Source organism: Sander lucioperca, chromosome 6 (assembly GCF_008315115.2).
Source record: "Sander lucioperca isolate FBNREF2018 chromosome 6, SLUC_FBN_1.2, whole genome shotgun sequence".
NCBI classification, from domain to species: domain Eukaryota; kingdom Metazoa; phylum Chordata; class Actinopteri; order Perciformes; family Percidae; genus Sander; species Sander lucioperca.
This window is the reverse complement of record NC_050178.1, coordinates 37860384-37932472: the sequence shown is the minus strand read 5'-3', so window position 1 is coordinate 37932472 and position 72089 is coordinate 37860384. Positions and strand designations below refer to the sequence as shown.

The window sequence follows — 72089 nt, the reverse complement described above, 5'->3', positions numbered from 1 at the left end:
GTAGGCTCAAATTCACATCTCATATTTTGCCAACGACCCCGTCCAGTTGTTGCTGTCTCTGTGAAAGTCCAGCTGTGCAGAAATTTATCTTGCCATTCCATACTGATTACAAGCCAGCCCACGTTTGACCACCATTAGTTGATTGCGGTATGTCTTTTTGGTAGGGGTCAACTTTAATTATCACACTGTAGTGATATTTTACAGATAAGGTATGTTACTTGTGCTTACTCACTGACTAATATCAAAAACAGAGCCCTGCTCCTCCTACACAGGCAACAATGTAGCTTTATGCCTCTCCTAATTTCACAGAATCACATGCTGTTTTTAACTTTTAGCATTGTTTTTATGTCAAAGTTGGCATTCCTGTAATATTAAAACATTCTTGTACAGCTATTTTCCAGCCTGACCTGAAAGGATGTGATTAACAATGAGGTGCCACAAGAGACGGATGAATTTTTCCACCATTTTGGCTCACTTGACACTATTTTGACTCCTCAGTGCCTCAACACCAGATGCTTTGTTCTGCTTGTTTCTGGCATTTCTACACTTAATAGAGTGCAAGGGAGATTTATATATTTATATATTTCTTTGATTCTTTTAAAGCCTGACATGTTTTACTTTAATACACATTAAATTGGATAAGGATGATTTATTTCTTGCTCAAAAGAAGAGGGCAGCTATTATTACAGGTATCGTGTAAATATACTGTAAATCACACTATTTCAAAATGTCTGGATTGGATTTTACTCTAGTAGATCATTGACCCCTCTAACTCAACTACAAAAACAAGAAGTATTTTATAACAGTGCTGTGACTCAGGTTAAATTACCATCCAAACATTTGCCCAGAAGTGTGGCAGATTATTAAAGTCCCATGGGCAACTCAAATGAGGTGAGGACAAACTCCAAACGAATGTGAGATGATATGACCTCAGTCTTGGGACGCTAGTGCTTAAACTGGATTGAAATGGAACCTTAGGGTGACCCATGTGGGAGTAAATGTGAAAAACAGGGCAGCAAGAGCTGAGTAGATCAAATGTGAGCAATGCTGTTGGTTTGCTTGACTTCCCTTGTGTGTGTGCAGGCTCGTGTAATAAGAAGGATGAAACTCCAGTGATATCGTTAACAGAGACTGGACATTTTTCTTAAATTGCATGGGCAGCCGAGCTACACAGGCCATAGTGGAATATGAAAAATGACCCAAAGGCAGAGTTATGTTTCTGTGGTCTAACATTTTTCATTTTAGTGTATTGAAAATGTCTTTAGACTTTAAGTATGGATGTGTATCAATAACTTCTTATATTTCTCAAAAGAGAAATACTGTCTACAGTACCCAATTTCCTTCATAGACTAATGCCCTCGCTTTAGTATCTGACTGAGGAATGACTGTTTCCTGGGGATGTAATCTAAAGGAATCCTAGCCATCTGACATAGGATATTTCCTCTACCTCTGAAGCCATCCATTCCTTAACAGAAACATACACAGAAGAAGAGGCCCAGAATGGCCAAAAGCCCATCAACAGCAAGGAGTAGGCTATGTAACACATTCAGTATTTTCGGCTCAGATCTTCATTAAGAAAATACTATGAACAAGATACAAACAAGAAGACCTTGATAGAGCCAGAACATGAATACGTGTCCAAGTGAAGGCTACAGCATCTGTAGTTGTTTATATCTGTTTATCATTTGTCCTCTGGATATTCCTTCCTAGCAGAATAGTAAGTGCATTCACTGCTGACTAGCAGGTTTTCAGTGTTGGACTTTTTAACAAGCACATGGCCCTAACCTAGAGTCAAACCTGTTACTTTTTCAGATACCTTGCTAAACAAGCAAACAGACAGATGGGTGAAAACTTAGGCTGCTTCCAATATTGTTGGACATAACTACACACTGACCTAGCATTATGTTTTTGATCCTAACAGGGTTATGTTGGAATGAAATCATGTTGAATTACTTTATTTTATTTTATTTACAATACCAGGGCTAGCAATCGTGCAGTACAGGGACAATGTTGCTCCTTTATTTCCATATCGCTGCAATGTACTTATAGCTTTAGTCTTTAAGCATAATGTCAGCTATGTAGCCATCAAATGCATATACCCTTTTTCAAAACGTGTTTTCAAACAGCTAACATTAATAAGCTAGCATTAGCTCATTAAATCTGCTGGGACAGTTGTCATTTTAGCCCACAAAATCCACCGTCATCAACATGCTATAGATGACAATTCCTGTAGAGCGAGACATCTATCATCTTACTCCCTGTTGTTAAAACATGGAAATTAATTTGTTGTGTTGATTACCCATATTTCTTCTGAATACGCTAGATTTTCAAATCAATTAGTATCTCAACAAAAACAACATATGACAACAAAGAAGTTCCAAAAGGACACAACCACTAGATGCCACTAGAATTTCTAGAATTAGACATATTCCTTCAGTTTCTTCCCTACATTCACAGAGTCAGACCACATTCCATGGCAAGCAGGCTCCACAAATTCAAATTCAGATTTTCCCAACATGGCATGTTCAAATGATTTGATTGGGTGATTATGCAAACAGAGCAATTCTCACTTACCCACTTTAAGACAAAACATATAGCTAAGTCATAATGCAGCTCTATTTGCAGCATCTTTCAGGCTGTATTAAATTCAGCGCAAGTACTATGGTAATTCTTAATAGAAACAAATGCACAAATAGGACCTATACACATGCATTAATGGAGAGATGTCAGACGGGGCTGGCCATGGACAGGTGGGGGTTTGGTACCTTGCTCAAGGGCACCTCAGCAGTGCCCAATAGGTGGACTAATAATAACTAACTAACATGTATAACTAATACATGGTTCAACTTGCTTTAATTTTTTCAACTTGTTTCTGTTGCATTATACCTCTATATGGTGTAAAAAAAAGAATTTCTTTGTTAAGTGACAATCAAGAGTGGCTTTTGAAAAATTAGATTGAGACAGACGAGAAACTCTGACCAGTGAAACAGACCCTCTGTTTGGTGACTGCGATGGAATTAGTCCAGGTGACACTTTTGAAGTAATTTTTTTCTATTGTTGGACTTGCACAGCATGGGTAACCACAACATTAGTTAAATGTTCTGTTTTGTAAAATAAGCATACATGTTAATTATATCACAGCCCACCTACAACTGAAGACATAGTCATAGTCTTTATTGCACTATATATTTGCACTAGACATTTTTTTTTCCTTTTCCATTTAAACCACCTTTGTGTTATTGCAGGCCTTCCTTGTGGTAAAGATTTCCCAGCTGGGGTCCTAGTGCACACTGCTGTGCACTTTTTAGCTAATAGTGAGCTGCTTGGCTCCTCTTGGTCCCAGACGACACATTTACACAGTGGCCCTGCCAGCAGGACCCGGGCCAACCTATTCTACAAGCCTTGACAGCCATTAAATAGAGTCCTTGACCCAGAACACTAAACTATAGCTAATATGACAAAGGGGTAGATGGAGAAGAAGAGAAACATCTTACTGTACAGTGATTTGTGGAAGATCCCGGCTCTGTAACTAAAACTGTGGTACAGTGCATACAGTTTTCAGATCAAGTGTCAATCAATAGGCCACAAAGGGTCATATGGGAAACAGGCGAACTGGTTCTTTTACACCCAAAAATATTTTTGCATTACCACCTGCCTTATACATTGTTTAATATCTCATGTGATGACTTAATTTGATGTACAAAGAGACAATGTCACTTTCACATGCATGGGGAATGTCATGTGGTGAAAAAGCACATGTGCTTTGGATTAACATGTTGCTCCTCATATGTGAGTTAGCCTATACTACCCTTACTCTTATTAAACATGTCACTTTGGTACTACGTGAAACAGCTGGAAAGAAAGAATTTGAGGATCCTGCCCTGTCGTATTCAATGAGGAATTTTACATAAATGTATGTTTTCAGCAGAGACATAATCTTACTCCTCCCCACACATCCCCTCATTCCCACTTTTCTTCTACACTTAGTTTGTCACTCCAGCTGTGCTGTGTCCATAAACGAAGTCAGGTGGTAAAAGGGGTCACAACAGCTTTCTCTTGCAGCTGAGACTGATTAGGTCATCATGCTGTCTTTTTGTTAAGCAAGGGGTGCCTATTGACCTGATGAGGAAACATGCTGGGGTCAGGGTAAGACTGCAAAGGGATGACATCAGGACCCTGAGAAACAAGATCACTACTAATATCATTATAACAGCGAGTCAGACTGGGAGAGGTGGATTGCAAACATCCCACCACAGCTAGCTATGCCCCCAATAGTGCCCTCCACCCTCCAACCCCACCCAAAGCATCCCCTGCCCTTCACCAAGTGCACTTAATATAATAATTTTATGAAAAAATACATGCTCTTCTACAATGTTTTAGTGGAGGGAGAATGACTCACTTAGCCTAGTCATCTGTAAACAAAGGAGTTTGTGGAATCACTAAGAGCTTTTCGGAACTCAGAGAGCTATTGAGTTTCGGTCCCCTTAGTGTGTGGCATACATCATGTCACACTAGTATCAAAGAATTTCTAATAAGGGAAGAAGTTCCACTCTCTCGATACTTCCGGCTTCTGAACTGATTGCAGTTCAACTCTGGTTCCATATAGGGGGCGCTCACAGGCGAGTGCAGAATGAATGGTGGTCTATGGAGCTATACCCCTCAAAATCCACTTTTCTCAGGATATAATGTTTTGTCTAGTAATTTGAATGTTTCATTCGAAAGGGGAGGCTAAGAAAATACACACTGCTGGGTGTTAGAGTTTTTTAAAGTGGCTTTTTTGTTCTAAAAAGCCTTTTAAAATGTCACATCGTATGTCCGGAGTTACTGCATTACGGCAAGCTCTGAGTCGCTTCCTTTTTTCTCTCGAGGCATCGACAACACAGCAGACAGGTTAGACTCTCCCTGTCAATACACGTGCTAGAAAGAGGTTTGCTAATGTTTTAAAGACCACGCCGAAATATTCACTCTGACATTCTGGTTCTGCTTCGGATGCCGTCAAGTGGGATCTCTGGTCGTAATCCGTCCTTCACTGACCAATCAGCATTCATTAACAGAATGCTAGCATGTTATGGGCAACAATGACTCAACCTGTAACAAATCGAAAGGACATAAGTACTCCCCGGTAAAGTCTACTCCAAGGTGCTGGAAAGGAGGGTTCGGTCGATAGTCGAACCTCAGGTTGAAGAGGAACAATGCGGATTCCGTCCTGGTCGTGGAACAACGGACCAGGTCTTTACTCTTGCAAGGATCCTGGAGGGAGCCTGGGAGTATGCCCAACCGGTCTACATGTGTTTTGTGGATCTGGAGAAGGCGTATGACCGGGTCCCCCGGGAGATACTGTGGGAGGTGCTGCGGGAGTATGGGGTGAGGGGGTCCCTTCTCAGGGCCATCCAATCTCTGTACGACCAAAGCGAGAGCTGTGTCCGGGTTCTCGGCAGTAAGTCGGACTCGTTTCAGGTGAGGGTTGGCCTCCGCCAGGGCTGCGCTTTGTCACCAATCCTGTTTGTAGTATTTATGGACAGGATATCGAGGCATAGTCGGGGTGGAGAGGGGTTGCAGTTCGGTGAGCTGGGGATCTCATCGCTGCTTTTTGCGGATGATGTGGTCCTGATGGCATCATCGGCCTGTGACCTTCAGCACTCACTGGATCGGTTCGCAGCCGAGTGTGAAGCGGCTGGGATGAGGATCAGCACCTCTAAATCGGAGGCCATGGTTCTCAGCAGGAAACCGATGGAGTGCTTTCTCCAGGTAGGGAATGAGTCCTTACCCCAAGTGAAGGAGTTCAAGTACCTTGGGGTCTTGTTTGCGAGTGAGGGGACAATGGAGCAGGAGATTGGTCGGAGAATCGGCGCAGCGGGTGCGGTATTACATTCAATTTATCGCACCGTTGTGACGAAAAGAGAGCTGAGCCAGAAGGCAAAGCTCTCGATCTACCGGTCAGTTTTCGTTCCTACCCTCACCTATGGTCATGAAAGCTGGGTCATGACCGAAAGAACGAGATCCAGGGTACAAGCGGCCGAAATGGGTTTCCTCAGGAGGGTGGCTGGCGTCTCCCTTAGAGATAGGGTGAGAAGCTCAGTCATCCGTGAGGAGCTCGGAGTAGAGCCGCTGCTCCTTCGCGTCGAAAGGAGCCAGTTGAGGTGGTTCGGGCATCTGGTAAGGATGCCCCCTGGGCGCCTCCCTAGGGAGGTGTTCCAGGCACGTCCAGCTGGGAGGAGGCCTCGGGGAAGACCCAGGACTAGGTGGAGGGATTATATCTCCAACCTGGCCTGGGAACGCCTCGGGATCCCCCAGTCGGAGTTGGTTAATGTGGCTCGGGAAAGGGAAGTTTGGGGTCCCCTGCTGGAGCTGCTACCCCCGCGACCCGTTACCGGATAAGCGGACGAAGATGGATGGATAAGTACTCGTTCATTCAACTTTCGACCTATAATCCATGTTGAACTTGCAAAAACTACAATCAAATCTGAGATTTGTCAACGGCAATCAGGCGAAAGAGTAAATTCATTTTGCACTCGCCTGCGATCACCCCCAGTGGAACTCTTGTGGAACTACAACCAAATTCGGTACAATGGGGCTAAATAGGGAGTGAAATGGCTCTCCGTAGACTGGCTCTGCTAGTATCCAGGCTACGCTACACTACAGCACTGATTACTTCTTCCTCCGCCTCCATTCAACCTGGGGTCTGATTTAATTTGGTCTCTGGCATGAAGTCTATTGTTGCCATTCCACAGAGAGCCAAAGAATCTGGGAAGCATTCTAAATTTTGGAGGGACCTGCTGACAGCTGCTGTACAACTTGGGTAGAGTCCAGACCCCTATCTTGTGGTCTGTGAAAGCTCTTCCAATGCCCTTATTGCACTTCAGATGTTGAGTGTTGTTTTCACTCAGCTCTCACCCAACGTAAACTTGCAGGACGTTCATTTACATAATTGCCTCCCCTCTCTGGAAAAGCTCTCATCACCTGCTGTCTGCTGTCGCCAATTAGAAGAGCGCGGGCATGTGACATAGCTTTGACGTTTGAACGTGTGTGCCCATCTGTGTGTGTTTCTGTATGATTGTACGTGCATGTCTGTAGGTACGAGGGAGCCATGTGTCTCTGTGTCTCTGGATGTTTACCCAATTACTGCTGGTCCCAAGTGGTCCCATGCTGAAAGACGTAATAGTTCTGCAGCCACAGAAACCATACTTTGTCCCCCAGTGAAGCATTTGCTGCAGGACTCACTTGTTACAATGACATGTATTATGTGTGTGTGTGTGCGCGCGCGCACACACACACACACACACACACACACACACACACACACACACACACATACACACTCATCCAACAGATAAGGGAATACCCTCATAGCATTGACTGAGAATTATGCTACAACTTGATCAGGGCATGATTGGCTATTAAAATGCAGCCAGCTCAACTGTTCAACTTGCTGCTGTGCTGTAAGAACAAATGCTCTCAGGTAATTATTAATTAATTATTATTAGGGAATGGTATTTCCATTCTGAAATCACGACTAAAAGTTGACAGTTCCCATGAAATCACAAAATATTGTATACGATTTACCAAGCCATTATGTCCCACAAGAAAGCCTGAAAACTTTAAAAAAGAAAGTGTAGACATGTGGGTTGCTTTTTCACATACCTGTGAAACTGACATATATATTACTGTAATGGCTTGGCAAAACACATGGCTTACAGTAATAGAGAGACAATATGTAATGTGTCAATTATTCTGTCTTTTTTAGCTTTTTTACTTTGTGTTTAGTTTTAATTACCAATAAAAAATAAATAAAACACAGGCATTTTGGGTAATGTGTGATTAAAATGCATCTTCTTGTTTCAATTCAATATTACTTTTGTTTTCCACCTAAATGAATTAAAGTTTTCTCTAGCGTCTATCGTGTACTTTTCATTGTGTGTTGAGCAACACCACAACACAACTGGCTTCAAGTGGCTAAATGATATAAATTGCTTGCATCCTTTCCAATTCACTACACATGGATGTTGCCTTGTAATGAAGACAAGTTCACAGGGCCACAATAGTCTGCTGGGGTGGGGGCTGGGAGCACAAAATTCTGGGCCCTGTAGAAAGGCATTCTCTATGGGCCCCTCCCCGCATCCACAGCTATTCATTCTAGCATCTTTTTGGGCCCTCCTCACATGAGGGCCCTGGGTACTCAGTCCCCTTTCCACCCCTAGTCCGACACCCCTGGCTGGGAGACACGGAGTAAAACGAGATTTTGAAAACTCCATAGTTCAAAGTGTATCTCTTTAAAATCCCAGGCCAGGGTTTGCTACTTCATTCAAGCTTTCTGCTCCCTAACGGCCTATTATCTGATCTGGAGGGGAAGTAAAGTTTACACTGCTGATAGCTGCTCTGAATGATAATGCCTGCGCACAACTCAGGAAGGGTGACTCTGATGACCTCAATGACTATCCACTGAGAACACACACACACACACACACACACACACACACACACACACACACACACACACACACACAGAGCTCTAGTGACTGCTCCATTGAGAAACATGGAAAAAAGGTCAGTTCAGTAAAGATGGTGGCCACATGCCGCAGTTAAGGGCGGAGGAGTCCCTTTTCAAAGCATTCTCATTGCCACTGGCTAAATGGAGTCAAATAGCCATTCATTGAGAAACTTGAAATAGTTATTCTTAGTTTGAAATGAAGGGTGTCTAACAACTATACTGTACGGTGACTACGACACATTTAGAAGTTAAAGGGTAACTACCTTTTTTTTTTCAACCTGGGTGTTACGAAACGGCACTGGAGGTTGGACCCAAAAGCAGACGTGACGCAGGAAATACGTTTAAGTGATTTAATAAAGATAAATATATACAGTGAATAGTGCAAGGGGCAAGGGGGTGTCGTGTCCAGGGGATCCAGTGGTGAGTGATGGGTGCAGTGCGCTCTCCAGAGCGTGCCCAGTGAATTAGTGTCTCTTGTTTGTGGCGTCGACCATGTGGTAATGGCGTCCTCCAGAGTACAACAAACAATTCCAACATGAGGCAAACTTCCTTGAATCCAGAGAGAAGCAGGCAGGCAGGCAAGCAAGCAAGCAGGCAGGCAGGGGTAACAGGACATGTGAGCACAAGCAAGCAAGGCAGACTGAAACAGGAGAAAACACAGATCACATTAGCTAACCAAGTTAGAACACCAGGAAACAGAATTACACAGGGAGTCAGGATCTACAACTGTACCATGCCAGTAGACTGAACAATCTGGCGACGAGTGGATCACAGAGCCGGCCTTAAGTACTGCTGGGGATGATAAGGGAATGAACTTCACCTGGCGCAGCCTGCAAAATAAGCCACGCCCACAACTCACAAACACAGACCAGGAGGGAGAAACATGAGGGATCACAAACAGGGAAACAAATGCACACAAACAGGGAGATGGAGGGGCTGCCATGATGGCATCATGACACTGGGCCCCATTTCCCCAAGCATTTCTGTCTAATAGACTGATGTGTTTCACTCTCCACACCGCTGTCTTTGGACAAAAAGTCACATCCTGAGATCAATAATGTTGTCAGACACTTTCAGTAACAATGTGAGCCTGTCAGTACCAAAAAAAAAAGCAAGGCTCCACAATTGCCCCATTAGGTTACATTGTAGCTCGCTTCACGCCAGCTCGTTATTGCGATCTCGCTCAATACTGCACCAAATTCAAACATTTTTGGTCATCACATCACATCAGTCTATTAGACATATGCATGGGGAAATGGGGCCCAGGTTGAAAAAAACGGTAGTCACCCTTTAACAGTCTACTTAAAGTTGTAGTCGCTGCACATCAAAACACTGCTTAAGGGCAATTTCTCCCAACTGTTTTTACATACCTGTGACCCCTCTGCTGTAAAAAAAACAAAACCAAAAAGAGTTCTGGGAAGGGGGACTAATTGTGAATGAAAGGTTGTGTTACACTAAAGGGGTTTGTGACGTACAGCTGCCCATGTTGATTTTTTAGTTGTACCCTGAGGAAGAATTTCCCAATAACAAGAAGAACTTAGGAAGAAAACCAGCTCCTGTGCAAAGGTGTGCAGATTTGGGAGTTCTTATAAGTGATCACGTAGGTTATTCTAAAGTGTGTGCGTGTGCGCGTGTGTGTGTGTGTGTGTGTGTGTAGTTCATTATTGTATAACTGCTGAAAATGCTAAAAGTCAAATTAAATAAGTGCTAACTGGTGCAAATTGCAGGGTGGCCCATAGATGTATGGTTGCTGATGTTGGTTTTGGTAACAGCAAAAGTCATGATTATAAGACTTGGTGTGAAATTTATTGAAATGATGTTCTCTCTAAAAAATTATTATGACTCTTTGCAACACCACAGGCCTGCACATGTAATGACCATAATGACAGAGGCAACAGAGCTCTTTGGCCTGACTTTGCTCAGTAAAGATCCTCAGGGCAAACCTCCTCCTCACTTTATATTTTTGGATACTGCAGGCATTATGAGGCTTTTGTTTTAGGTATGCACCTGCAAATTCAAATTAGCCTCCTAAATGGTGGTGCATTTTTTTTTTTTTTGATTGTACACAACAAATGAGCTGTAAAGTAATGTGCCAGCTGTTAGCATTTATCACCACATACAGTCTTGTGGGGAAGCATCCACAGACGCCTGAAGTGATGTGGCTTTGAGTGGAGTGATGACATGGAGGCCAACTGAGTACAACTCAGGACAGAGATGTTGCTGATGTTAATGCACTGCAAACATTTTCAAATGTTTTAGTTCTAGTCTTTAAAATGTTTGGGAGGTGAGATCAGTTTCACTTTTCAGTTATCTCTTTTAGAGATGACTGACACTTATTTCAAGATAATTATTTGTTTTACTGGAATAATATAACCTTAATAATAAATAAATAATAATACATCTAAATAAGTCTTATGTATGAGATCAGGCCACTTATTTCTACATAATGTTTTATGGTTTATGTATCATATGACATACAGTAGCTTCAAATCAATCTGAAAATTGCTTACTCTTAGTCATGAATGTTCTTAGTGTAATATGAAATATATTTTGGTCATGTGTTACAGCTATTCATATTAATGTTTTTTTTTTTTCATTTATCAGACTGTGAGTGAGGGAACAGGTCCAATCTTATCTTCAAGATATTACTCATAATGTGTTTACGATGGCGAGATCTTAATGTGGTAACATTAGGCTACATTCATATTTCCAGACCCACATTAGGCTATACCAGCATACTGCTCACACATTGGGGCAACAGATTTGTGTTTGAGCTGAGCAATTATTTAAGTGTTTGTACATTGGCGGTGAATAGCTAAATTACGTTAAATTCAACAGCTTTATACTGAACTAGGGGACTGTAGACTTAAACTGTAACATTATTTGCAGTCTATATTGTAGGCTACTGATGTAGAAGCATATACTGTTGCAATATAGCTGTCGGCCGCTAGTGGCAGCATCGACCGAAATACTGCTGAACAGCATTTCAGTCAGTTAGTGAGAAAATCCTGCGCCAACTTTAATTTAGCTTTATCTTTGATTTACATTGGTTGGTACATCAGTGGGACTCACCCACCTCTTCTTTGTCAGAGTCAATAATGTATTTATTACTGTACACCCCTACACTTAGGACGACTAACATTATATTATTGTAAGTCCTTCCGGTGAGTTATTTTCTTCTTAATGTAACAATTGAGCAACTGAAATGTTTATGTTTTCTGTGATATAGTAACATTAGCGTTATGACTAATTTATCAGGTCTAGTTAGCTAAGTTGTCTATAACTTTAATTTTGCTAGGCTAGCGTTAACGACTTTCTAATCGTGTCTCCAAATTGTTCATTAAGCTCAAGTTAACCTACAGGACCTTTCTGTTGGCTTATATTGCATGCTTTGCTCACCCAACATCTTAGTGCTGTGGCAGCAATGGACAAGACAGAGTCATCTTCTGTAAGTGGTCAAGAAATGTGAAATGTCACGTTAGAAGGTGGGTAACTGTTAGCCCAAAAACAGTCAGATACAATCTTTCGTGATCAGAACAGAGGCAGAGGACTTGACTGTAAACATTTTTAATCAATATCTTTGAACTTTAACAATTTTCGTTACACTAGGAGCTATTTTAAGGATGAACACTAACCAGTGTATCTTAGGTAAACTTCAAATAAAGGACATAACGTTACAGCCACAGTAAGTGGTTCTAGCTAGCTAGTTTAAGGGTTAGCTTAGCGGTTAAACCACATAGCCTAGATATTTAAAAGTTACACCAAAGCTGAAATCTTTGGAAACCAAATAGCTGAATTCACACAAAAATATGTATATGTATATGTATGTATTTTACGGTACTTTTTCAAGAACAGGTATTGCTAAAGTAATGCTAATATAATCAGTAGTTTTGTGTAACATGTCATAGTAGGAAAAGCACAGGTGCAATTAATAACATTAATTGATGGCTGCATTCCATTTAGAATTTTCATTTGGTATTGAGCCTGTCTTACTGTACCTCATTGGAATATCGGCTAATTAGCTCCTTTAAAAACAAAATCAGTATCCTTTTAATATATATTTTTATTATAACATTTATTTTAATAAAGTTAACCACAATGTGTACTAAGAGGGACATTTTGCAGTTGGAAAATGAATTTCTCAGTGGTCTCTGGTGGACAAAGCTGACACTGTTGCTAAACTACCTCAAACATATTTCTGTCCTGTTACTTATTGGACGACATATAATGATATCAATATGTCTGTGATGAGCTAATTTACAATTTTGGTCTGGCTCTACCTATTTGAGATCTATTAGAAAAAGTTACAAGTTGTTAGTTATTCTGTCTGTAGCTCTGTGTGGTGTTTTTTTTTTTTTTACATGAATGGGGCAGGAGGCAGACTGGATAGCCCCCTCTTTGATCATCCACATAACACAGGCACCTACAAAGGCTTCCATACAGTCTGTAGCATTGTTCTATTGAGGAGACTATAGCTCATAAAACCATTACCATTATCCCTACACAATACCTTTTCCAGCACCTACTTAAGACCTCAAATCACTACTGTATATTGGCTACGCTGCTTGCGAGTTTACATTTTGTCACTCTGTGATCCCATGAACTTCTAAGTATACAGCCATGCCCAGACTATCTTGCTTGTGGCCTCAGGGCAGGCATTTATTATATGGGCCCCACCTCACTGTCATAGTCACTGATGTGCTCTGCACACTGCAACTGCCCACCCCTCTAAAACCTGCCCAAAGCTATAGAAATTATTGGAGTATTACAGTAAGTGTATGACAAATTTATAATTGAATCACTCCATAAATATATATAACCTACTTCATGAAGTCAGTTATTTGAGGGACTTTATAGTCATTGGGAGTATGGATCCTGGTGTTAACTTAGAATTGTATACAACTGCCCAAAAAGACTTGTGAACAACCCAGACACTGGTCATATCACATCATCCAAAGTGGACACGGGAGTGGCTTCACCAGCACCAGTGTACCTTGCCTGGCTGATCCCGCCCCTAGCTGGGGAGAAAGCTGGTGCACAGGCTTGCAGCGGAGCCCATCGCAGTTGACTCTTTGAGCAGCCCACCCATCTGCAGTATGCATGTTCGCCAGGGAATCCGCGAAGCGCTCACGTCCCAGCAGTGTACTTCACCGACCAGAGACCATCTACTCAAGAGTCGAGGATAATAAAATTGGATGTGGCAGGCGGACCGGAGGCGGAAAGCCCGGAGTGACCGGAGGAATACAACATTACTACAGGAATACAGGCTGCCGCTCTCTTCTGAACGTGGACAATCATGCATGTGCTCTTCTGGGGCTTGGGGTTCCTACTATTCCCTGATTTCTTGTATGTAGTCGCATCTACGGGGAAATTGCTTTTGAATTCAAGCATAGGTAAAGTATGCCGCTCTGACAACCCCCTGCATTTTCCCTTATGGAGTTATTTTCTAACACTGAGGGCAGAGAATGAATGAGTTTTGAATTCAGCCAAGCACATGACTTGCAGCGCTTACTAGATACCTAAAGTTCACTGACTGATTATCATTTACTTGCAATGCTGTTAAACAACAGCTTTTTCAAGAAATTACTTTGATATGTAAATCGTAATCAATCGATTAACACATCTGGACTCTTCGATTTGTACTAATGCTATTGCACTGCTACTTAATCCTTAATTGCATATTCTTCTGCCCTCATTCCCCAGTAAAAGAGGAGATCAGCGCTTATGAGATTGTAACACCGGTGCGAGTGAATGAAGCCGGTGACAAGTTTCCAACCAGTGTGCACTTCAAGAGGAAAAGACGAAGTTTGGACGAGAGCACCGACAATACTACGGATCACTGGGCCTCGCCAAATATCCACTACAGGATATCTGCTTTCGGACAGCATTATCACCTCAACCTCACGCTGGATTCGGGATTTCTCGCACCTCTCTATACTGTGACAGTACTTGGAGTGCCCCAAGGAGATAACATAACGGATTTTGCAACAGATGGGGATGTGGAGGAGGAGGACACGGAGTTAAGGCACTGCTTCTATAAAGGACTTGTAAATGCACAAGCAGAACACGCCGCGGTCATCAGTTTGTGCTCCGGACTGGTGAGTTTTACGCACGGTTAGACTCGTCGTGCATGTGATGACTTTACAACTGGTTGTTTTACTTTTCCACCATTGGTATTTAGGGGCCATTATTGCTGTATACAGGACTTGTAAAGCAAAAAAAAACATTTTGTAAACACCTTGTCAGTGCAAACTTTGTGCGCAACCTGCTGTTTGTATTAATCGTGCAAATATCAAACGAAAGCATTCGTTATTGCACTTCTAAACATGTTTGTATTAAGGAAAGAATGAAAAACTGCGTAATCCAGTAAATACTAAAAAGTTGTCAAATATATATATATATATATATATATATATATATATTTGTCACGATGAAGACAAATTAGATTTTTTTTTTGTAATTACTTTAAGACTGCATGACTTGTTAAAGCGTTTATTTGTAGTAGTATCCTGTTGTGGGGTGCTTCCAGAGACTATTTACTCTCAAAATAGTGAACAACTGTGCTGACTTGAGAGAGTCCCAAGTCCATGGCCTATAGTCAAGTTTAATGAACAATACTCTAAATCTTACTTACATGCCTCTCTCGTCTCCCGGTTGTCGGTGACGTCTTTACGCACGCTAGTACAGCGGGAGTACGGGTGGTACCGACGTCATCACAAATTGATCCCACTCCCAGGAATACGTTTAGGAGTGGAGCAAAAGTGGACTGGTTTTATACATAAAAGCCACAGTGAGACAGTGACAGATATGAGTAAGAGGTCGTTTTTTCCCCAAATGACAAATCAAATTAAAATGCTCTGAATGCTCTGTTCTGCAGAGAGCTTTAGGGGTAGAGCTGACATTTATGGAGCATATCTTACTATTTATTTAAGACCTCTGAGGGCACATTTGTTCTAAAGCAGGCAATACTGCTGATGGCCAAAATTTCTGTACAGCCTAAAATAATGTGATACTGGTTTTCTTGCAGGGAAACTTGTAGGGAGATTCTCTTTTGCCTTGCCAACTCCCCAGGTCAATCAAAGTACAGGTCCTAATGAGAATAGTGTCTTGCTCAGGGGAATAAGGAAGAAATAAAATGTCTTCTTGTGCCCCCTTGCTGAAAAACAATCCACCATGCTGCACATTTTTGCACATGCAGGAGAATGATAATTTTTTTTCATATTATCAGGGATTACAAAAATGACTCGTGCCAAACGTAATTGTGCAAAACTTGTATCAGTCCCCAGGGCTCCCATGATGATTCCCCACAGCCAATGAGCAACACGCGAAATGTGCTTGAGTTGGCATGTACCTTATCTGAAACATCATAGACCTCCAAGTTAGCCAGTCAACACTAAACGTGCCATGTGAAATACAAATAACAAGGCTCTCACCAAGCTTGCAAAGAACATACAGTCTCACTATTTTCCTGATAGGCATCACAGGTCTCATTATTATGCTTTTCTTATGGTTTTGGGACCATTCTTACATGCATGCAAATTCACTTATTTCACCTTTTTATAACAGCCCTTGGGTCTCTGCATTGCTTATTTTCTCTAATAACTAGTAAATGAGCCCCATTGCACTGTTCCTTGCTATGAATATTTTGTAATTAAAATATACATTGCATTAGAGTGGTATGGCGGCTCACTGATTTGCAAAAATATCTTTGAACTATATATTCCCCTTGGTCCTGTCTGTGTAGATTTAGCAAGATCTTCTCCCCATATGTTGTTGCTGTAAAGCATTTCCAGAAAATAGATGGATGGAGACTAACTGGTATGCATTTTTTCTGCCATCCAGCTTGGCACTTTTAGGTCTCCAGAAGGGGAGTATTTTGTGGAGCCCCTACACAGCTATCAAGGAGAACACTATGAAGAGGAACACACAAAACCTCATATTGTATACAGGAAGAGTTCACCAAAGAAACAGACATCTGGGGAGAACTCATCTTGTGACACTTCAGGTATGGTCTATTACATGATGGGTATGCATGCATGAAATTTACACAGAAGGTTGTCACAAATCAAACATGCATATCGACGACACAAAAATACATTGATGCAACCTTAATGCCTCTACACATATGCTTGCAAACACGCACATGCACAGCTACTGTACGTGCAACCAGTGTTGATTTAGACTTTACCACTGAGGTGGCCAATCAGCTGACTTAAACATCTGTTCCAGTCAACCTGCACCTAGTGTCCCATTTCTAGCTAACCAGCACACTGCTGCTTCTGATCATGGACCTACCAAGAGCGTTATGTGTAAAAACAATTGTGTATGCAATTGGTTCATGTGTTTTCATGGGATACTTGTTGATTGTGAGTAGACAAATTTGCCATTTGCGTGTCTGTATGTGCATGCATTATGTGACCTTTGCATTGTATTCCACAGAATAAGCAGGCGTAATCATTGCGATACCCCCAAAGTCAGTTGTAACAGGAGCCGATTATGTAATAGTAACTGAGCTTATTGAGCTATTACAATAATTGTAGCATGGTACTAAAACAAGGACAACTTTTGATTTTGTCTGGTTATTGAGGTAGATTTTGAAAGGCAAATATTTAAAAGAATAAAATTGCTCTGCGGAGCTGGATACTTTACTGTAAAATCCTAGAAAAAAAAAATGAGGAAAGGAAAAGTTCTGGAAAACTGATGAAATAGTGTAATTTTTAACTATTCAGTTTTTCTTTGCTATCTGTTGTGATATGGTAATGAAATGGCACAATGTAATTTCAATTTCTTTTCATGAGTAGGCTACAAATGATGGAATTAAAGTAAACATATAGTGTGAAACTATCTTGGCTGACACATTATGTTATAGCCTGCACAGTGCAGTGCCTAGAGTGCAGCACAGTAGTAAAGGAAGCTTTCCAACTCTCACACAGGAAAAATCATTTGGAAGTTTACCCTTGTATCTTTCCATCTCAGTTTACTGCCTGAACTTCCTGTTGACTCTTGTACTTCCTCCTCTTCTTTGATAAGAAAGTTGGGTCGACTCACTGCCATGAACAAGCAGTGTAAATTTGTATAGTAGAAGAGTCATGCCACTTGAAAATGTCAAATGATCAAAACTAAGAAAATAAATCTGGAAATATTTTCTCTTTGTTTACTGGACATCCTTTGCAGATGTTTGGTTTCACTATGCATGTAAATGTTTGTGTTTGTGTGTGTGTGTGTGTGTGTGTGTGTGTGTGTGTGTGTGTGTGTGCTCTTGTACTTTGTATTTTGTGTGTGTTTCTCTTTTGGTCCGTTCTGTAATACAATATGTGTGTATATTGTATGTGTGTGATAGCATAGCCTGAAGGAAAATACATTTGACTAAGAGCCATTTTATCCTTGTACAATGTTCCAAGGTTACCTTGCAAGTTTTGGAGTAGAGCAAATTGTTCTTTTTCGATTATAAATCATGTATACTGAAAGCAGATCCACTAACATGATGTAGTCCACCTTATTGTTATTTAGGTGGAGATGTATTGCTGGTGGTCCAGTAAGGTTTATCTGCATGAGATGAGAAAACAAGACTGACATTCAGCAATTTTGTTGCTATGTCATGATTAAAATCAGAATTAATTCCCCTCAGTGTAAGAGGTTTTTCTGCCCAGTTGTGGAACTGCCTTTTTTTGGTGTGTGCACTGCAGTTTGTGCTCCATCATTTTATGGCTGGGTGCCAGGTTTACCTAGTCTGAACTCTTTGCCCTCCTCTCTTCTCTCTTCTGAAAAAGAAGGGAGAGAGAGAAAAAGGCATTCCAGGCAGCGTCCATTTGTCAACCCACTCTTTGAGCAACAATAAACAAAAGAGAGAAAGAGGCAGCAACATATTTTAACAATACCCACTTCCAGACAGCAAACTTACCTAATTTATCTCCACCTTTAAATACATAAACCACCACTTTAGCGTAATTGTAAACACATTGTCACGACAAACATTGATTCATACCTTGTCTGTTTTTCGGACTGAATGTATTTCCCATCATCCCTCCATCTTTGTATATTTACTCATGCTTAATTCCTTTTGACGTCTCTCTCCAGGACACAAACACAGACATAAGAGACACAAGCTTAAGAGAAGGCCAGTGGCTGGGCTGACCACTATATCCAATGCAGCCCCTGTGGTCAGCGCTGGTATATTTAATGACTTGGTGTCACTGAGTGCTGGCCTTGCCAGCGATGCTTTGCTCAGATCAGAGAGCGGCAGTGCTACTGCTAGACCATCAAATGATAGCAGTGGTGACTCAGGACCTCACAGGAGATCAAAGCGCTTCCTCTCCTACCCGCGCTTCGTTGAAGTCATGCTGGTGGCCGACAGCAAAATGGTGGAACATCACGGCAGCAACCTACAGCACTACATACTCACATTAATGTCCATAGTAAGTTCTATCTTCATGGCTGCTTGTAGAGAATGTTGGAGGCAGTTGGCTGGGAGATGGAAGTGTGTTTATATGTATGCATGTATATGGCCAGAAAGTAGCTACATGTGTGCATATTTGTTCACTAAATGTATATGTACCTGTGCTGCAAGTCAGTCAGGTGGCCTTTGGAGGAGGGCCATGGAAAGGAAAAGGGCAGCCTAGGGCAGGGGTAAACACCACTTTCAAACGGCCAGGGGGACGAGAGGGCAGCTTGAGGTAGAGCCTGACTGCTTTGATGAATGTTAAAAATAAGCTCAGGTATGTCACATAGACTGCATACTCTCGGCCACTTCAAATACTAGCTTCCACAGGTGTCTGGGGCTGACAGTCCTCAGGGGGAGTCTGAGATGACCTATATTCTGTTCTTGGCAAAGCTTACAGTACTTTCTCAACAGGGGCTCAGGCCACTTGATCTTCCAATCAACCAAATTCCTGGTAGTTGCTTGAAACTGCAGGAAGGCAGTCCATGTTACATTACAGTTACCAGTAAATATACTGTGTCACATTTCAATTGGTTTAAGTTAATGAAGATATTGTAACACATTGATTTCTAATATTAAAACTAGTCTTATCTTGATTGAGCTCATGTTTTGTTTCCTTTGTTCAGGTATCTTCTATCTACAAGGACCCTAGCATTGGCAACCTGATTAACATTGTGATTGTAAAGTTAGTCATTATAAACAACGAGCTGGTAAGATTGCTAAATGTGTTTTAATCTCCATACTTACACACTTACAACATGTATGTGGTGTGCATGCTAATCAATAAATTATACCTTTGATTATTTCTTTATGTTTGTTCTTAGGATGGTCCAGTCATTTCATTTAATGCACAGACCACTTTAAAGAACTTCTGCATTTGGCAGCAGAGCCAGAACATTCTGGATGATAACCACCATTCCCATCACGACACTGCCATCCTAATCACCAGGTGCAAGACATTTATCAAGTTATCAAATTCTTTGCTGCATGTTCAGTCAGGAACACTCTTGTCATAGATGTAACCATTTATTGCAACAAATGGAAATACAGTTATGCTTGGCGCCGATGGCGCCGCTCTTGATAATGCTCCCTGGACCAGCCAAGCAGCATGCTAAGCTGAACCAGGGAGCGCTATGCAGAAACCCCCCCTGGGTATAAAAGAGTGATCCAAAAGAAAGACATTGAAAACCATTTTAAACTTTGAGTCATGTTAGGACACTGAAGTAGAAAGGTGGAGGCCGGGGTGGTGGAGGCAAAGCGTTGCCAGCAGCAGTGAGTGAGTGAAGCAGCGTCAGTGTAGCAGGGATCAGTGAACTAACGCTAAACTTAATTATATACTTTGAACAGGTTTTAGGTAAATATCCCATGAACTAAATCACATTGTAATGAGTATACATTATTGGAGAATCAGCTGCATCAAAGACATAGATCAAATGGGGTCCAGATGCCTGATGAATGGAACTTCTGTTTACCTAAATAAGGAGGATCCCCTGAAGTTTGGGAAAGTGTTCTTTTTTTCTACAGTGCCATTGACTATGACCCATTATCTGTGTCTTCACCACAGGCAGGACATCTGCAGAGCAAGGGATAAGTGTGACACCTTAGGTAAATAGATTTGTTTTTATAGACTTGCAACCATAAACTAATATATACTGTACTTCATGTGTTGATGGTGGTATGATCATGATGGAAAATTAGGAAAACTGGAATTTTTATGTATTTAAGGACTTGCAGAGTTGGGGACGGTGTGTGATCCATACAGGAGTTGCAGCATCAGCGAGGACAATGGTCTCAGCACCGCATTCACCATCGCCCATGAACTTGGCCATGTGTAAGCACAGCATGTTTCCACTGATTGTTTACCTCAAGTACTGTTATCACTTCAGTTAGTGAACGTTTTTGCTTCAGTGAGACATTGGTGGAGCTTTAAAAGTCTTTCTAGGACTCAACGCATGCCTTACCAGCAGATGGGGATCAAGGGATCTTGCATACGTGGACAATACAACAGCTGTACATTCCTTTTGGTTTTCGGTGTGTTTCTGATCATATCTCCTAATTTGGCATGCCTTTCATTTCGAAAGAAAAGAGAAAATAGTCTGTAAATTGGATTCTCAGAATTTAAGTAAAACCTGCCCTTCAGCACACTGCATTTTCCAATGTCCCGAGTCGGCCAGAGCTGGGGGGGGAGGTTAGCCTTCTACAGTGGAGACTGTTACAGACCTTAACAGCCCTCATCATCTCTAACAAATGCTCCTTCTAACCACTAAACAAAAGGTGTGATTGTTCAATTCCACGTTTATCCGCATCAAGCGGTGACAGCATGCTTGACGACTGCTTAGCCCCAGAGCTCAGTGTTATATGGTACCTGTCAGGTGGGGAGCTGAGTAGCTCAGGGGGAAGGCTGCGGGCAGTGTGGTGCTGTACCTGTCCACCACCAACCAGGATCTATGTATTCACCATGCAGGAGCTTAATTGCTTCTCTTATACTCACTGGGCTCTGATTTTCACATCATATTTTTTCTGCTATGTCTTTTGCCCAGTGTTCATATAACTTAATATTGTACTAGTTTCATTCCAAACTCTCCACAAGCAGGAAATAAATAAATAAATGTTTCCAGCTGCAACCTTGAATGGGTTCTCCAAAGCTAATATCACAGTGACAGCGGAGAGATACAATCAATGTTTAGATTTAAAATGGGCACGAACAAATGACACAAAAAAAGATTTGTGAAACACTTAAAACTTTAATGTCGCAGTCAGAAGCAATATAGAGGCATGCGTCACCATCATACTGGCTTTTGTTACATTTATCTCAGCCAAACAGTCGTCTTACAGAGATGTGCATCTGCGTGATATAACAATCAACAGAATTATTACTCGAAAAAAGGAAAACATATCTCTTGGTAATGTAATATATTTTATGATTTGTGAAAATTGCTTTTCTGTTATCTCTCTGCTAGGTTCAACATGCCTCATGACGACAGTAACAAATGTAAGGAGGATGGAGTTAAGATTCAGCAACATGTGATGGCTCCCACACTTAACTACAACACAAACCCTTGGATGTGGTCCAAGTGTAGCAGGAAGTACATCACAGAGTTCCTTGAGTATGTCATACCCTTTTCTTCAAGATTATTCCAAACATGCATGGGGATAAGATCATGTAGATACTGTTCTGTTTCTGTTGAAAAGTTTTTGAACAACTCAAACAGCATGAAATCAAATAGTATATGCAAAGTAAAAATCACTGTACATTTGAACGATTTTTAAAGTTATTTTCAGTTTAAAGCTCTGGCCAAATATCCTTTAAAGATTAAGATTAAAACTGTATTTATAACTATCACATAGATTTCACAAATATGTTTCCTTAAACATACAAACACACACAGAGTGCATTTTGTCCCCACTTTTGGCAGAAACAGCCACATTTTTAGGCCTAAATGCAAATTTCTCAGGGCTGTTGCAGCCTCAAGACTCTTCATTTCCTAAGGCTTCTCAACCCGCTGAGAAAAACCAGGGAACTACTACTGTAGTAGAGAGTAAATGGTGTAGCATCTGGCAACTATCCAAAACCGCTTTCCTACCCCCAACTATCTAAAGTTCTCCCTGCATCCCTAACTCTTGAGATCCCTACCGCTAACTACATATAGCTGATTGAATATAAACAGAAACCTGTCAAGATACTGAGTAAGCTGTGTGTACAGTAGGGGTTGTATATATGTACAGAAAAATGACATCTCCAGCTGTACTGAGTGTGTTTTCTGTTTGTTTGTGTCTCTTGTTTTTTTTTCCCTTTTTTCTTTAAGTCATTTTATTTGTATTTCTTAATAGCACAGGATATGGTGAGTGCTTGCTCGACGAGCCCGTTTCTAGGCCATACAGTCTCTCGCAGCAGCTGCCTGGACGGATATACAATGTCAATAAACAGTGTGAATTGATATTTGGGCAGGGAACGCAGGTGTGCCCTTATATGGTAAGTGGAGTCGGTGTGCAAATCTAAACTGTCATGTTGCACATGTGGGTCTCGGAGGGAAGCCTCCTGTGTTATGATCGTGTGCTGCAGAGGTTCTCAGCTGCATTTGAAGCCTTTAAAGTCACTCGCTGTATTTAACAACATACTAATAGTTCTTTCTGAGATACAAGCAAACAATATTCTAATGCAATGCATATATAAGAAGTGATGATGTCAGCACATATACATTCTGTTAATAACTCCTTAAAACATGAATATGAAAAAAGGTGCAATCGGGCGAGAATCATCACATCAAAACATCCAGATACTGTATATTTGTCTCAAAAATAGGTTTGACACCCTAAAGCACTGTGGAAAAGTTTTTTTTGGCTCATGCTATCTGGCTAGATAGAAAGGTCTTGTAAGCCACTGGCTGAGAAAAACCTGACAAATGAGATGGCTGATACAGCAAACTCAATGTATGGAGTCACATTCTGGCATAATGTTTTATAATGTGCTATAAATTGGATGTCTGCCATATGGAGTCCATGCATTAACAGAGTTGTCTACAGTGAGGTTATTAACAAGATATTTATGCGCCCTGTCTTTCTGATCGTCTAACTCTTTCTGTGTGTGTGTGTGTGTGTGTGTGTGTGTGTTTGTGTTTGTTTGTTTCTCAGACCCAGTGTCGGAGGCTGTGGTGCACCAGTCCAGAGGGCGCTCAGCGGGGCTGCAGGACCCAGCACATGCCGTGGGCAGATGGCACTGACTGCTCTCTTGGAAAGGTAAGTGTCATGTGGAACATTATTATTTTGATAATAAAAAAAAGTCTCAGGAGCAAGAAATGAAACTGTTTTATCTATGCAAAAGTTTGAGGTGAACGTGTAAAGGTAAAAATTGCGTGAAGTGTTTTTAACACTCAATGGGATTGCCAAATTTTCATTCATTATGGTATACAGTAATACTCACGTGGTTTTGTGTTGATGATCTGACAATCCTCACCGTATTTCCTTGTTTTGATCTTACAACTTTTCTAGTGACTCATGAACCAAAAATTGCTCATAGGGGTTTTAATTCAAAATGACAAAAGAATACAAGATTCCAAACACTTGGAAAAAAAAAATCAACTTGCCATTGACACATAAGTAAACTCCAGTAATTGAACATGGCTGGCATGTAAGTAGGTGGTGTAAAGCTGTAAATGATGGAGGCGACTTTCTTAGTGTAGCTTTTAATTAGAACTTTCTCACTCACCCCTCGCTTCCTGCCACTATAAGACTGAGAGAACATGAAAGCGACAAGTCCAAAGACACACACACACACACACACACACACACACACACACACACACACACGCACACACGCACACACACACGCACACACACACACGCACGCACACGCACACACACACACACACACACGCACACACACACACACACACACACACATTGAAACCTTTTCATGTTTACACCAACCTCTCATCCCATGCCATGCAGTACACCAGACTAAACACTTAAGATGGAGTCTGTTTGTTGAACAGTGTAAGATTATCCGTCTGTTATGAATCAAGATGTATTTATTGACAATGCGTGTGACATTTTCATGTGAAATGTCTTTTTCAGTTGCTATTTTTTCCATTTGCTTCACTGTATAATTTCTCCCAGATTAGCATCAAAGCACGGCAGAGCAGATAGATGTGTTGCCAGTTCCATGGATAGGATTTCATGTGCTGACTCTTTGACTTTTTCTCTATCTTGCTCTCTTCATTCATCTGACTTCTTTTTTTTCTGCTTCTCTCTCTTATTGTAGCACTGCAAACACGGCATGTGTATACCTAAAGAGCATGACGCTACACCTGTGGAGGGGGCATGGGGAGTTTGGAGCCCTTTTGGTACCTGTTCGCGGACATGTGGCGGGGGCATCAAGATCGCTGTGCGCGAATGCAACCGACCTGTGTGAGCAGTCCCTCTCTTTGTAGTCATGCATGCCCAGTGGACCTTGTCTCCATCTTAGCTGCTGAAGTCAATGTTCCATAGATCAAGCCTTCTTAAGGGAATTCTTTCCATAGTTAGTGTTCATCAAGACAGGCCCTCTGATGGCATCTTAAAGAGTTGTTTCCTGGTAAATAAAGAACCACTTGAGGCTCCTTAAATGTTGCCTTTCATCCTAGTTTATTAGACAGATAGAAAAGAATTTGGCATGATGAGAAAGAGTTTGAACCTGAAAACAATGCAAATGGAATACTCTAGGTGTGTGATGGTGAGCAATAGGGTGGAAAGGAAAATGGGCAGAAAGATGAATGTTTGAATCTGTAAGGGAAAAGGTGGAAGATGCTTTCTAAAACATCTACTTAAAATATGTATTAAATCATTACAATGATTGGTCCATTCACTTCCTCAATATTGCTTTCAGGCCAAGGAATGGAGGAATGTATTGTGTGGGCCGCCGAATGAAGTTTCGTTCCTGTAATTCTGAGCCCTGCTCCAAGCAGAAGAAGGATTTCAGGGAGGAGCAATGTGCAGCTTTCGATGGCAGGCACTTCAACATCAACGGTCTACCTCCTAATGTTCGCTGGGTGCCCAAGTACAGCGGAAGTGAGAATCCTTTTTTCAATCACTGGCACCTTGCTTTCTCCTTTTGTCAACCCTGGTTTACTTGTGCATAATAGACATAATGTAAGTTTGACATTCACATCTATTGGTATCAAGTGTTCATCTCTGTCTTGCTTCATTTGTTAGTCCTGATGAAGGACAGGTGTAAGCTGTTCTGCAGGGTGGCAGGCAGCACGGCCTACTATCAGCTCAGGGACAGGGTCATTGATGGCACGCCGTGTGGACCCGATACCAACGACATCTGTGTCCAGGGCCTGTGCAGGGTGAGGTTCCTAACTCTAATTAACTTTAATCTGGTTATCGTAACTAGCGGTGACCATTCTTGCATAGTTATTGTGTGGGGTGGATATAATCATCGTCACAGCAAATATAAAAAAAAAGAAACATTTCAGACTGGGTTTATTGCCACAAACCTGTGACAGATTTAGTTTTAAAGCTTGATTACTAACACACCATAAACATCAATATGCTTTTTGAAAGAAGCAGTGGGTTACTCTGTGTACACTCTATACAACACACAGTGTTTTGTTTAGATTGTGGTTCAGTAAGTTGCCCTCCTGGTCTTGGCAAGTGGATTTTGATCCATGCTGTGGCTGTAGAGTTAAGCTCTTCATTCTTTTTCATTCATTTGTCTTGCTAAAACCAATTACAAGCAGAGCTCATGCCATTACTAGAAATGTCATTACTAGAAAGTGTCTCCTAAATTCATTTCAGATGGGTGTCAGCGATATGGCTATAATTAAATAAGTTCATATGTAACTATTTGTAGGGTCACTGGGTTTGTTTTTTTCTTTCATTATCAATATTTAATCAAGAAATAATGGAAGGCCATTTATCTGACATGTTGATATTGCAGTGTTGAACTTTTTCTAAGCAACTGTGTTAGCTGAAGAAAGTCTTTATTTTGTTGAAAAATCTGTCTGACTTCCCTGTACATTGTCATATAATGTTGTCTGCACATCCTTCAACTCTTTATCCCCTTTGTCCTCCATCTGATCTTCTCTCTTGCTTTTCAAACTCTTTCCCTCTTTTTGTCCCTTTCCTACTATTACTATTTACTCCTGGCATTTTCTTATTTCGTATTTTAAATCCCTCCCTTCTACCTCTTTACTGAGCAGCAAGCGGGCTGTGACCATGTCTTGAACTCTAAAGCCAGGAGGGACAAGTGTGGTGTGTGCGGAGGTGACAACTCTTCCTGCAAAACTGTGGCAGGCACCTTCAACATCGTCCACTATGGTGAGCTATAGCCTTTTTTTTTTAAATTACACTATCATTTCACTTTCAGCAAGTATAAGACATGTTGCTTTAACACATTTTTACATGTGCTTAGTTGTCAGAATAAATAGCCCTGAAAGTGTGACTCACTTGTTAGCATAGGCACAGACCTAGAGTGAACTAATGATCTGAACACACTACTTATGCTGTTTGCAGGCTATAATGAAGTAGTGCGAATACCCAGTGGTGCTACAAATGTAGATGTGCGGCAACACAGCTACTCAGGGAAACCGGAGGATGACAACTACCTCTGTAAGACATCCAACATTTTGTTTAAAAGAAACTACTGTTAATATTTTCATTGTATTTCCACATTTCCATAAATACTGTATCCAGTCATTTCTAAAGCAATGTGCTGTTGAAAGCCTGCATGTGTTGTCTCTGCCTGCCTATCTATGTGAATGATAGTGTTTAGCTTTAAGAGTAAAATCATGTAATGCAAACCAAAGGAGTTGGCATATAGCGTGCATGCTAACGTGTTAATGAGCCAGAACTAAGCCTGTGGGTACCATTCCAGCAAGGTCAGTTGGTTTATAAGCACTTGTATCTTGTGTGTGTGTGTGTGTGTGTGTGTGTGTGTGTGTGTGTGTGTGTGTGTGCAGGTGTGTATTTTATTTGGTTCTGTAAATGTGTGTTTTTCTGTATCATAGGCCTGTCTGTCTGGATAGGGCTGCTTTGTCAGCTGTTAGTGTACATGTCTTGTTGGCACGAGCGTGCTAATACTTGAGCTCAGATAGCCCTCTGGCTACCATTCCATTAAGGTTAAATGTATTTGTGTATGAGTACAGTTATTAGGTGCCCAAAGTGGAGACGGTTTTGACAGAATGAGGGCCGCTCTCCACGGTCATATTAGTGTAATGTGTGAAATGGCGAGGAAAGTAAAGGCAGGAAATTAGCTCCATAATCGCATTAGGCTGAATGAGTGCAGTGCAGCAGACTAGTTGTACAGAACAGGATGCCCCTGGATGGGACTTCTGCAGAAACAGAGAATTATTTTACCCCGATAAGACTTTACTGCTGCCTACTGCGTGTGCCTTACTGTAAATTAAAATGTTAGCCACAATGTTAGCAAGCTACCCTGACACATGCAAAAAGAAGCTGTTGTTTTGTTTACTTTAGCTTGTTAGGGTCATAGGAACGGTAATTTTCACAAAACATTTCACATTGAATACTGCTCATTCTGGCTCTCTGTCTCAGTGGGATCAAGCACAGTAAGTGTTTTTTCTCTCTCTGCAGCCATATCAAATAGCCGTGGAGAGTTCCTGCTCAATGGAGAGTTTGTGGTCAGTATGTTCAAAAGGGAAATCAAAGTAGGAAATGCCGTCATTGAGTACAGTGGCTCTGACCATGTCATTGAGAGGATCAACTGTACTGACCGCATCGAGGAGGAGATCATTGTCCAGGTAAGTTTTCCTTATCACGATGGCTTAGTTTGCCATGGAGGAGATGCAGCGGTAGACTGATTTAGAAGCAGTGGCACGAGTGAAACTTAAATACTTCTACAGGCTTGACCTTCAAAAGGTTTTACTTTTACTTTGGAACATGTGGACTATCCATGATGTTAAAACTCAATATCCTACTGTATAATAATGCATATCACATTGCCTGCATTTTCCCCAGGTGCTGTCTGTGGGGAACCTTTACAACCCAGATGTCAGGTACTCCTTTAACATCCCCATAGAAGACAAACCTCAGCAATTCCTCTGGGATGCCTATGGGCCCTGGCAGGAGTGCAGCCGCCTGTGCCAAGGTGAGGGGGAGGCACAAGGGGTTAGCACAGTGAGGTGATGGGAGGGGTCAATGATAAATGGTGTGGTGAGAATAAAGATGAGATGGAACGGAGAGAGGAGACGTGGGAACTGCTGAGCCGGAGGCATAGGAAAGAGAAGATTGTCTGGCTAAACTTGACAGCTTCATGCTAGACATATAGGTTTGGAACAAGTAATTAAAGTTCGACCTCATAGTATGCTGTGTCAGATTTCCTTCTTTGGCCTGACCCAGGATATGTCGGAGTATGTAGGCGTGCAGAGGCGGATCGCAGGTAAACTCGAAAACCTGTTATGTGTTATGACTCAAACACTTTGTCTGAGAACTTCTTTCTCCACTTTTTGACACTGCTCTGCTTGAACAACCAACAGTAAATTCCAAAGAGAAACCAATGAGTTCACACAGCAGGATAAACAGCTAACATGTAATGCCCTGAGCACCTTTTGATTTTCTGATTTATTCGGCTTTTCTGGCACTCTGGGGTACACAAAGCTCTCATAGCACTGAGGTGTAAAACTTTGTAACAAGAGGTACTGATAGAGAATCTGTTTCCTGCAGCCACGAGGTTTAAATCTCTCTCCCCTGTAGAGTTGGTGCACTGTGATTCAGTGCAGGGATGTCAACACAAGAGCCAAGGTGAAGCACACTCGCATTGCTGCTGGTAGTCGTTGCGTTCCTATGATGATCTATATTGTACTTGAGCAAGCTGTTGCGTGGCAACTACTTGCAGGATCTTACAGAACTTGAAGTCAGACAGGCAGTGGAAGGTAATGGAGTTTCATTTGAGGATGAAGTTATAAAACCCTAGACTGCAACTCTAGTCATTCATTTTTGCACATTTATTTGTGTCTTTCTCATCAAAGAACAATATCCAAAGTCTAAATATACACAACAACACATTTTCTTTAATGTCCGTAACGGTGGAGGTAACAACAAATTGCTGTTTTGCGTGCAGTATTTCAATATTTGTTTGGTAAATGGTGCTTAAGAATTCTTTGAATTTACCTGCTGTCCAAACTTGCATCATTATGTCTTCATAGGAGAGCGCAAACGGAAGATTCTCTGTAGCAGAGAGTCAGACAGGGTCGTGGTGTCAGACCAGAGGTGTCACGGTACAGCTAGACCTGCTGTCATCACTGAACCCTGTAACACTGAATGTGAACTCAGGTTTGTCTTAGTTCAACCAGCCTTTAGTAGCTATATGAACCAATCAATAATTCTTTCTTGACTTGGTCATTTAAAAATACTGACCAGGATTTTCTCTCTCACCCTTGATGCAGGTGGCATGTGGCCCGTAAGAGTGAGTGCACAGCTCAGTGCGGCCTGGGATATCGTACCCTGGAAATATACTGTGCCAAAATCAGCCGTACAGATGGTAAAACCCAGAAGGTTGATGACCGCTATTGTAGCGGTCAGCGCAAACCTGATGACAAGGAAGGTTGCCATGGAGACTGTAACCCGGGTGGCTGGGAGTACTCCCCTTGGTCAGAGGTAAGATTGTTGTAGGAAGTGTGGGGTTTGTGTGTGAGCATAATCCAGATGTTTGTCAAAGTTTATCACAGGTTGTGTATATGTGTTTACACTAGCTGATGTTCAAACGTCTGTACTGCAGTGCACCAAGAGCTGTGGTGGGGGCACCCGCCGTCGAGGGGCAGTGTGTCGAAAGGCAGCCGATGCTGACGGGGATGAGAGCAAATGCAGTCAAAGGGACAAGATGACCGTCCAACCCTGTAATGAATTCCTCTGTCCACAATGGAAGACTGGTGACTGGTCTGAGGTCAGTTCAGCTCTTATTGTATTCTCTTTTCCATTAGAGGAAGACCGGTCCGATATTTACTGGTCACATATATTAGATTGAGGCAATGATAGTATATACACTTAATGTTTACGTTAAAATATTCCTTTCTTTAATTTCCAACCATATACATAGTCATTACTCCTCTTAAGATGTTTTTTTTTCTGTCATTTGTGAGTTTCTGTTAAGGCATACAGTAACATAAGGCTTGTGCCTTTACATTAATCTGTGAGGAAGACTTTGTGGTGTTTATGAAGCTGGGTATAGTCAATGTAAAGAGAAATGGTGTAAATACTATAGTTTTAAGCCAACAGTGATCTGGATCAAATGTAAAATCCCAGTGTTGAGTGTGTATTTCTCAGCTTTGGGATAGTTACTCCCCTCCTTCCACTAGAGTGTTGGGAAATCGCTGATTGCAGGGTAAGATTGTACTTAACTGCTGTACAGTTTACACATTGTAGACTGAGGAGCTTGCAAAGCGTTGGGCTGCATTCCAGGAATATTTCAGATCTCCCATGTGGTGCTGATAAATACAAACACCTACACTGCACTGTATAAACATGCACTGTACTTACACGTAAATAGATACTCTGGCCTGTCTTTTAGTCCCTTCCAACCGCTATTTGTTTTGTAATCTGCATATCCTGCTTTCCACAACACTAAGTGATCTCCCTCTGTCATGAACTGGAATTCCAGCAGGCTCAATGGCTTGTACAGTGGCCAGTGCTCATGTAATATACTGTATTCATATCTGTCTCTAAAACCTGAAATATTTTCCCTTCAGTGTCTTGTGACGTGCGGGAAAGGCTATAAGCACCGTCAGATGTGGTGTCAGTTTGGTGAGGACCGTTTAGACGACCGCTTTTGTGGCTCATCTAAACCTGAGTCGGTGCAGATGTGCCAACAGCAGGAGTGTGCCTCTTGGCAGGTCGGACCCTGGGGACAGGTGAGTGTTAACAATAGTGTATAGTATACACTATACCTTGTAAAGTAATTGATCATTTGTGATAAAAACAAATTATGTTAAATAATTAATTTATATTCCAGAACAGGTGAAACAGTGAATCACTCTGTTTTGTCTATGATTAGAAATTACACTGTTAGCCTTACACCAGGTGTTCTTTTCTAAGATTGGCCCATTGACCTCATGAAAAAAAATAATTATACAGCTATGCTTGATATGAGTCTTATATCAGAAAATGAATTGGTCTTTCCAAGAGGCTATTCCAGATATCTTGATCAACAGCCACTGCTTTCTTGTGTAATATAGACGTCTACCAGGTTGATGGAAAGCAGCACAGAGGCTGACGTTGACAAAAAACAGTTTCTCTGTAATTCTCTTCTCTGATGAATTCTGCCCAGATGCAAACCAAGGGGAGGACACATATAAGCTAAGCTCATTATTAAGCACTGTCCCCTTTTCTCTCGCCTGACACAGAGCACATCCTGCCATAATAAATATACAAAAGCTATGGATGATGTGGGTAGGCGTGTTCTTCTACAAAAGCATTATATAGGGTTATGAATACAGTATATAGTGTCTGTGTGTTTAGTGTCTCATTTGTGTCTGTGCACAGAGAACTGAACACCCAAAAATTTGAGATATTTTTGTGCCCCCCATCAGAGGATGTGCGCATGTTAAGGTATATTTGAAGTCGTTTAATGAAGCGTTGTCAAATGTTAGTTGAAGTTGCCGCCACACAAGTTTGACCCTGTTTCATTGGAGGCAGCGAGGCAGAAGAGAGCTTGGGGTAGGACCCTCTGACTTGGCTACAGTAGAAAAAAGACAAGTGCAATGTACATGAGCAAAGGTTCCTCATGTATTTGATCTTTAAGACTCTTATCTGCTTGAAACTTGGATCTTAGGATGTTTGTCAGGGGAGTGGAGGGGTAAAATAAGCTTTTTTTTTATATGCTATGACTGGTTTACAGTTTTTTGATTTGTTTGTGTGAGGCTTTTTTGGCTCAAATGAACTGTTTTTTTGTTTTGTTTTTTGCTTGCCTTCTTTACCTCTTTCTCCATTTTCTCTTTGTCTCACTGTTGCTAATGTTCCCCCACCACTACTTTTTTTCTCTCTTTGAACCCAGTGCACTACCTCGTGTGGGCCAGGCTACCAGATGCGAGCCGTGAAGTGTGTAGTTGGCTCTTATGGTGCTGTCATGGATGACACTGAATGTAATGCTGCGACCAGACCCACTGACACCCAGGTAAGGAGGGCATCATCTTCCTTCTTTCCTTGCATTTTTTTCTCCTCTCTAACATCTTTCTCTTTCTTCTCTCAACTGCCCACAGTCTTTTTATCTCGTCTCAAACTGATTTATACTGTGAGGAGAGAAGGACACATCCATGCTTATGCACATGATACTCAAAGCACACACAGACAAACACACATTTCATTTCCACCTGGTCTCAATAAAGCTATGTTGTCTGATCTAGTCTGGTCTAGAGAGAAAGACAGAGGGGGAGGTTATACCGGCCTCACTAACCCCGCATAGAAAGCCCAAATGTTTTACGATAACCAGTAGGGGTGGTACGGTTCACAAAGTCCACGGTTCGGTTCGTATCACGGTTTTAGGGTCACGGTTTTCGGTTCTGTACGGTTCTTGTTATTTTTTCTTTTAATCTTTAACACTCCAGAAATATACTTCAGCATATGATATATAGCTAAATTAGCATATTGAATGCATGTTGCACAATACATGCACACAGTGCATTGTTTTATTTTATCTCTCCCACTTACCGTTTCTGTATGTGACGTGACCTGCAGCACTCCACACTCCACCTGAGGAGCGGTCGGCTCGGCGCCTCTCAAAATCTGACGAAAATCTTTTAAACTGACCTTTGTCGATCAAAAAAACAGACAGATTCAGCAACTGCATGGCCTATTTCTCGCTTAAAATGTTTTCAGAAACACTTTTCGGTGAACTATTTTCGTAAAATACGAGATCGTATTCAGAACGAGACGCCATTAGAGTCTGTTTTGAAATTTGGGCGCAGCAAGAACCACATGACGCGTTCGTCCTATCAGCTGCCATGTGTTGCGTTCGTCACGCTCATCCCCCTCGTCGTTTCCAGTAAGTGTTTTAACATAGGTGTCGAAAGTGGGCACTACGGCAGTAAGTGGTTAGTGCACATTAACAGTGTACTGACGAACCGTGCGACACACACACGCTCCAAACCGAGACATGCGAACCGAGCGGTTCGGATGTTTTTTCATGAACCGTACCACCCCTAATAACCAGTGTTATTCTTTAGAATAGAGCTCAACGGTGACGGCCCACTTTTTTAACGGCTCTGCTTCCGGATTTGCGGGTACGGTAAACGTTTCTATGGTAACAGCGAGTTGGACCAATCAGAGACATTGCTGTTAAGCTTAGGATTGTGGGTACTGTAGTTTTTCTCCATAAGATTGCAGATAAAACATGTTTTTCTTAAAACAAGGTTGATTTCATACAGACTTCTAGCTTCTACAGGAGCAGAAACTTCTGTTTCACAAACACGTAGCTCGTGGTCAGTCTACCTCGGATGGTTTAGACATGTGTAGTAGTATGGCTGATAATCTAAATCCTTATGGAGAAAATCAATGGAACTTTTACTTCCGGAACCACACTGTTGAGCTCTATACTCTCATTTTTATTATGTACAATACACTAAAGTCTGGCAGAGCACATGTCTTTCTTATTATATTATACTAGTATTTGCCCTTACTTTGATGCCTTCACTTCAAAACATCCCTCGACAGCTATTCTTGGACAATTAACTACAGACCTAAATAAATCATAATTTACAGAAATATCACAATCTACATTTAATGGATGTTCTTCAAATGACCAATTGCTAATATTTAAAGCAGGTTAGTTAAAAAGTAATGCCACAGTTTTAAATATTTTGCTCCTATATCCTCAACCCACTGGTGATGCATACTAAAAAAGTGCAGTGTTTCACTCCCACGGGTTTAAATGTGCAATTGTTTTTGTTGTCTAAATCTGCGTGTGCATCTGTTTGCTAAGTGTTCCACACACACAAAGAAACACAGAATCACCAAAGAAACCTATAATGAGCTGAATCAGAGTTTTGTTTGGTCAGCGTGGGGCGTAAACCCATTTCAGAGGGCTGAGCATGCAGACTCAGTATGAGGCCCCCCTCTAGTTGCAGCGGCTCTTAATTCCGGTGCCTGGGCCGACAGAGCCAGTGACCCTAAAGCAGTCGCCCCACCTTGTTGTGATTCCAACCAGCCAGCCATGAAGTGGGTCACCAGCCGCTCGTCCTACCAGCCACCAAGCAGGGCTTAGATAAAAGGACAGATAGATAGATGGAGGTCTGAGTACAAAGAGTAGAGAGGTGGAGACAAGAGATGCTTTGCTCGATACTTCCACAACGTAGATTGGATAAAGGCTGAACAGTTATGGACATTGCTTGGACCTGTAATATAATTTATAAAAGACATAAAGCTGTAATATATAAGCATACACACAAACTCACATGGTCATCACAAAATCATATTTTATCCGTTCATACATGTAAAATGTGGGTCTGACAGGAAGTAGAGCTACTTTCGGGGTTCCATGAGGACTATTTGCTTCCGTCAGGAGGCGGAGTGTGGAATGTGGAGCCTGCTCAGAGCCTATGCAACCTGATTAAGGCCCTCATTCCTAGAGACTGGGGGTCAGAGGGCACCAGAGGGCGTGGGGGGGGGGAGAGGAAAGGGCGGAAGGTGAGGGACAAGGGGGTGGATTAGGGGTGGAGTTTACAACCACGCCAGCATGGGCATTGGAGCCCTGAATACCACTCCACTATGACCTGTTATGACAGGGATCAGGGCTTTATGCTGAGTGGCTTACTGCCACAATCCATAGTTTTAACTGACGGGGCGGACCCTGTTAATGTTGTTTTGGTAACGTTGGGGGAAAGGGTTGATGAGAATTACAACTACTCTCAAACATAGAGCTGAAGGAATATAGTTTAAGTTGTTAATGAATGTCCCATGCCAGATGAGCTATCTCTGATATTCATGGTATTTTGTGGTCAGGGACAGATGTTGTTACAGTATATTCATTTTGTTAATCACTGCATGAATGGGTGTATGTGTCCTCCCTTCAACAGGACTGTGAACTGGCCCAGTGTCCCAGCAGCCACCCTGTTCCCCCAGGGACTAAAGTCCCCTACAACCAGGGCCACAAAACCCAGTGGCGGTTTGGTTCCTGGACCCAGGTTGGTAGTTCTGTCACATCTTCAGTTCGTTTGTCTTTGTTGTTTTCCAGCTTCTTAACCTTTCTCCTCTGCACAACAGTGTAGTGCCAGCTGTGGCAAAGGGACACGTATGCGCTATGTGAGTTGCCGGGACAATCAGGGCGGTGTGGCAGAGGAGTCGGCGTGTGCCCATCTACCAAAACCCCTTGCCAGAGAAGTGTGCTCAGTTGTGGCCTGCGGACAGTGGAAAGTGCTGGAATGGACAGTGGTAAGAAAACCACCCTTCGTCATTTATTAATTTCTATCTGATCCAGTTATACATTATCTCAAAATTACAATTTAAAGTTGCAGCACCAGATTCAAATAATTGGGGATTTTGAGTTTTCCTGTTGAATCAAAAAGTATTTTCCCTCAGATCTGCATCTTATTATACTGACAGACACCACTGTTGATTAACCTATATACTTGTGTGCCTTGCCATCCAGATGTTTTTTTTCCTGCAAAGTTCATTTATTACGGTATTCTCTACATAATTTTTCACCCACACTGACAATTAGTGTGTGCGCACGCTATGTAGATGTTTGTGTGCAAAGATGTGGAGACAGGGTGGCAGCTGGAAGGCAAGTGTGTATCCAGGCTTGGAGGAGGGCTGGAATAAGGCTAGAGAAGTGTGTGTGTGTGTGTGTGTGTGTGTGTGTGTGTGTGCGTGTGCGTGTGTGTGTGTGTGCGTGCGTGTGTGTTAGAGAGAGAGAGAGAGAGAGAGAATGGGAGTGAGGCAAAAGTGTCTGGAGCTGGGAGATGCAAGGGGCTACAGTGAGGGGCTCCAGTCTTGTTTACAGATGTTTCTCATCACAGTCCTGGTGATGCAGTACAGACAGACTTGAGGTCTGGTCACAACACACACACACACACACACACACACGCACGCACGCACGCACGCACACACACACACACACACACACACACACACACACACACACACACACACACACACACACACACACACACATAGTGCGTGGCACTATCTTTGTGGGGACCCGTCATTGACATAATGCATTCCCTAGCCCCTTACCCTAACCTTAACCATCACAACTAAAAACCTTAACCCTTACCCTCACCCTAACCATAACATAATTCTAACCCTAATCCTAAAACCAAGTCTTAACCCTCAAACAGCCCTTTAAAGTTGTGGGGTCCAGCATTTTGGCCCCACAAAGCTGTCCGGACCCCACAAGTATACTGGACTCCCGGTTTTTGGACCCCATAAATATGGTTAAACATCTCCCAGCTCCAGACACTTTTGCCTCATTCCCATTCTCTCTCTCTCTCTCTCTAACACACACACACACACACACACACACACACACACACACACACGTACTACCAAGGCAAAGTCACTCATTAGAAATAGTTCATCCTTAGGCTGAAAAAAGATTTCAGAGGCCATTGACTTACTGTATGTAAAACCTTCTTACAGTATCTAAAATTATGTGAAATCCATAACATTTTGACAGAGCAGTATAAACCTCTGGACAGCGTAATCCCAGGCGAGGTTTTAGAGTATACAGCTGTTGCATAAGTCTAGTAGATCACCATGTGCAAGACAGAAAGTGGACTCTGCAAGGGTGGAGCTGAGTGAGACACCGTCAGTGCTTGGCAGAAGATCTTATTTTCCTAAAAAGAAAGATGTGTTTAGTCGGGTCCTTACTGCATTGTCAGTTAGTGCCAGAGCCGCGGCCATTTTCTACATGCCACGTTTAACTGGAATGAACCAAGGTTATAATCGTTAACGAAAATGAACGAAATAACGAAAACTAGGTGGGAAAAAACATTGTCGTTAACTGAAATAAAAATAAAAACGAGGCATTACAAAAAAAACGATAACTAAACTAAAACTGTAATGTCTGTTTGCAATACTAACTAAAATAAAATAAAATAATCAAGTACATGTCCTTAGTTTTTGTCTTTGCCAATGTCTTTCACAGAGCAAATAACGTTATATCTTTCAGAGTTGACATTGCCGACCAGACCTGTTTTATTCAGTCTTCATGCGCGACAGCTGGGAGCGCGCCATAAATCGGACGTGCCGGCAGGATATGACATCATTTTGAAGTCACGATGGCGCACGCCACCTTGGACGCGTCTAGTAGACTGGGAACCCAGAAATTCCGACATTCCACGTCAAATTGAACACAACATGTCCGTACCCCTCGCCTGGCATCATAGCGGTACCGAAAGTAGGGCTGGGCGATAAATCGATTTTATCGATTAACTCGAATGTGTAGTTAACATCGATTTGTTTAAATGAAAATCAATTTTCTCCTTAACATCCGCCGACGCTCCCCTCTGGGCTCCCATAGCTCAGAACGGGCTCAGCCCTCCCCCCGCGCGTTTGCCATAGAGATACACAAACAACATGGCAGCGATAGGGACTAACATTAATTCTTTTCTTAACTATTAGTTTCATTACTTACTTATCCGTAATCTCCGCCGAAAATGACCAGCAGCTCGCGATGCTCTGTCCCCGGCTGAGAGTCACCTATTATCGGATAACTGAACCACCAGCTACCGCTGACCTAAAGGACCACCATGCGGGGCACCAGAGGCGGTGTTGAGGAACTCTTTTGCGGCTCAACACATCTACTAAATGCCGCTGATACGACCGAGCTGTGATGGAGGTCTGTAGCGGCTTAAACAACTAGCAATCGCCGCTCTGTAGCACGGAGCTCCTCTTCGACGTTTGTTTCTACCGCTAGTTACTACGAAGGAGCTTGCTACAGGTATACTACATTCAAGAGACCATGGGATGTTAATGTACGTTACTCAGCAACAGGTGAAAATAGGGGCAAGGTTGCGCAATAACGTTAAAATGATTTGAACTTTTAGCGAGGAACGAGAAGTGAATTACCTATATGTGTGAAAACAGCTTTATCTCACGCATCCATTTGTTTGTTGTTGAATATATAGCACCCCCCATCCAAAAAAAGGGAAAACAAAAAAAAACCAGGCCCAGTAGAGGTTACCAAAGGCACATACCCTACCCCCGCCGCGGCGGCACCCACACAGTATCACCGTCTGCCCTCGGATGAAGCCACAGTGAGCGTGTCGACTCTGGGACGGAGGTCTCCGGTCGGGCAGTGGTCCAGACTTGGTTGGCGATGAAAGGCTGCGTCCGCATCCCCTTGCGATCCTATATCCGTCCTCGTGAGAGGGATAAAAAGGCGCACAGGAAACATAAACCTTGAAAAAATGATATACGACAAAGCCAAATCACAGACATGTCGATTCACACGGTACAAATATTATCACAGGACCTCGGTGTTTGGCAAAATATGGTAGGTCATTTGCAGGGCAATTTTTACTGGACAAATTACAGACATGTTGGACTCAAGTGTCAGCTGAAACAGGTCACCAAATTGGGAGTTAGTTGCCACCCTCCAGTGAGAGGATTTAGGTCTTGCCTTGTCCTTGCCGCACACCATGTTATAATGACTATTTCTTCATGTGTGTGTTTTCAGTGCTCAGTAACCTGTGGCCAGGGAAAGACGACACGGCAGGTACTGTGCGTCAACTTCAGTGACCAAGAAGTGAATGCTATTGAGTGTGACCCAGACGATCGTCCTACCACAGATCAGGACTGTGCTATGTCTCAATGCCCGTCCCGCTCCAGTGAGTCCCGACCTTTCCCGTCCTCACCAAATGCCAGTGCCAGGAATAACCTGCCTCGCAGCCAATCCCAGCAATGGCGGACTGGACCCTGGGGCGCGGTAAGGCATCTTATACACAGCAGCATCACATCACAGTGGTCAACAAACCATTTCTCTGGGGCCTGACATCTAAAGATTTGTGCTTAATCTTGTTCAACCAAACCCTCAGCTCAAACAATAGCAGTCCAGATGGGAATTTAGCAAGTGGGAAAAATGAAACATGTAGAAATGTAGTCCTCATTTATTGAACCAATGGTGTGTCTACGCAGTATTAAAGGAAAAGTTAATATGGCCCTATAGCCAGTACCTATTTTGATTTGGTAACGGATTACACAAATATGAGATAACAATAACATTAATTAGAGAGTTTTAAAGGTCCGTGTAGGCAGATTTTGTTTGGACAGAGCAAGGCTAGCTGTTTTGCCCTGTTTATAGTCTTTGTGCTAAGCCATGCTAACCAGCTTCTGGTTGTAGCGTTATATTGACCATACAGACATGAGAGATCTTCATCTAGATCACAGCAAGAGGGTTAAACGTAGATTCTTTAAGGTGTCCTAACTAAATTTGTCCTCATGTTACCAAGTATTCTTTACATTCCTTGTGTTGCAGTGACTAATGTAAATTGTAAAGTCAAGCAATTTCAAATAACAGTTTGTGAACTAGTTATTAACTTCCTACAATGTGTTTTGTAACCTGATGCAGACTTTGACAAACGCTCATGAAGGGGCAGTTCTTCAGGCCCTGCTCTCTTTTTAAGAATTTAGCCATTGTGAAACACCACAGGATAGCAAGACCCAAGAGCTACAGACTGTCCCCACCATGGATCTCTTTCTTTGTATTGTTCAGCTGTTTTTAAAAAAAAAAAAAAAAACTGTGTTAGTGATAATCTCTGTCCAAAAATAACTTTGACCTTTAAATAATTCTGGGAAGTGAATAAAGCTATTTCTGGTGACTCTTCCTGCCTCTGTTCTGAGGATATGCATTTTAATATAGCAGCAGATATTGTCAGTCATTTGATGTGAGATGTCTCTTAGTCTCTGAGGTTTTGTGAGAGTGGGGGCATTGTGTGCACGCTATTTCTACCACATAGTGCACATTGATTCTTGGCAACATGTACTATTAGCATTAACCAACTAGTGATTTTGTTGACATATTGATTTAATACTTTGCAGCTGGATGTTTAACTTTAGTGTGTGTTTTTACGTCATTGTGTCTAAAGGATATGTAAATAATATACAATATTTCCCCCATGGGACCTATTTACACCTATACACTGAGCGTCTGTTTGTGAGAACCATCTATTTGTGAACTCTTCACTCTCTGTACAACAGTGCTCCAGCACATGTGCAGGAGGTTTCCAGCGGCGTGTAGTAGTGTGCCAGGATGAGAATGGCTACCCTGCCAACAGCTGTGAGGATCGCAGCCGGCCCAATGAGCAACGATCCTGTGAGTCAGGGCCATGTCCTCAGTGGATCTATGGCAACTGGGGAGAGGTAAGACAGACATCACTTTACCGATGAGTTTACCATTTCCTCCTTGACATATACTGATCTAGCTTAGAGAGAAACTGTGGGATGCTCATTTGCATTTGAATAATCATTTGACTGATGCAGGCGTTGCTTAGTATGAAGGTTTGAAAATGCATTAGAACTCAGCTAAGGCTCAGGTGCACATTCTTCATGCTTCCCACAAGACAGATCTATTTTAACAGGAAAAAATAGCCCTAGTTTTTTCTTCATACTCAGAAGCCTTTTCCCCATACCTATCTGTAAAATACAACCTCTCCTCTTGCTGTCTTCAGTGTACCAAGCCATGTGGAGGTGGGATAAAGACAAGGCTGGTGGTGTGTCAGCGTCCAAACGGCGAGCGTTTCAATGATCTGAGCTGCGAGATCCACGACAAGCCACCAGATCGTGAGCAGTGCAATACTCAGCCATGCCCGTCTAGCCCCCACTGGAGCACAGACCCATGGAGCTCGGTACGCTCATAAAAAATACTCATCTTGTTTTTCAACCTCACATTTTTTTCAAATACCTGTATACTTACTCTTTCACAAACAGTCTTAAAGGGGCTTTGACTTTGGTGCTTTTGCACTGGAAATTACCTGCTTCCCTACTTTTACTATTAACCTCCTCCACTTCCTGCTCCCTCTCTGGTTCCTGCGATTGGTCAACGTTTCCTCAAGACATTCGGAAAGTTAATTCTGTTCTCACTTGCAATATGCAAAAAAAAGTCAATAAGACTTCAGTGACAGCTGTGACCACAAGAACATTTGTGTCAGTCCTAGTTACCATAAAACTGTTGTTGAGCCTTGTATTAGTATTTGAAAAATTCAGGATCACTTTGTATTAAAATCAAAGTTAGTTTTGTAAAATATTGTTTTTAAAGATAATTTATTAAGATATTTTTTTCCTTTTTATCTTTTGTATATAGCATTAACTTTTAAAAGTGATTTATTTTGTGACTTAGCTCTTTGTATTTAGCCAATCTCTGTTCATATGCAAATACTGATGAATGTTTTTGTATATCAGGAATATACAATACGATGCCTTGCTCTTTTATTATCCAAAGAATAGCCCATAATCTCCAAATATGTGGTGCTACAGATTCTAGTCTATGTTCTGTTATTAACTTTAAAAGCACCAACTTACATTGGACTGTATTTGGGCTGTGTACTACATCTTTGTACTATATACATTTTTGAAATGGCTATTGTATCAAGATTTCAATTTGTCTCAAGGCACATGTGGGTTTTTTTTAACAGAAGTTACTAATCTTATTTAGACACTTTTTATTTTACAGTTCATTTTTTATTTTCTGCTATGACACAAACAGTGGTGTTGCCCCAAAATTACATTGACATCAATGAGTGAATATGTTGACTCAAAAGTTCCTGAAACGTCCAGTATCAGTAGTAAACACCAGCAAACAGCAGCTGTACTAGTACTGTAAAATAAAATGTCTCACAGAGTTTGTGGTAATTAGTACTAACAGTAGTAACAGCCATTGTATTCCAGTTTGGCAGAGGGTTTTGACCCAGATTTCGTTAGTGTGGCCAAAACAATAGGTTTAAAGCTCTCTGCTCCAAAGGTGCTTGATATGAGTGTATTTATATTGTGTTAGTTAATGTTTTCTTTGTACAGTAAGTACTTGGAGTTGCTAAATATGCTATGCTCAACAATACCTCATTTGGAACAAAACACAACTCTTCTAGCCATTAAACTACTACACTAAAGTGGTGCTTTGACCAAACAAGGGAGATGTAAAGGAACACGGCGACTTATTTGGACTTTAGCTTATTCACCGTATCCCCCAGAGTTAGATAAGTCCATACATACCCTTCTCATCTCCATGTGTCTGACGCCCCCACCGCTAACCTGGTTAGCACAGATCCTGGAGGTAACCGGTTCCAACTAGCCTACTGCTCCCAATAAGTGACAAAATAACGCCAACATTTCCCTATTTACATGGTGTGATTTGTATATTCACAGTGTGTACAAATAACAAGGTCACATGATACACAGCCATCTTTTAACGCTGTGACTATACAAATCACACCATGTAAATAGGGAAATGTTGGCGTTATTTTGTCACTTATTGGGAGAAGTTAGGCTAGTTGGAACCGGTTACCTTCAGGATCTGTGCTAACCAGGCTAGCAGTGGAGGCGTCAGACAGAGACGCACGGAGATGAGAAGGGTATGTATGGATTTATCTAACTCTGGGGGATACGGTGAATAAGCTTAAGTCCAAATAAGTCGCCGTGTTCCTTTTTAAATATCAAGAATGAACCATCACATTTTTGGTCGGTTAAGTGTTTATTGTGGCACATTGCTTTTTGATGCTGCCTTTTCTGTACTTGCTTACCTTTACTGTAGTTCTTTCCATGAGCAGTTAGTTGATTATTAATCAGATTGATCAGCTTAATGCAAAGTGTATCACAGATTTGATGAAATAATGTTGAATTGTCTTTGAATGTCAATCAAACAACTTGTTCAACCTTGAAGAGAATGGGCTGTTAAAATGACGTACTTTAAACACTTGATACCTGTGACCACGGGAAGTTAATAGTGTTTTGTATCCAGAGCTCTAACTCTGAGCCAACCTAATGTGTCTACCTCAGTCTCTGTTTTGATCGCCCCCCTGCCGTATCTTTCTCTCCCTTGCACTGGAGGGATTTTGGCTGACTAAGATTAAGCATGAGTTGTTGAGGCTACCCAGTGCAGTTGATGGACAGGGTGTGTGTGTCATTTCCCACCTTGTAATCTTTGCAATCCTGTTGAAGACAGTAAAAACTGATCCAAAATCTGTGGTTAGGGGCAACATTTGCCTGCAGCCCCCCAAGTTGACTCCTCCTGGTCATAAATGTCTGTACTGACATCACACCTTATTTTAAGGGGCTCGTTTAACAGCAGTGAGAACATTTTTTAACCACACATCATTTACTAATGAGAACTATTGCTTGTAATGACTCCCACAAGTGTGATTGTAAGGCAGCGTAAAATCTAGGTTGAATCAGTGAAAGCAGAACACAGTATTAACAAAGCACATCCTATTATTCCTCTTTATTTTCACTTTTCAGTCTTAGCAGTTTGACTCCTTGCGGTCAACTTCTTGGTATAAATAGCAGTACAGATCAAACACCATATCAACAGGCTTTTGAAATAAGCATATTGTATTTATCTTATTCACAAATGGCAGTATTAGTTTGTGTTTCAAGAATATTTCTGTATATTAATGTAATTACTTGTATTTATTGTTACTTCATTATAATGTTATGTCAGTATTTAATTTTTTTTATGGATTTGTTGGATTTCTGTTCATTTCCAGAAAAGGTTACGATTAAAGTGAAGTAGAGGTACTATCAAAGGCTTTTTTCATTTTTATTTGAACAATATTGTTCGGAAATGCTTTAGATTATGGCCTGCAACATACAGTGTAATTATTCCCAATTTACAGTGTCATTTTTTTTACCAGTACAGTATGTACCAATATATACATGCAGGTGCAAGGGAACAAGATGTGAAATTAGGAAATAAAAGTGTAACAATCTGGGAATTTAAAAATGATTTATACTGCAGGTATTATTTTTTACTAATGGGTAACTATTGTGCTGTATAAATAAAATGATTATTATTATAATATTAAGGAGTACAGTGTGACCTACTGAACAACAAGCCTGGACCTTTGGGGGAAGATAGGCCAATGAGTTCTGTAGCACTTTATACATCTGCTGTGACTTATTTCAAAGTTTACCATACACCACAAACTACATAGTTGGGTCATTTGATACATTTCAAAGTCAACACATCTTTTTTAACGGTAAACTAACTTCAAACAATTTACAATTGCGTCCAAAACGGAGTAGACCTAATGCCAAAAACAAAGGCAATGGCGATACAAAACACTATACACACAACAAGTCTCAGCTGCCACTCACTTAACCAGCAAACGTTGATGTGGATGCTTGTTCATGACCTGTGTGTGGCTCTTAAGGAGGGTCACCCTCATTTACACTGTAATATTAGAATAGTTACCTGGTAGTTAAAAATACCTACTGTATAAAGTATGTACTTTTATAAGTTCACAGATTGTTAACTCCTTCTTCCCCTTAACTCCACATCTTGTTCACTTGTACCTACAGTACATGTATGTAACAGTACGTACTAGTAAAACATTTACACTGTAAATTTGGAAGCATTACGCTGTATGTTGTGAGCCGTAATCTAAAGTGGTACTAACGTTTTTGTCACATTCATTGAGCAGGTCACTGAAAACAAAGAAAAAGGAAAAGAATAACTTACAACTCGCTGGCAACATACACGGACTGGTTGTCCAAAAACGTCCGAAACCGAGACAACTGATGCATGTACCAACCTCTAACAACATTCATTACACCAATGGCCTCGCTGTTGGCAACATTGTAGACCTGATGCTAGCCCTGTAATGAAGTATTTAACTCAAGATTACCAACTCCTGCTTTATTTGTGTTTGTGGATAAGGAAGTGTCCTATATTATTTATGTTTTACCTTTAACTTTAGCTAAAAAATTTAAAAAGAGAGGCCTGGCAAATAGCTTATCAAGCAGTCCTCCCAGTCCATTCACCGGGGTGTTTTTCCTGAATGAAAACGCACAATTCACTGAGCAATATCCTTGTTATTTTAAGTAGTCAGGGCCTCTGCTGACCTCTTTGAGCGATCATGCTTTTACCCTCTGTGTCAGGAGTTCAAAGATCTTTCCATCATGGTAAATCTTTGTCCTGTGTGACAATGCCTCAGTATACTCAGTATACCTCCCATTTCATTTACTGTGTTCATTCACTCTTAATGCCTACCCTGGCTTTTTCTGGGACGCCGGGTAACGCGTGCTCCACTATGAAGTTGCCAGTGCCCTTTGCCCCTTTCTGGCAGGCCCCTCTACTCTGGTCTAATGCAAGTTGATGACAGTGTACCAATATGGGTGACAGTGACTCGAATGAGGGCGGGCATCAGCAAGACAATGCACTGGTGTATTGGTGGGTCAAGGGTCACGTTTGATCTGGGGAGGTGCCCCTTCCCCGTTCATCCCATCAGCACAGACAGAGTTCTGGGAAACTGCAGTGATCCTTGAGGGGGGGGGGGTTATTTCACATTGTGCTTGCCAATGATTTGCCTGTCTGGATTTTTATTTATATTATAAGTTGTATGATTTGACTGATGCATTATGTATCTGCAATTCCATGGATTGTAATCACCCTTTGAACTTTGTTTTAGAAGGCAGTTCAAACTTAGACTGGTGATCAACACCGTTTAAATTTCATGTAGCCATATGGTGAATGGTAAATCCACTTATACAGCGCTTTTCTCCCTTAACAAGACTGCTTTGCAGTGCTCATTCACCCATTCATATTCTCGCTCACACACCGATGCAAGGCGCTTGCCTGCCCATCGGGAGCAACTTGGTTCAGTTGATTCATCACTTTCACACGTGGACAGAAGGAGCCAGGGATCGAACTACCAACCCTGTGATTAGTAGATGACCTGCTCTACCTCCTGCAAATAAAATTGATGCAAAGAAAATTGTTTATATAGTGTATTTATTGTATGATGAAGTAGAAAATGTTAAGTTCAAGTATGTGTGAGCAGTGATGTTTTTGTTTTTGTGAACTGCTCTGGATAAAATACAGAACCGTAGAGAAGTCGATACCCTGCATGGGGGGTTTCATGTACTGATACACAGTGTTTTAAATTGTCACATTTGTACTGATTCTCCAAGTATTCTGGGGACATTTATGCAAATTACAACAGCAGGAAAGCTCTTATATAAGTATATAAACCTTTTTGAGGAATGACCTGACGTTTGAACAGAACAGTCTGGAAGACTGCATTGGATTGTAAATGTTTGTTTTTTAATTACTTAAACCTTTACTGGAAAGCCCAGTTTCCCCTGTGATGACCCACTTGCTCTCCACAGTTCATCTGACGCAAATGTGTTACGTTATATTTTGTTCATGTCAGGCCAAACATTAAAAAATACAATCTCTGTTGTTAATCAGTGGTGGTATTTAATATTAGGAGAACTGTAAGTTACTTATTACATCAACCATGAAGTTTTCTACTCATGTGCTACGATTCATCATGGAAAGCGCTATCCCAAAGACATATAAGCAACACAGTCAGTCATTTCTATAAGATTTTAATCACAACAATATCCATATAAGATTCACTTAGTTGGTATGGCAAGAACACCCGAAACTGAATCCTCAATAGTTTTCATTTTATTGATTGACATCACCAACAACATGAGTAATTCCAATAAATCTAGCACATTACCAATCAAATTGGGATGTTAGGGTTACCCGCTTTTTAAAAAGGGGAATACGCATTTTAATAGCCCCTCTTTTGGTGAGCCTTCCTCCCCACTGAATGAGGTGGGAGGTCACATCATGTTCCTGTCTAGTACAGTCCCTTGCTGGTCAGGACAGCACCACACGCTGGGCCGCATTCTCGTTTAACTCTGAGCCTGTCGTTTCCCATCCATCCCCATATGCCACGCCCCCTTTGATTATCCGAGCACAGTCTAGCCCTTCTCCACGCCCTCAGCTAACGTTGCTGTGTGTGTATGTGTGTGTGTGTGTGTGTGTGTCTGCCTGTCACACTGAGTTAGACTCCCAGTAACTCGGTGAACCCGGAGGTGAAACAAACTGCTGCCGTGGTCATCGGGAACAATTTGCCATTGGACCAGCTACTCACGTGGAACTGGGTCTCATATCACATTTCTTTATGTTTTGAGTCAAAAAAACATCCACAGATCAACATTTACCTGGTTAATAAATACTTGGCTTGTTTTGAATTATGGCTGTGCTGTTAATGTTATCTACCTTTTATTATACAAAACATACATTTTGATTTCAATTTCACTTGTTTGTTTTTTTTTGACATCTTGTAGTGCTCTGCCTCCTGTGGAAGAGGGTTCAAGTCCCGTAAGGTGGGCTGTGTGACTGGGTCAGGCCGCCCCGTCCCAGAGGAAAATTGCCAGCATCTGTCCCCTAAACCCAGCAAGCAGAGGCGCTGCAGAGGTGGTCGATGTCCCAAGTGGAAGACTGGCAACTGGGGAGAGGTAGGACTCTTTGAACCCTGCTGCTAAAAAACACTCCTCTACCACTCTTGTTCCCACGCTGCCAGACATGTAAGCTTTTTTTCTCTCTCTCCACTTTAATGCTTACCAGCTTGCTGGCAAATATGTGCTTATATGTGAAAACATCTGCAGCTAAACCTGACTGTCTTTATGCACCATGCCAGGCCACTAACTAAGGCAGGGTGCTTTTACACATCACATGGTGATTGCAGCACAGGCCTGGGCGGCTGCTAACAGGGGTTTTGAGGTAGTGTATGCTGGGCCTGCAACTTCACAGTACAGTAAGTATGACAGCAGGAGGGATGTGCACCCTTAAGTCCAGCCTGTGTTGATCTACCCCTCATCTCTACCATTTCTCTCCTCTCTGTTCCTTTTATCCTCCATCTGACTGTTGCTCTTTCCCCCATTGATCACTTTTTCTTTCAAGTCCTCTTTCACTGTTTTGCCTCCCTAACTTCTGCCTCTCCAATGGGAACCACATGTTAGTCTTTTCTTTAAATGCCCTACTAAAGCGGCAATCCACTAACTTCATCATGCCAGACACAGTCACAACTTACACCTGGCTTGCTGGAGAGCCCATCTGATGCCTGTTTGCTTTTTCTTTCCCTTCCTTTACTCTCCATAGGTCTTTTGCTCTTTGATTTCTCTCTCTCTTTTCTCATGTCCTCTTTTTCTGAATTCACCCCACTGGCCAAGAGTCCAAGCACAGAGCCACATCTGTGCTCCACACATCAGAAAGGGTCTCTTAACAGCTGTGGAGCAGGACACATACCAGGAGAAAATGATACTCCACACGAAGTCTTAGTGCATTCCATTTACCTCTGAAGTCGGAAGCCAGAGCTGGGAATGACGTCACACCCAAGTTGACTGTGTTCCATTTAACAAATCGGAATTCACAGTGGGATTTGCTCTAGCCATGTTAGCCATTGTTAGCAATACCAGTTGATAACAACCCATTTCGCTGTTTTTTTGTGTGCATACAAACAGCATAACAACATGTCCACAGATAGAAGTTGGACAGGACTGTGTGTATGACTGATTTAGTGAGACACAAATAAGACACAAGTGCTAATAAACTGTATGTTAGGCTACTACAGCTTTCACTACTGTTGATGCACGGAGCAGCCTTGTTGGATTTTGAGCTTGGGTTACTGTAAGGTTGTCCTCCTTCCCAACTCGGAAATCTGAGTTCAGGGGACGTGTTTCCGACTTTGAACTCAGAAATTCTGACTACCGAGTACAAATGGAATGCACCATCTGTCAAGTACAGCATGTTCACCCATGATGCAGCAGGGTCAACTTCTGAAATGTCATGGCAGATAATACACAGTGAAATATGTAAAGTTGTGTCACATATAAATGGACATGTAAATATGTCTGTATTTCTTACAGATTCATGTAAACTCTGGAACCTTAGCTTAATCATCTGCATAGTTCATCACGTCCTGCTCCCTTAACCTGCAAAAATAATGAGCAGTTATGATGCTGGTGTCAGTCTCTCTCATATACACATACACAGAGACTTAAACATTGTATCAGTCATACTCTGTGATATTGTCCCTCAAACATTCCTTCACTTCAAAGCTATATAGGTTGGGGTGGCAGTAGCTCAGTCAGTAGGGTGTTGGGCTGGGAACCGGAGGGTTCAAGTCCCCCATACGGCCAGTTCACCTCCTGGGCACTGCCAAGGTGCTCTTGAGCAAGGCACCGAACTCCCAACTGCTCGGTGCACCTTTCCATGGGCAGCTCCCTCACCTCATTAGTACATGTATAGGTACTGAGCACGTGTGTGTAATTCAGGCCTGTGTGTAATAACAACAGAGTGAAAACATTGTTATTTCCCCTTGCGGGATTAATAAAGTATACATTACTTTAAATTAAAGTTAAAGTATACAAAAAAGGGAGTTTTTCCTTGCCACTGTCGCACTACTACTAATGCTTGCTCTTGAGGCAACCACTGTAATAGTTGGGGCTTCGTAAACTACAGAGTGTGGTCTAGACCTAGTCTATTTGTAAAGTGTCTCGAGATAACTCTTGTTATGATTTGATACTATAAATAAAATTGAATTGAATTATTATAAGTTATCTATTTGTATTATGCAATTCATTAACATTACATTAACATCAGTACAGTGCAGGTTGTTCATTCAAATCTGTTTGAAAAGAGACACAAGAGAGTTACTGTTAAATATTACCTCCAAAAGAATTAAAACAGTTTTATTAAATTATTATAGCAGAAAACACTTTAATTAAAAACACAGTTTCACAAAACCATCAACTGCAGGTTCCAACTTGAATTTGTTCACATTTCTGTAAAAAAAAATCATTGCATATTTCATACTCATTATTACGCCGAGGCGTAATAATGAGTATGAAATATGCAGTGATTTTTTTTGTGTTGTGTGTAATGCATTTATATTGTTAATATAACACTTTGGGTAGTAAATAAAATAAAATAACAAATATGCATTTACATCTATAAACATCTAATTCAGCATTGGTCACATTTAGACAGAATGTGTGCATATAGTTACTTGATGAGTCAAGGTGAAGGTACACGAAGTTACATCTAGAACACAAATCAGTAAATTACAACAGATTAAATGTCTTTTGGTTTTAGACATGCATAGTCCCTTAAATAAATGCTATCGTCAGTCTTCATACTTTATAAAAAATAAAATACCATAGCTGGCAAACAAATGAGAAATATTCATACTGTAGCCTAGGTAGTTAAACACTGCGTATCGCGATCGCCACACTATTACTTCTCTTCAGGAATATTAGCTGATCATTTGATATGCAGTAAAACAATAAAGTTAAACATAGTAGGCCTAATAACGGTTGAATGAACGTTTTCAAAGTACTTATCTGTCCTGCTTTCAGTGTTCAGCATCGTGTGGCGACGGCATCCGGCGACGGGAGGTGTTCTGCCAGGACGGAGCCCGACGGAGCCCACTGGAGACCGGCTGTTCTCAGCGCTCCAGACCGGCGTCCAGCCAGAGCTGCCGGGTCGCTGACTGCCCCTCTCGGTATCGGTGGAGAGAAGGAGACTGGCAGACGGTAAGCTGCCTGTGCAGAAAAGCAACCAGTTTGCTGAAAAAAAGTAGCTTTTACAGCGTTGTCTCCACCGGGCGAGGATGGATTTGCTCAGTCATATCTGAAGTTTGAGTCGCTGCTTCAGTCGGAGGTAGCTACTGCTGCCAGGAGGTCACAGGGGAAGAGAGGAGCTGCATGGCCCCTGTGCAAATCAGATGAAGGGTTTTTTTTTCTTTCTTTTTTTTTTAACACAGCCCAAGCCTCGTTGTAAAATGGATAATTCCGGCCTCAATGCTGATTGGCTAATTCGCTTTTTTAGAAGCAGTTGAAAAGTCTAAGTGTAGCCTAAGTAAGTAAATGCACAACTGTGAGTCATGATTTTTTTAATTACCTAAACATTAAGCCCACATGTTGCTACTTAAAAGTTAAATTAAAAGCCCCTAAGAAAACCAATTTTCTCATGATTGTGGACCTACATAAACACTATGTTCTGCCAGTTTTGGGTATTTCTTATGAGAGATTTGTCTATTTTTATATATATATATAGACACGTGTGCTTCACACTGGTTTGAAGTGGGCGGGTTAAAAATAAGTGATGTGGCATAGTATACAGTTGTGCACCAATCAGGATTTAGTAATATTTAAATCAAAATGTGAGTTTTGGGGTTGTTTGCTTAAATGTTTCCCGGTCACTGTCAATTAAATCTCATCAAACCACACTCAAAGAGTCCTGGTGAAGCAGCTTAGCTGACTTTTTGACTATACTATTATTAATAATACCATTTTTTTTCTCCCCTACCTTTTGATTGTTTGCTTTTTTTTTTTTACTCAGGAATATTTTGTTATTGAGAAATTGATATGAAACCACATTTACAGGAACTTAAAAGTAAAACAAATTATTCTATTAATTTGATTTTTTTTAATCATAATTGAATATTATTATTTTGTAAAGTGCATGAATACTGTTATATATCTTGCATCTGCTCTAAGAACACTCAAAGTTAAAGAGTCTTGTTGCTTGATATTGTACAGTCATACCTAGGCTATATTTAATAGGCATTCCTGCTGAGCATCATTCAGCCACTTTCTATAGGCTACAGATCCTTGTTGAGAGTTGGGATTATTAGAACAGGCAGCTGCAGCAGGAGTTTCTTCTTCACTGTGTTCAAGTGATGTTGAATCTGGGTCACTGAGCAGCATGAAATGTCTCCTCTGATAGGAGAGTCTAATTAATCTGGAGAATTGTTTGGAGCTCTCTGCCTGGGTGTTCCAATTAACAGCTCAAAGTAATTACAACAGTTCACCTGGCACGGGTTAACATGCCTATGTGTTTTATAGACTTTATACACTGTGGAGTCAATCTCCACAAATCAGAGATGATGTCTAACACCAACATTTTACTTCTTTGCACACATAGCTTCTTTCTAGAGGCCTGTAAAAATGTTTTTGCTTATAGCTTTGTCTGCTGTTGATTACATTTCATTCGTGTATAGTACAGCAGCCTAGAAGTTCAAGGTATTTCAGTTGTTTGACAGTGTTGAACATATTAAGAGTGATGAAGACCAGCTGGGGTCAGCTGCATTTGTAACAGCACAGTGTGTTTCTGACGCAAGTGGAAGCCTCTCTGAGCCCTTGCTAACATGTTTAGTGCTTAACTTATGTCTCTTGCAGATTGAATGTCGTAATAGTTGAGTTATTGCATGGACCTGGATGTAGTAAGACATACAGGGTCCTGGTGATTCGTTGGCTTTGAACTTGCCGTCAAGTACACTTCATTTAAGGACACCACTTTCATAGCAACACCAATAAAAAATATGCGTCCTCACCTTCTTGCCGAGATCTCATGTCTGTACATTAAATATCAAGCCAGGAGACTGTTAGCTTAGCTTAGCATAAACACTCTGAGAAGGTGCAAACAGCTAGCTTCGCCATGTCCAAAGTTTAAAAAAGAGTCTACCAATACCTCTATACCTATATAGTTTATAAGGTATATTTTGTTTGTTTAATCTGTAGAAAAACAGGAACATAAAAACGAGTTGTGGCTTTACTGGGAGTTAATTGCTGTAACTGTTTCTTGGCAAGGTGCAGTCACTTCCTATTTTCCACTGATCTGAGCCGTTATTGCAAGCCAAGCTAATTGTATCCTTGCTCTAGTTGGACAGGAGAGAAAACAAGCAGAATTCCCAAAAGATTAAACTATACCTTTAAATCCACCCCTTCCTGATTGAGAAAACAATAGGTCAATACTCTCATGGTGTTACTCTTTGCCTGTCTTTTTTATTTCTCATGTTAGTCACAGAGATAGGGCCTATGTTCATATATTTCGAGAAGCATCTCTGTTTAGAAAATATACAGTATTTATATCAGGTCTGGTCTAATTTGTGGTAAAGCTGTGATGTGAGAGACTGATATCAATGGGGCAAACACAGGTTTTATCTGTAAAACATTGAGATAGTGGGTGTCTGCCAGACATTTGCTCATTAATTGAAAGCATTGCCTGTATTGTGATATTCTTGTCTTTTGGGGGACAGTGTGCAGTTGCTTACTGCTAGTGAATTTCCACTCTGACCTTTCATTAGACAAATTGTTGGCATGGACTGTAAACTGTTTCAGGACTTACAAGTTGTGTAATCTTTTCTAAGGACTTGGCCGTGTGCTCAGCTCAGGTTCTTCTGCTCAACAACACAGTGCTTACCTCCCAGCTCTTATCTACTGTTTTGACATCTTCATGCCGTAGTCCCATGTAGTGAAGGTACTGCTTCACAAGAAGACACAAATCTCAGACTGTTCATCCTTGCTCTTCCTTTGCATTGATACCATTGATGATTATTGATAATCCCTACTTTAAAACCTCATAGTTGCACGTGCAGCTTCCTGTTTGCAGCTGGACAGGTGTGCATACATAATTAGGTCCACTTTAGTCTTGCATTGCCAGACCTATCTCCACAGTGCTGTGTCAGTGAGGGAGTATAGTCTGGCTACACTGCCTATCTACTTTGGGATAGCAGAACAAAACTCTGGCGTATTTGTATTATTATTTCTTCAACCGTACCGGGCGGTGTTAAGCCCCGATAGCAGAGATAGCGAGAGGGGACGGACTTTATTTTTATCTCAGCAATGTACATCCGTTGAGAGAGACTAAGTCCACTTTAATCAAAAGGCAAATAAAATTACATTGCATCTAGATGTAGGAATGTCATAATGCTTCTCCTAATACCACCCATACATGATTTGCCACCCTTGTAAAAGGCCAGTGTCTGTTTTGTCGCCACTATAGTGCAGTAAGTCGTGTGGAGCAGGCCACCGACAACGAGCCTTGCAGTGTGTGGACCACGACCAGCAGGAGGTCCATGAGATCTACTGTGTGAACCAGATCAGACCTCCAGACATAGAGAGCTGTAACACCCACGCCTGTGAATTGATCTGGATCACAGGGGAATGGACCGAGGTGAGAGCCAAAGAAGCTGTGTGCCATTTAGATGATGTAGGCCCACTAAAGGCTTAGCGATCTCAATTGTAGAAAGTCAGTTTGCTCTGAATAGACAATACTTCACTCTTCAAAAAGACCAGTGATGTGAACCACCATCTTATAATGCAGTGATGCGGAAGTGACAGAAATCACCCATGTTTCCTGTGTGGAATACTGTTGTTATTTCATACCGGTGATTTATTCTTTCCTCCAGTGCTCAGCCAGCTGTGGTCAGGGCTACCGCCAGCGTTTGATCTCCTGCAGCGAGGTGCATGTGGAGAATGACAACTATGAGTACAGCCATCAGTCTTTGTCCAACTGCCCCGGGACCCCCCCTGAAAGCTACATGCCTTGTCATTTGGACCCATGCCCGCCGCCACAGGAGTGGAGGGTTGGAATCTGGGAACTGGTTAGCGAGTCCATGGTTCTAAATATTGCCCAGTCATTTATCAGTGTTTGTTTTGATGGAACATGCATGCTTAGTGTTAGTTTCCCATGAGACCTTGTAAAAAAATAAACTTAAAAAAAAGCTGAAACATTAATAAATTCAAGATAAAGACTTTTTTTTCCCTCCATTTCTTTTGTGACTAATTGTAACTATTTGTAATAGTTGTCCAAATTAAAATTTTTGCAGTCAACTCCTAACATTCACATAACATTATGGAAATGTACATTAATTCACATTTTCTTTTGCATCTTCTACATCTTTAATTTCATAAAGCAGCCACTTATGCACATTACTTTTTTCATACATGAGTTATTAAGTTAATATATAAATGAGTTTTGCCTGACATTAAAAACATTGTACCTTTGGCTTCAACCTTTTGTCATAGCCAAATGATAAATAATATTGAAATGACAAAATTATACATGCACCCTTTTATGAAGGGGCCACTTTGAAGATAAAAACTGCTGACATGACGGACATCCACAAGATTTATTTTCACACTGTCATGGTTCTCTTCCTCCCCTCCAGTGTTCAGTGAGCTGTGGTGATGGAGTGATGGAGAGGACGGTGCAGTGTGTGTCAGAAGATGGTCAGGAAAGCAATAGGTGTTCTGAAGAGGCCATGCCAGAGGCCAGGAAAGTGTGCAGAAATCCAAGCTGTGAGTACTGGGAGGAAACGGCTGCTCTTTCAACATAGGTCATGGCTATCATGGTTAAGTACAGGCCAACTGAATGCATCCCAAATTCTAGTATTAGGTATGGCTTGACGTGATCCGGTCATCTCAGGGATTTGGCCTTTAGTGAAATATTTATGATGCGAGGCAAACATCAAAGATTCACTGTCCAGTGTATTTCCTTCCCTATGGTAGGATGGGACATCAAAGAGTGAGTGGATATTCATTTTCTTTGATTCGATGCAGCAATTTGCCACACTTGACTTAACTCCTGAAATTTGTGTTTGCATGCATGCACATGTGTGTGCATAAAGCCTGAGTGCCTGTCCTGGGTTAAATCTTTGTATAATACACTGTATACATACTTGTTTCTACTTCTTTTGTGTCTCTAAGGCCATTTGCCTTCAAGCTGCCAAGACGTCCAGAGCATGAACGGGCCCCTCCCAGACAGCGAACACTTCCTCAATATTCAAGGAAAAGCGCTCATGGTACGATTATAGTATCTTATTACCTCACAAATGCACAGAGCACAGTTTATGAAGCCATAACAGGTTTTATTTATGAGGGGAGAGGGACAATTGCAAAGTAGGTCTTTATGACTTCTCTCATGACATTTCAGATGACTTAAACACTGACAGAACATTTTGTAGCCATGTTGTGACTATGTATGTGCCTGCATTACAGTACATTGTGCTTAAAATTCATCTCTACTACCATGTGTTTAGGCATATGCTTGGTGCTGCAGCTTAGTGTACACGTTTGCATAAAGATGCGGCATATTTCCTAACACACAGTCAAAGGAAATTCTTTGTGTGCCTTCAAAAGGACTTCGAAAGGCTGGCCAGTTTATGTCATCTGTAGGGATTGTCTGCATTGTGCTTCTGTATTTGATGGGGCTTGCAATTGCAATCGTAACTTCTTATATTCTACTCCTTTTACTCACCTTCTCACCACCATTATTGTTCTTCCTTTCCTAATCTGCACTTCTATTTTTTCTACCATCCAACCACCTTCATCTCTTTCCTTCACCCTTGGTTCCCTTTTCCTCCTCCTCCTCCTCCTCCTCTTCCCCCTTTTTCTCCTCAGGTCTACTGTGCCGGAATGCAGACAGAGACTCCACAGGAGTACATCACCTTGACTACAGGAGAAGGAGAGAATTTTTCAGAGATCTTTGGCTTCAGGTAAACGGCTAATAGGATAACAATAAGAATAGCCTGTTTTATTACAGAACTCCTGGCAGTGTTTTAGTCTGTAAATGAAGTGTAAAGTTGAGCTAAGGTATTTTGTGTGTGTGCGTGTGTTTGCCAGACTCAACGACCCCACTCAGTGTCCAGCCAATGACTCCAGAAGAGAGGATTGTGACTGTCGGAGAGACTACACCGCTGCCGGCATCACCACGTTCTCCAGAGTCCGCCTGGACCTCAGCAAGATGAACATCATCAGTGAGTGGCTCGTACACACGCAAAAATCAGATGGCACACACAAACACACACACATACAACAGCATCCTGTGCCAGTGTTAACTCCACATTACTCTCAAATAAGAACTTCCTTTGCCATTTAATTATGTCCGTGCTCATGAGGGTTAATGGATTCAAGATGTCTTCAAGGTTCATTTTAGCAACACACAATTACAAGGCTTGAGGGGATTAAATAAACCTGCTCTAAGTAGATGAAATTATACTGATATTGCCATTAGGCTGACCGTAAAACTAAGGCTAGATTTAGACTAGTTATATAACACAAGTCATTATGGCAGATGTAAGGCTATCATTGTAAAAGTTCATCTGAGGTCCTGTAGCAAGAATATTTGTCACATCGTACCTGATTAGCGATTTGGTTTATCTTGTTACGCAGCTACAGATTGGCAGTTTTCTGTCACCCGTGAAGGCAAGAGTGTTCCATTTGCTACAGCTGGAGACTGCTACAGCGCCGCACGTTGTCCACAGGTGAGAACAACAACAGCTGTTAATTATGTAAAGAAGGAAGGAAGGGAATACCCTTTTTCACAGCAGCCTGCAGACTTGTCATAGCAGGAAAAGCACAAATGTAACTAGTAACATTAATGATGGCTTGCTTCTTTTAAGTGTCCTGGTAAGCCATTCCATTGAGCCGGAATGCCTCGGAACAGACATACCTAAATGGAATGCAGTCGTTAACTTATTAGTGTTATTAATTACACTTCTGCTTCTCTACAGTATGACATGAAAACATGTCTGCTGTTTAAAAAAAACTTTATCAGTATCCATCCTTTTACTACCAGTTCATGCCTCTAGTTTTGGGATATGTTACATTTAATATATCCCAAAACACTACAGTTAGCTTGTTGTCATTAATTGATATAGAAATATTTATTCTTGTAACATCCAGCACCATGGCCGTCTCATGTATTCTTTTAGTGTTGATTTTGTCACCTATTTTTAATTTAGTCTTAGTGCCAGATGTCCTTGTTAGATTTAGTCATATTGAGTCATTCACATATCTTTTTTTGTTAGTCAAGTTTAAGTCGACTAAAAGTCTCGTCATTTTAGTCTAGTTTTAGTCAAAAGAAAACTCAATATCTTAGTCAAGTTTTAGTCAAAACATTTTTGTCTTTTTTTAAATAAATAATTTCTGAGATTATTTCTGGTAACCACCAGCCTTTACATCATGTCTACCTTTTGATATGATAGCTATTTAACAGTTAATGTTAAACTAAAAGTGTTACATGCATAGCTAGATGCTAAGAGCTCAAACTAACATCTAACTTCAAACCGACGTTAGCTTTGCCATTCGTTTTTATTCCCTTCACAACTTGATAGCCAACTAGCAAGTCTGGTATAATGGCTATAAAATATAACTTGCATAATGTATGTGCCACAATACCATAGCTAACTGGTTGATTTACAGCGTAGATGGCTAAAATCAGCATTAGCTTATCAGATGTTAATTTAAGTTAACTTAGCTGAATGTGTGGGTGGTTAGCCTCTAGATGTCGCTTAAGGTTGGTGGTGTTTTTCCCCCGATATTTTTTGTCCGCAGTGCTTCCCGTCAGTTATAATGACACATTCTGACTTTTTGTCAATATCATTGTATGTAAAATGCGACCAAATATCGAGCCTCTTCCTTCTACCTAGTATGTCGTTGGCGCTCGTCGCTCTGGCAGAAATCTCTGGTGTTCGCTACTGTTCTATTTCGTATAGGCTTCACCCTCTAAGCCACGCTATTGGGTTTATCCCTTCGCGCATGCGCAGTCGTGAATATTTTCTTTCCCGCCCTTGCGTACCGCTCGGGCTTGAACTACGTCCGCAAATACTGTATATAAACAGTATTCAACACCCTGGATCCGCCGGAGGAAGGCTTTATCGACGAGCACGAGTCCGATGGCTCGATTCTCTCGGATAACGCCTCCGTCACTGGCTGTCCCTCGTACCCCCTGGGAGAACTGGACCTCGAAACGGGGATCGATGCCCTCCCATTGCAGCTCTCCCCATCTCCGGAATGGCGAAGGGCACCGCTCCGGCGGTCTTCCCCTCTGCCTCAGGCGGCTCCACCCTCTCCTTTTGGATCTGCCGGAGATCATCAAAAAGGCGGCAGACCAGAGAGGCATAGCGCTCCCGGCTGAGCTTCCAGCCCCCGCTCGCGGCCTCTTGAGCGGGGATGTTTACTCTCAGGAGCCGCCCTCCTCACGGGCTCCACTCTGGCCGCGCTTCACGGAGCTTCAGCCGTTTGTGGAAGAGGCGCTCTCCCAGCCCGGGAAACCGAAGGCTCCCGTCTTTCGCTATGCCCCGTTTACCCGGGTTCAAGGCGACACAGAAGCGGGCTTCCCTTCGGTCCCCCCCTCTGGAGCAGAGCCTGGCGTCCATCCTGCTTCTGAAGGCTACTTTTTTCTGCCACTGGAAGCCTACGCCTCCTTCACCCCATGGATCAGGTATGTGCTCAGGTCACTGCCCGGTCACACCAGTGTGCGGCCCAGGGTCTCGCGGCACAGAACAATATAGCTTTGCTAGCCTCCGCCGCCTCCGCCATGGCCATTAGCCTACTCCGGGAGCTCTTCCTCCGGAGCTAGCCACGGAGATTGGCAAAGCTATGACCGCGATCCTCACCCTGACCACGGCGTCCACGGTGGCGTTGTCCAGAGTCATGGCGTGGCAGACTGTGGAGCCAGCGAAACATCTGGCTCCACATGACACAGCTACCCACTGACATCAGACGCGAGCTTCTGTACGGCCCCATAGCTCCTGATGGACTATTTGGGCCCCGCCTACAGACAGCCACGTCCCATGTGCACCAAGCGGAACGATTTCGAATGCTCGGCTCTTGGAAGGCGGCTCCTCCACAGCAACGCCGTCGCCATGACAACCGCCATGAAAGGAAGCGCGCCACAGCCTCTGCTGCGGCTGCGTTTTCCCAGGCTTCGAGCTCCACTCCTCCGCCCGGCCCCCCTCCGCAGGCTCCACATGACCGGCAGGCCTCTCGGAGCCGGGGGACCATGAAGGCGGCCCCCACCTGGTCTGGAAACGTCCACATACAGTTGAGAGCTGGAAACACAACGGCCCTTTTAAGGGCCACCCCCACCCATCTAAAGAGCAGTTTCCCCTCAGCCAAGCAGCCCCTGTTCCCATTGAACAGTGCGCTGACAACATGACAGTCGTTCCCCACACAAGCGCACACCAGCCCACCACTGCACGCGGAGCTCCACCGCTCTCTCACTATGCAGACAGCGGGAGCGAACGCTCATTCGCTATGAACGGTGCCGCCCAGTCATCCCTCTCCCCCCGGCCATGCTAGCGGGACGAGGAAGACAATGACCCGGTGACTGCTCCCGCCTCTCACGGCGGTGACCGGCCCTTTCGACAGAGCCCTCCATGGGCTGGGCGTCACAATCTCACGTCTCGCCCAGCGGCGGAATGGGCTCTGCGCTCCTTGCTGACCATGTCCGTAAGCAACACACAGACATGTGCGCGCCCGCTCTCAGAGCACAGCGCAGCATGGATCAGGCTGACACGCATGGACTCATGGATGTCAAAGCTGATAACACGGGGCTATACACTTCAGCGCGTCCATTCCACATGCTAACCATCAGACATGTGTTGGAATGTGTGCGCCACCAAGAATGATTTACATCTGTGGATCTGAAAGACACATACTTTCACATCCAAATCATTCCCAGACACAGGAGATTCCTGCGCTTCTTTTCCAAGGGGACCATTTTCAGTACAACCGACTACCATTCGGTTACTCACTGGCCCCCCGCACATTTTCCAAGTGCATGGAGACGGCACTTCAGCCGTTGCGGACAAAAAGGCGTCAGAGTCCTGTTTTATCTGGACGATTTGCTCATCCTGGCTCCCTCTCGGGAAAAGTCGGCGCTGCACACTGTGGCAGTTCTGCGGCACCTGCAGACGCTGGGCTTCGCCATAAACTGGCAGAAAAGCTCACTGGTTCCCACACAATCGATAGTTTATCTGGGCGTGGACATAAACTCGATTGTCATGAGAGCCAGGCTGTCAGCGCGAGACGCGCTGATCTCTCTCCTGTCGCGCACCACCACGCGCTAAGGTGTCAGTGCTGTCCGTCATGCGCCTTCTTGGGCATGATGCCCGCGGGCTACATGGTGGTCCCCCTGGGGCTTCTCCACATGAGAAAAATCCAGAGGTGATTCCTCTGCCAGCGCGTCGACCCCATACGCCACGACTAAAAGGGCGAATGCTGACCATCCCTCCTTCTCTGCAGTCAGACCTGTCATATTTGGGGAACCCCCGGACCTTGTCAGTTGGGGTTCCCCTGGGCAAGGTGACGTCATATGTGACGGCGTGCACGGATGCGTCTCTTACTGGCACATAAAATGCCTGGAGCTGTCCACGGTGCTGAAGGTTTTAAAGCGCTTCGCCCCAGTGGTAGCGGGGAGGCATGTTGTCGTAGGCTACAGACAGACAATGTTACAGCAGCAGCATTCATAAATCGCGAAGGCGGCGTATGCTCGGCCCGGCTATTAGAAATAGCCAGGAGCCTTCTGCTGTGGGCACACAGTCATCTGCTGTCCCTCAAAGCTGTTTACATCCCCGGGATGCTAAACCAGGCGGCAGACCTAACGTCGAGGGGAGGGCCCTCTCACAACGAGTGGATTGAATCCCACTATTGTTCAGGAGCTGTGGAGCAGGTTCGGGAAGCGAAGGTGGATCTGTTCGCCTCACGAGAAAACACACAGTGCGCTATGTGGTTTTCCTTGAGCACACGGGACAATGCACCCCTCGACGTGGACGCTTTCTCCCACCACCCCTGGCCCAGAACCCTCCTATACGCATTTCCCCCGGTCCCTCTGATTCCTCGTCTCCTGGAACGCATCCAGGAGGAGAATCTGTCGGTCATCTTGGTGGCACCGGAGCGCACGAGCGCATCCTGGTTCCCGACGCTGGTTCAGCTGCTGGCGGGTCCCCCCTGGCAATTGCCGTGGCGCGAGGACGCCCTGTCACTGCTGGACGGCGCGATATCTCACCCCCCCCCCCAGTGATAACCAGCAACTGTGGGGCTGGCTGCTGAGCGGGAACGCCTTCAGAGGTTAGGCTTGCCTCCTGCCGTGGTGCGTGAGAGCCCCCTCCACAACAGCGTGTTACGCGGCGTGTTGGTCCGCTTTCCAGCGCTGGTGCACGGAGAGGGAAACAGACCCCATATCGTGTCCCCTGCCTCTCGTGTTGACTTATCTCCAAACATTGGTGGATAACGACTTGGCTCCGTCCACAGTCAAAGCCTACGCAACAGCCATTTCATCCTGCCACGAAGGCTATGGAGAGAGGACGGTTTTTGCACACCCCCTAGTAAAGCGTTTTTTGAAAAGGGTCAGACGACAGAAACCCGCCGTGCGCTCTCTCACTCCCCAATGGGTTCTGGCCCTGGTGCTTCGAGCTCTGGGGAAGCCTCCTTTCGAGCCCTTGGCACAAGCCCCTCTCAGGTTACTGTCTCAAAAAACGGCGCTTCTCCTTGCCCTGACGTCAGCCAGGAGGGTGAGCGACTTATGTGCACTGTCAGTTTCACCGTCCTGTCTCTCCATTAGAGGGGACAAGAGCGCAGCCACCCTACAGCCTAACCCCTCTTTCACACCAAAGATTTTAACAATTTCCTTTCGGTCGAGGGTTTTTTCCCTCCAGGGTTTTTTCCCCCCGCCTCATAACAACGACGCGGAGGAGGTTTTCCACCAATTGTGCCTGGTGCGTGCGTTATCACAGTACGTTTTACGCACGGCGGGCACAGCAGTTGTTTGTACACTATAGGGAACACTCCCAAGGAGCGGCCCTGTCAAAACAGCGTCTGTCTCACTGGCTGTGCGAGGCTATCACCCAGGCCTATAACACACTCGGTTCTATCCTCTCTCAACGACGGATGATGCCGTATGCGTATGTGTGTTCTGTTTGCTGCCGGGTGCCGGGAAGAGAGCGGTTTCCCACACGTATATGTATATATAGGCCTATATATAGGCCTATATATTATATACATGTATATATATTTTGTCACTATCATGCACGCCTACAATCACGGATTATGCGCCCTGCATGTGTGTTTTCCTGCTTCCTCACCCCGCCTGCATTGAGTGCTGGGTGTAACGCGGTGTCCTCGTTATTACCGATCCTGATACATCCTCTCTCACTACCATGCACGCCTACAATCATGATATGTGCCGCTGCATGTGTAGGCTACTGCCTGCTCCAGTTACATTAGCTGAAGAAAAAGCTTATGTTGGGAGCAGAGCAACGGGTCCGCTCTGTTTATATACAGTATTTGCGGACGTAGTTGAAGCCCGAGCGGTACACAAGGGCGGGAAAGAAAATCTTCACGACTGCGCATGCGCGAAGGGATAAACCCAATAGCGTGGCTTAGAGGGCTACGCCTATACTCATAGAATCTGGAGTTACAATAACGTAACTATCGTTTATGGGCGTTGTGTTCTTGCTCCATGTAGTTTCGTGTTGCAGCCACAGGCCGGCAGCAACAGCACAAACTCATTTGGAATATTTTGAAGGCGTAACAGCTGAATATTCTATCTCATGATGAAAAAGTAGAGACAATTGTAGACGAAAATGAAGAGAGATGTTATCTTAGTTTTTATTTTATGCAAAACATTTTATTCTCGTCTTTTTTCGTCAACAATAATGCATGTTAATTTAGTCTTGGTCAGCGTTTTTGGACATTGGTGCAGTCTCGTCATCGTCTCGTCTTAGTCATGGAAAAAAAGGTAATGGACGAACATATTCAGTCTCGTCTCGTCTGACGAAATTAACACTATATTCTTTGACATTTCTTTGATACATTTCTTTGGGATATCTTATTTATATATTCTCTCTCTCTGTCTGTCTTTGTCACTTCTTTCAGGGGCGGTTCAGGATCAACCTCTCAGGAACAGGTTTTAAAGTTGCGAAGGACTCCTCGTGGATCTCCCAGGGCAACTATGCAGTGGCTGATGTACAAAAATCACAGGTATTGGCAATATGTCACATGTTCATAATCCAAGAAAACTCCCCAAATTACATTACATTACTTCAACAGAGCAGTCTTAAAGATTTTGAGTATGCCTCATCTTCTTTATTCTTTTCTGTTTCCTCTTACACTTCATCCCTACCTCCACTATTTCTTCTCTCTGCATGTCCTCTTGGCTTCAGAGCTCTAAATGGGCATAATCCCCAGTGGGTTCTGTATTTCCAGTTTCACTTCTCACCATAAACTCGCTGAGAAAGGACCCTTATTGGGCAGCTGCTCTCTCAAGTGCCCCCACACCCTCCTCTTGAAATGGAGCTCAAGCTGGAGAGTGCATTTTGGTAAGGTGAAAACAGGAGCCGGTTGTAATGCCAAAAAGTGTTCATGGTCTGATATCCATAGCCAGCCGGCCCGCTGTGGGCACTCCAGGCAGTTTAAATAAAGCCAGATTGTGACAGTGGAATGGGGAGAGCACTCCAGAGGAGATCAGACAAACCACTGACTGCGCTGTGGCCATAATGTCATGGGATAGTGCTTTTGGTGTACACGTCTGATGCAAGTTCTCTTTTGTTTCTAGATGTTTGGACGAAACCGTCCATTATGCTGCATGTGATTACCCAATTCATACCTGGTGACAAGCTGCCTGGTGGGCCTCAGCCTTTGTGTGCCTTTTGAAAAGGAAAAGCTAATTTGAGAGGCACCAAAATAACCCTGCAGCAAAAACCTTTCAAAGTGTTGTAAAGTGATGTATTTTTTCCTAACAGATTCCTCAATCTAACATCTGTTTTACGCTGATAGTTTAGATCAGTGACAGGGGAAAATGCTTCAGCAAAATATTTCTTCAGCACAGGACAGAGAAATCAAGCAAGCTGTGATCCTGGAAAAAAAAGTTATCCCATATTCATATTTTACATATGTTTCTTTCTTATATTCAGCATCTGTATGCGGCTATATTACAAAACATACTGACGTTTAAGCACCAGCAGCAGAATCACTGATGTTATTCCTCTTGTGTCAACAGGATGGCAGCAGAGTGTCAGGAATGTGTGGAGGCTACTGTGGTAAATGTACACCGTCCTCTGGCTCCAGTCTGCCTGTGACAGTGGAGTAGATCTAATACCATCAAACAGGTGTGGGATATATATATATATATATATATATATATATATAACAACAACATTTTTCAATTATAAAAGGCATAATCTGTAATCCAAATAAAGATAAGAGTTTAGCCTCAATCACCAAAATTCAAAACATGTGACTGGAACCTGCTGCCCAACTCAACAACTAAATCTTTCTTAAGAATTTATGTTCTTCATATTTTTAATGCTCATAAGGGATGGTCTACACCAGTAATGCTTGTAAACAGAGGAATAAATCACTTCTATTTTCAGTCAGTCCAGAGACAGCGGTCAACTGAATTTTTCATATTACAAAAATATATGACTACAATCTGCATTTCTGTTCACTGAATATCTTTCCCTTGTCCAATCTGTTTAATAATGTGCAGGTTTATGAATTTTTTTAAATGAATTGTTAATGTAGTTGGCATGTTTTTTTTCCTCAGCATTTCCATTCTTCTTGGCAGTCGTCTTCAGGTTGTCATTGTGTCAAGACATCCCTTCTCTTTGGTGCTACAGCCAATTCAGAGCTCAAACCTGCCCTGACCTCTTTTACTCCCATGTGTGTATAGTGTAAATGACTCTGGTGTAAGTACTGTACATAGCAAGATAAACATGTCTTATTTATTGTACTCTCCATTTATTTTTGTATTGTCATATAATTTAACTGTTTTGTTGTCAATAGCGATCACCACACAGTTCCCATTTATCATATTTTCGCCAGAATATGCCTTCCAATTTGGATATTTGCCATTTGGACCTTTTAGTACTGACATTACTCCGCACGACATGTGTCACAGCCATATGTTCCTTTTTAGACCAATTTATTAAGTTAGTTTTATTCCAATAATGATATTGTTGTGATGCTCACCGGACCGTTAATAGTCAGTGAGGTGTCTCCAATCAGGGAGTCTTTTTTTAAAACCTTTATCACTTCAGGCAGATTAGCGGACACATGCACAGACACGCACCAGTATAATCGTTGTCCTGTTTTGTACTGTGTGCCATTGAGCAGCTCCTTACGAGGACTTTCTTGGTTTAGTGAAGTGTAGTGAATTTCCCACTCAGATGTTACCAGTAAGTCCAGTGATCCTTCCAGTTCTAAGTTCTTGTGGGCAACTCTTGCTGTAATTTCGTCCAGCTACTTCCATTTAATAAGCTACTTTACTTTGTGGCAGTCTACAACACTCAGTGCCTCACTCATTAGCACACTTCTCATCTCGGTACATTTGAGGTGTTGTATTTGTAGCCAATCATATTCATAAGCAGGTATTGCAAACCAGCTGATTGTGGTCAGGCTGTAGTATAGTATCATTCTAATTATGTTTAGATTAAAAAGATCCATTCATGCTTTTGTCTGAGATAAAAGTAAACGATCAGCTGCAACCGCTTTGCAGTAAGAGGACAGAAGGTATAGGAGAGCAAGTGTGAGGCAGTTAAAGGGTATAATAATAATAATGTATATTCCTAGAATGAGTTGGTGTGGAGGTGGGATTTACAGGCCAGACTGGAGGAAGTGAGACGTTTACCCATACACAAACATTGTACACACACAAACACACTGGAAGTCATTACTGGATCACTGAAGAAGGTTGTTGGTTACAAGAACTGTAGAGATTATGCTGCCAGACATCAGAGAGAACCAAATTCCTCTGTGTTGTTGCGTATCTCTCAGGTAGCGTGCAGTGACCAAGGGGAGCCATTAGCCTTTAGCTTTTACAAAACAGACAGGTTATCTTATCTGGAGTAACTTGAAAGAAAGACTTCAGGCCAATACAATTCCAGTAGATACTCCAGAGATATAATGCACTGGTCTGGCCCTGGAGACACTTCTCAAACTGCTGAGCCCACAGGCCCCGCAGCATGATTTCTGTCCAGATGCTGCCTGTAAACCGTTGCCTTCTGTACCTCACATTCTTCTCTCCATTTCTGTTTTTAAGGAGTCTATCCAAACTGTACATACTGAATGCTTCTTTTTTTAGAGCATTTTGATGTGTTGTTTTTGTGACAATATCAGGTTACCTTTTGTGTATAGGTATGTTTTTGTATCTCTTTAGTCAGGCTTATGCAGTTTTGTGAGCATACATTGAAAGACACAAGAAGAATTTAGACAGTATAGAAGGAAATACAAAAATCAATACTTTTTATGTTCTTTAAGCCTTAGCTGTGCGTATGGTAGATTTGCAGGGGGCATACTTTATGTACAACTTTTTGAAGAAGCCATATTTGCTTTTGTAAGCCTTTCCGTATATGGGGCTATTTCAGTGCCCTACTGTACACGATAATGTGCACACTTCAGTCAAAGGGAATCACAGTCTTAATCTGCCTCTATACAAGTATGACATTATCTTTAAAGACACAGGGAAGTAAACATTTGTGTCTCTCAGTCAGTTGCAACTGATAAATGCACTTCTCATTGTGAATGTCAGACTTTAGTTCAGTCAGTAGAGTTCTCAGGTGTCATAAATGAAGGGATTATTATGATATTTAAGTGTATTTATCTTATTTTACACATTTGCCACATGTTAATCAGGTAACTGAAAATGTATTATTGAAGTTTAACAAAGTAAAGTGTCATTATGTATGCTTTATTTTATATGCAACTATTTATTTTACCTTTTCTTTATGTGAATGTACATAGGCTTTGACCATAAATGACTAGGAATTACCTTTCAGTATTGCCAAGAAATGCCTGGCAACACATTTGCTGTACATTTGCATTTATTCATATGTAGGCCTATGTTATAACTGCATAGATTGTATAAGCAGAGTGTGGTGCTGCCATATGAAAAGCATGATTATATATGAGATTAGATAAGCAATGATCAGACAGAAATAAAATGCCTGATATACGTCATGCTTACCTGTCTGCTTTTCACACTAATAAATAATTTATACTCCACTTCATCCTTAATGTATTATCCAACTACAACACTGGCTGTAAAAATATAATAAATAGTCAGACCATAACATTCTCGCTCCACGCTGCTTCTGCTTAATTATGATTACACAGCTTCTACCATCATGACAGTCTGGCTTGTGACCTGACAGATGTGCTATATGGATCTCTATCTGTATGTATAAAAGTGAATTTTCAGGCCATCTACCAGTTGTCAACAGAGAAATTACCTTTATCAAAGGCAGATCCAAACCTTTTTTTTAGGACATTGAAAACATACTGTCTTTGAATAGACAATATTATGCTTTGAATAATGTGTCTGATATGGTTGTTCAACAAAAAAGTTCATTTCCAGAATCTGTTAATATCTAAATATTGTTCATTTCAAAAGTTTAACTGCTGTGGATTAGTATTAGTATCTGGAACACTGTGCAAGTTTGACTCGAGGACACTGCATGTAAGTTTGGCAACCTGACTTTAAAGGAATGTTTGATGAGGCTGAAAACATGATGGACATGGACTGCTCACTTTACATAGCCTACTCCAGAAACTGGTAGCTGGTTGGAACGTGGTGGGTGAGTTTGGGAGTCAAGCTGGGGAGAAATATTTGACTGGACTGAAAGAACATGATAAACACTTATTTTATAATCTATATTTACTACTCTTGCATGGTTTGTTTCCCACACAGCCTATTTCAGAGCGTAGTAGCTGGTCGAAACTATAACGTATGAGCTTGGGAGCTGAGTTATAAGGAGCATTTGCTTAGACTGCATTTTATAATCTATGTCTACCACTCCTACATGGCTGATTTGTTTTTCATACATACATTTCAGAACTTAATAGATGGTTGAGACTTAGTTTTAGGGTTTTTTTGTAACATTGTTCATGTTTAACATAGGAAAGCATTAGACCTGTTTCAGTTAACCTGTGACTTTAGACAGGAGGGGCAGTTTTGAGCTGGAGTTTTTGTGCGAGCTGCGTTTGATGCGGCCACGTATCTGGCAGAGAGGGAAGGGGATCTGCGGTCTCGGAGGGCTAGGGGATTTATTTTATTTTTTGTGTTTTCACCACACTGTGCTTAGATCTAACAGCTCACCCTTTGCTACAAATTTATCAGTGAATTCCGGTAGTGTACTCGAGACATGTATACGTGTAAGTTTTAAAGATGGCTGAACTTTCAATCCTTTCTGTTAACATCAGGGGGCTAAACGGACCGATCAAACGAGCTAAATTCCTGGACTATTTAAGAAGGAAGAACATAGACGTGGCGCTTATTCAAGAATCACATTTACGTAAAAGAGATGTAAATCGTCTACAAAATTTCAAAGTTGCTGCTTCATCTAGTGACGACACCAAAACCAAGGGCTCCATTGTGTTGCTGTCACGGAAATGCCCACTCACCATAGACAAAAGTAGTAAAGACCTATCAGGCACAATATCATATATATGTACTACGATAAGGAGTAGGAAAATAGCCTTTGTTTCGGTATATGCACCAGCTACATATGATGAAAGCTTTTTCCCCTGCCTAACCAATGAATTGCTCTCTCTCAATTAATATTCACTAATTATAGGGGGAGACATGAATGCGGTTCTAGATTTAAATCAGGATAGATCAGGGGTCAACCACACAAAAGCCCCAAAACACAGATCGGACATGTTCAATGCAGTTGTGGAATCCCACCATTTTACAGATATATGGAGGATGCACAATCCTACTAGCAAGGATTACACCTTTTTTTCCACACGTCACCTCACCCACTCCCGCATTGATTATTTTTTGTGCTCCAGTGAACTTAAGGCAATGTTCCACACGATAGCAATAGAACCAGCAATCCTGTCTGATCACAATGTGCTGATAACCACATTCCTTTGTGATATGTTAGGAAAAAGATCTAGAAGGTGGCAATTTAATGATTCCCTTCTCCAAAACAGAGTTTAGAGTTTAGAGCCAAACTGGCGGAGTTTATATCAATCAATACTGACTCAGTTTCGGATCCGGCGTACATCTGGCAAGCCACTAAAGGATTTATTAGAGATTCCACATCTTCCTTTGCGGCAAATTTGAAGAAAAAGAGAGAGGCAAGGATTGCGGAGTTGGAAGAACATTGTAAATCGTTAGAGCAGTCTCTAAAGACGTGCTTTTCTAAATCTACACATACTCTTTTAGTCACAAATTCAGCAGAGCTAAATGATTTGCTAAAAAGGAGAGCTGAATTCATAATGCACAGAGTGAGGCAAAATTACTATTTTAATGGTTGTAAACCAAGCAAATTGCTAGCTCTGAAATTAAAACAAAGCAAGTCCAGAGCTGCTATCAATAGCATGGATGGAATTCCATCAGAACTTTTACTACAATACTTTGACACACTAGGATCTACCATCTTACAAACTTTAACCTTGGCCATAGAGAGGGGCACCTTTCATCAACAAACCAACACTGCACTAATTTCGGTCATACACAAAAAGGGCAAAGATCCTACGGAGTGCTCGAACTACAGGCCGATCAGCCTCATTGGGACTGATATTAAGCTTTATTCCAAAGTCTTGGCACTAGAACGCGTCATTGAGAAGCTAGTCCACCCCGACCAATCAGGGTTCATACCAAAGCGTCAAGCTGCAGACAATATACGCAGAATACTCCATGTAATAGAAGAAGCCAAAAACCTTCCAACAACGGCAGCAGCTTTATCACTGGACGCAGAAAAGGATTTTGACCGCCTACAATGGAACTACTTGTGGCAAGTAATGGAGAGGCTTGGTTTGGGAGCCAAATTCATTGACATGGTACGTACTTTATATGTGAATCCCACGGCCATAGTCTCAACCAATGGCCTGCATTCACAGCCATTCCCCATTGCATGGGGCTCGAGACAGGGATTCCCGCTTTCTCCCATGCTATTTGCGATCTCTCTTGAACCGTTAGCCCAAGCCATAAGGCAACATAAAATATGTAATGTCCAGATTAAATCCAATAACAACTCAATATCGTCATTTGCAGATGATATTTTGCTGTACATATCTGACCTTGAGGACTCTGTTCCAAAAATTCTTAAGATCTTTAACGAATTTGGCTCAATCTCCGGCTATAAAATCAATTGGAATAAATCTAATTTCCTTCTGCTGAACAACAGACAGGTGGCATCAGCTATTAGTGATACAATACCAACCCAAAGCAAAATTACATATTTGGGCATCACCATTCATGCATCGCTACAGCGAGTTGTCCAGGACAACTATGAAATTATACTAAGTAGTGTTCAAAGGGATCTGGCCAATTGGTCTGCGCTGCCGACATCGCTACGGTCCAGGATTGCTGTTGTTAAAATGAACATAGTTCCTCGTGTGAATTTCTTAAGTACAATGATCCCCGTACCCCCACCAATACATTTCTGGAAAGAAACTTGATACCGTAATTCAGCAACAACCTAGGCTAAAATACTCTACCCTGCAACAGACCACAAACACGGGAGGCCTGGCCCTCCCCAACCTTAAAGTGTACCACAGAGCCTTTCAGAGTGTGAGTGTGGATGGACCCCTCATCTACAGTCCCATGGAGAGAAATAGAGCCAAACCTCATTGGAAGTCTAAGGGCCCTGACACACCAACCAGACGGGCCGACCGTCGGCAGTAAAGCCAGTCGGACTGATCAGTCGGGTCCCGAGGTCCAAAAAATGCCTCAGAACACACTGAGGCGACGCCGACTTGAGCGTACGCTCTGCGTGTGCGCGAAACGTAATACGTTTCCATAGCAGCAGGCGCCGCTGCTCTGTATTGTTTCCATTAACCGTCTGATTATTTCCCAGAAAATGAAAACCGGCAGCTGATTGGACGAACGCATCACGTGGTTCTTTTTTCTCCAGAAATTCACAGCCAGACTGTCATGGCGGCTGGTTCAGAATACGATCTCATATTGTACTAAAATAGTTCACCGAAACGTGTTTCTGAAAACATTTTAAGAGAGAAATAGGCCGTGCAGTTTCTGAATCTGTCTTCATTTCAGATTGACAAAGGTCAGTTTAAAAGATTTTCATCAGATTTTGAGCGGCTCATCCGCTCCCCATTTCCGGGTGAGTCCCAACTGCCCTGTCCCCGACTGAACATGCTCCTCGGACGGCTGACGGCACGGGACACACCGAACAGACTCGAGTCACC

General features: G+C 42.3%; 1 protein-coding gene across 1 annotated transcript; it reads left to right on the top strand.

Moving 5' to 3' along the window:
- The first annotated feature begins 13511 nt into the window (after positions 1-13511).
- LOC116035053 (ADAM metallopeptidase with thrombospondin type 1 motif, 9) lies at positions 13512-67392 on the top strand. The gene is made up of 40 exons (XM_031277969.2): positions 13512-13881; positions 14192-14586; positions 16331-16493; positions 18566-18903; positions 19553-19636; positions 19751-19875; positions 20491-20531; positions 20652-20757; positions 21887-22033; positions 22758-22899; positions 23559-23663; positions 24688-24833; positions 25291-25472; positions 25617-25753; positions 26609-26726; positions 26922-27017; positions 28002-28168; positions 28386-28515; positions 29573-29699; positions 29813-30023; positions 30145-30309; positions 31112-31273; positions 32416-32535; positions 35432-35539; positions 35619-35786; positions 39037-39285; positions 40557-40718; positions 41027-41203; positions 47652-47822; positions 50724-50900; positions 54154-54324; positions 54560-54754; positions 55322-55451; positions 55860-55954; positions 56553-56647; positions 56775-56908; positions 57324-57415; positions 63813-63917; positions 64936-65044; positions 65482-67392. Exons 1-39 carry the CDS (start codon positions 13785-13787, stop codon positions 65023-65025), a joined length of 5823 nt encoding a protein of 1940 aa, XP_031133829.1. The 5' UTR covers positions 13512-13784; the 3' UTR covers positions 65026-65044; positions 65482-67392.
- Positions 67393-72089: the final 4697 nt, after the last annotated feature.

Coding starts and splice junctions, on each gene's coding strand:
- LOC116035053 (XM_031277969.2), top strand. CDS start 13,785: ATGCATGTGCTCTTCTGGGGCTTGGGGTTCCTACTATTCCCTGATTTC. Junction 20,758..21,886: donor GCCCATGAACTTGGCCATGT/GTAAGCACAGCA, acceptor TCTCTCTGCTAG/GTTCAACATGCCTCATGACG. Junction 35,787..39,036: donor AAGTGCTGGAATGGACAGTG/GTAAGAAAACCA, acceptor GTGTGTTTTCAG/TGCTCAGTAACCTGTGGCCA.